This window comes from Crocuta crocuta, unplaced genomic scaffold (assembly GCF_008692635.1).
Source record: "Crocuta crocuta isolate KB4526 unplaced genomic scaffold, BGI_CrCroc_1.0 scaffold130, whole genome shotgun sequence".
Taxonomy (NCBI): Eukaryota; Metazoa; Chordata; class Mammalia; order Carnivora; family Hyaenidae; genus Crocuta; species Crocuta crocuta.
In genome coordinates, this window is record NW_027527920.1 from 14,535,403 (window position 1) to 14,596,350 (window position 60,948).

A 60,948-nucleotide genomic window follows, 5' to 3' on the forward strand; every position below is an offset into this window, starting at 1 on the left:
AGATATCACCTTCCTCACATCAGTTAAAATGACTAGCATAAAAAGACAAGAAATAACAAGTGTTGGAGAGCATGTAGAGAAAAGGGAACTCTTGTGCCCTATTGGTAGGAATGTAAATTGGTACAGCCACTGTGGAAAACAGTACAGAGTTTCCTAAAAACACTAACAATAGAACTAACATATGATTGAGCAATTCCTCTTCTGGGTATTTATCCAAAGAAAACAAAAACACTAACTTGAAAATATAAATGCACCCTTATGTTCTTTGCAGCACTATTTACAGTACATACGGAAACAACTTAAATGTGCATTGATGGAAGAATGGATAAAGAAATTGTGGTATACATACACAATGGAATATTATTAGCTCATAAAAAAGAAGGAAATCTTGTCATTTGTGACAACATGGACGGACCTTGAGGGCATTATGTTAAATGAAATAAGTCAGACAAAGAAAGACAAATACCATATAATCTCGCTTATATGTGTACCCTAAAGAAAGAAAAACAACCTCCTAGATAAAGAGAACAGATTGGTGACTGGTAACTGGTGGTTGCTAAAGACGGGTTGGGAGAATGAGAGAAACGGTAAAAGGAGGGCAAAAGAGAAATATGCACGCACATGCCCATACACACAAAACCAAAAAACACCACAAAAATAGCAGAGGAGTGCCTGGGTGGCTCAGTCAGTTAAGTGGCTGACTCTTGATTTTGGCTCAGGTTATGAGCTCTCGATTTGTGCCACTTTAAATGAACCATCTTTTTACTTGTGCGTGCAAATATTCTCAAACCTGTTCTCTAATGGTACTTGTGATAGTTTACAGGAACACAATGATGTCAGGATAGAAACTTAGATCAACACTTTAGAAAAACAATTAAAAATAAGTGAGGATAACCAAATGGACCCTGAAGTAATTATGAGATGATGCAAGAAATACATACCATAGAATCCTGGACAATTTTTAGATGTGAGCTGCAAATTTAGCTTTAGATTCCTTTTGGGCCAAAGCCAGTAAGTGAGTGTAATCAGCTGTAAGAGTCATGATAGTCAAGAAGGTAATATCTCTCAGAAGCAGCAGAAATTTTCCTTACATTGAGACCTGAAAGAGATATTACTATTGAAGGGACAGCGTGTGACAGTAAACATTCTTAACAACATCCCTACCATAATTATTATAGTGAGTTTCATGAAGAAAAGGAAAGCTGAGGTGGCCTACACCACAGGGAGATCCAGAATTCTTTAAGAAAGGAGGTGAGCTTGGGTTCCTGGCTGGCTCAGTTGGTAGAGGATGCGACTTTTTTTTTTTTTAATGTTTATTTATTTTTGAGAGACATGAGCAGGGGAGAGGCAGAGAAAGAGGGAGACACAGAATCCTTAGCAGGCTCCAGGCTCTGAACCATCAGCACAGAGCCTGATGGGGGGCTCAGACTCACAAACCACAATATCATGACCTGAGCCAAAGTTGGACACCCAACCAACTGAGTCACCCAGACATTCCTAACATGCAATTCTTAACTTTTGGGTTGTGAGTTCCAGCCGCATGCTGGGTGTAAAGATTACTTAAAAAAACTTAAATAGAAAAGAAAAAAGGAAAGGGAAGGAAGGAAGGAAGGAAGGGAGGGAGGGAGGGAGGAGGTGAACAGCTCAACTAAAAGTAAACATATGAGAGGGAGGCTGACATAGAAGTCAAACTGTGAGTCTGGTAATAAACTATCTCATAATCTCCTACTACAAAAACCTTCTAGGAGGTTTAGGGCCATATGCTCTCTCACCAAGTCAAGACAAGAGCTTTGTAAGAGGGTTCTTCTATGGGTAAAATCTCCTGCATATCATCCCCTCCTCTTGTCCTGTTGGTATGTACAGCTTATCTGAAATCCCAAAGCTAGGTAAGACAAAGACCATGGATTTTAGAACACACTGCTACTAGTCATAAAGACATCAGTTATTGCATGACATAAAGAAGCACTACTATTCGAGTATTACCATGTGTATGGGGAAAATTGTTATATGTGAGAAGAGTTTCAATAGCTATGTATTGAGTAATGAAAGATTAGGTTTTCTAGAGAATCAACCTTATAAAAGAGATGAGAGACATATTAAGTTATGTGATAAATTCATGAATGTTCACTATACTCTTTTTTGACTTTTGTCTCTTGAAATTTTCCATAATAAAAAACTAAATAAAATATAACTATACTGAAGATCCTCAAAGAGATCAATGAAGAAGTAACATTTATTTATGAAAAATAAGAAATTATAAAACATAAATAAAACAAGAATAGATGGATACACAACATAATTAGAAATTCCATACATAGAAAAAGTAGTAATAGAAATTTAAAAGAACTCTCCCAGGGGATCTTGATTGGCTTAGTTCTTTGAGCATCTGACTCCTGATTTCAGCTCAGGTCATGATCCCAGGGTTGTGAATGAGCCCCACCTTCAGGCTCCATGCTAAGTGTGCAGCCTGCTTAAGATTCTCTCTCTTTTTTCTCCCTCTGTCCCTCTCTTGTTTGCTCTGTCTCTAGAGAGAAAGAGAGAGAGAGAGAGAAATCCCCAAGCAACCCAACTATAAGTGAGCAAAGATTTGAATAGATATTTTACAAAAGAAGATATATGAATGACTGGAACAAGCATATGGAAACAGGCACAACAGAGAAATGCAAATTAAAACTTCAACAAAATACCCTTTCATACCGATTGGTACGGCTATAATAAAAAAGACAGACAATAACAAGTGTTGGAAAAGATATGGAGAAATAGAATCCTTATATGTTGCTGATGGATGTGGAAATGGTACAGCTACTATGACAGTTTCTTAGAAATTAAGCACAAATTTACAATAAAATCCAGAGGTTCCACTCCTAGATGTCTATACAAGAAAGTGAAAACAAGTCCACACAAAGACTTATACATAAATGTTCATAGCAGCATTATTCATAATAGTTCAAAGTGGAAACAATCCAAATGCCTATCAACTAGTGTAGAGATAACCATAAAGTGGTAGTTACACCTATATCATGGAACACTGTCAGCAATATAAAGGAACAAACAACTGATGGCTACAAAATGGATAAACATCAAAGAAGCTAGATGCGTAACACATGTTGTATAATTCATTTATACAAAATACCCAGGAATGGCTAATCTATCGAAATATAAAGTATATTAGTGGTTGCCTAGGGCTGGATGTCAGAACAAGGAGGACTGCAAATGGGCATGAGGGATTATTTTGCTGTAACAGAAATGTTCTAAAACTGGATGTGAGGATGGTTGCACAACTTGATCAATTTACTAAAAATCATTAAATTGTGTATTTTAAATGGTATGTAGATTTGCTATAGATTGGATGTTTGTGCCCCCTCCCTGTCCCCCACAATTCATATGTATGCAAAGTCATCACAAATAGGATTAGTGCTCTTGTAAAAGAGGCTCCAGAGAGTTCTCTTCATCCTTTCTGTTCTCACCGGACACTGAATCTGTTGGCCCCTTGATCTTGGACTTCTGAGCCTCCAGAACTATCAGAAAAATATTTCTGTTCTTTACGGTGATTTTCTTATAGCTGCCCAAAGGGACTAGAACAAAATTATACTTCAATGAAGCAACCATTAACCGTTTCTTCTGTAGTCTTCCAGATCTGTCTATATGTTTATATGTAGAATTATACATATTATTTTTCCCTTACAAATGATAGCATACCATTCAAACTATCTTCTGGTGTCTAGTTCTGTTTGATTTTTAAGATAGATCCTATAGATCTTTCCACAGCAGTATATATATTAATCCATCATCCAAAAGATCTCCAAACAGGTCAATTTACTCTCCAATCAGCAATGCATGAGGATATACTGACAACACAAATTAACAAACTTTTAATCTCCATGCCAACCTAAAGTCTTATGGGGAAAAAAAGGCACTTTCCTATATATTAACTGATCTCTTAGAAAAACAGAAAATTTCTTATTCCACCTGGAATAAGCTATGGCAATATTTTTGATAAGTTAGTGAAAGGGACAAATTCCTCAAAACACATAAATTACTAATTACTAATTCATTAGAAACAAATTACATGAAGAGCCATATATCTTGGAGAAATTGATTTTGTACTTAAAATGTCCCACAAGAAAAGTTCTAGACTTGGAGGGCTTCAATGAGGAACTCTGCCTAATATTTAAAGAAAACATGATACTAATTCTACATGTACTTTAACAAAAATAGAAGAGAAAGGAACATTTCCCAAATCATTTCACAGGGCCAGCATTACCTTGACTCCAAAAGCAGATAGAAACATTACAAAAAAAGAAAACTTCATGTCCCATAAAAATAGATCAAAAAGTTCTAACAATGGGTCTCCTGCCTGGCTCATGACCCTTAAATCAGGGTTGTGAGTTTCAGCCACATGTTGGGGGTAAAGTTTACTTAAAGAAAAACTTACTTAAATAAACTTAAAAAAAAAAACTCTAACAAAAAAATTAATATAACTTGCCAATCTTAAAATGATAATATATATAACTCTGGAACAAAAGCAATTTTAAGGAAAGTTTTAATTTTCCAATTGGAGGTTATCACAAATGCAAGGTTGACTCAGTATTCAAAAATCAATCAATATAATTAACCATATCAAAGACCAAAAAAGAAAAACCATATGATCATCTCAATAAATACGGAATAATGATTTAACAAAATTCAAAATTCAATTATGATAATAATTCTAAGAAAACTATGAATAGAAGGGACGTTCCTCAACTTGGTAAAGAGCATCTATGAAAAACCTATAGCTAACTCATACTTACATTGAAAGACCAAATGCTTTCCTCTTAAGAACTGGAACACCGTAGAAATATGTGTTTTCACCACATCTATACACCATTGCCTGATGTCTGAGTTAGTGAAATAAGGCGAGAGAGAGAGAGAGAAATGAAAGTCACATGGATTGAAGAGTTAGAGTTTATCTAGAAAGTAAAGAAAGAAACTAAAAATTGTTGCTATAACATGTAAGTTTCAAAAGGTATCAGGACACAAGATCAATGTACCATAACCTATTGCTTTCTGTATACTAGTTACAAATAATTGAAAAATGAAATCGGGGCACCTGGGTGTCTCAGTCAGTTAAGTGTCCGACTTTGGCTCAGATCATGATCTCTCAGGTTGTGAGTTCGAGCCCCACATTGCGCTCTGTGCTGACAGTCAGAGACTGGAGACTGCTTCCAATTCTGTGTCTCCCTCTCTCTCTGCCTCCTCCCCAGCTTGCACTCTGTGTGTGTGTCTCTCTCTTTCAAAAATAAACATTAAAAATTTAAAAAATGTTAATGTTTACTCATTTTTGAGAAACAGAGAGAGAGAGAGACAGAGCGTGAGTGGGTGAGGGGAAGAGAGAGAGAAGAAAACACAGAATCCAAAGTAGGCTACAGGCTCAGAGCTGTCAGCACAGAGACCGACATGGGGCTCGAACTCACAAACTGTGAGATCATGACCTGAGCTGAAGTCAGACGCTTAACCAACTGAGCTACCCAGGTGCCCCAGAATTTTTTTAATAAATAAACTATTTATTTATTAAAATTTTATTTTAAAAAACTATTATTTTTTAATAAATAATCTCTCTTTTCTCTCTCTCTCTGCCCCTCCCCCACTCGTGCTGTCTCTGTCTCTCACAAAAATAAATAATCTAAAAAAACATACCATTTACAATAGCATCAAAAACATGAAATATCTGTGACTAAATCGAACAAAGCATATGCAATATTTGTATGTTGAAGGTCTTGATTGAAGTGCTTCAAGAATCTTTGCATGATGTGGCACCTGGGTGCCTTAATCGGTTAAGCCTCTGACTCTTGATTTCGGCTCAGGTCATGATCTCACAGTTTGTGCGAACGAGGCACTTATTGGGTTCTGCACTGACATCACAGAGCCTGCTTGGGATTCTTTCTCTCCCTCTCTCTTTACTCCTCCCCCACTCTTTCTCTCAAAATAACTAACATTTAAAAAAAAGAATCTTTGTAGGAGATGTGCATGAGATAAAATAGCATAGAAGTGTACACACACGTTGTACCAATAGCAATGCCTGATTTGATATTATAGTAGAGTTACAAGAGGTGTAATCATTTGGAGAAACTGGATGAAGGGTTCATGGAAACTGTACTATTTTTGTAATTTCTTGTGAATCTATAATTATTTCAAAACTAAAAGAAATTTTAAGCAATCACTTCTTGGCCTTTTGGCTAAGATCAAATGTAGTATTTGTTCTTATCGGTTTAATATTTGATACATCCTCTGAGGACAATATAGTAAATGGATTTTGGAGCAGGGTTATAGGAATGTCCTTTGTCCATTTCAATGCATGAACCTGGTATTGCAGTACCTCCAGGAACAGCACACTCCCTTGGGGGAAATACCCAGATGTTTAAAGTCAGTTTGAGCTGTTGGGAGTTGTTCATCTGAGATGATGTCTTCTGGATGCTTCTGCCTTCTAGTGTTAAGTGAATGGCTTGTGCCTGGCTTCCTGGAGACATAGGTACATATACGCACTATGTACCACTATAAGCATGAATAAATGTATAATTATGCCAAAAATTTTTTTCTTAAGCAATCTCAACTTTTTTTTTAGTTTATTTTTGACAGAGAGAGAGGGAGAGAGAGAGAGTGAGCACACATGAGTTGGGGAGGAGCAGAGAGAGAGGAAGGCAGAGAGCTCGATGTAGGGCTTGAACTCATAAACTGTGAGATCATGACCTCAGCCAGGTGGACACTTAATGGACTGAACCACACAGGAGCCAGCAATCTCAACTTTTGAGGTGCTGCTTAAATCTTAAACTTCAATGTCTTAATTTCTTTATGGAACTCAGCCTATTTGTGGATTTCGGCTCTTTAGATTGTTCTGTTTGTGTACTCACGAGTCAATACCAATTGTCTTAAATATAAGTATTTTTTGTAGGCCTAGCTACATAAAATATCGGGTAGGCCTAGCTCACTTGTTTATTACTGTTCTTTTCCAGGTTTTCTAGGTGATTCTTGCTTGTTTCTTCTTCAAAACTAACTTTCTATTCAACTTGTTATACCCCCAGAAAAAAGGATTTGATAGTACAGGAGATGATATAGTATAAACTTGACATCTTTATGATGTTGACCCTTTTAATCAGAAAATGTGGTATATCTATTTATTTAAGTTAACTTTTGAATCTTTCAAAAGTGGTTTATAATTTTCCTCATATATGTATTGGATATTTCTTGTGTTGTTTAAACTTAAGTATTTTATTGTTTAGGGCAAAGAGATTCTACTATATCTTCTATTTGGGTTTTGTTTGTATATATGAAGCTATTTTGAGAGAGAAAGAGATGAGAGAGAGAAAGAGACAATGAGAGAGAGAGAGAGAGAATGTGAGTGGGAAGAGGGGCAGAGAGAGAGAGAGAATTCCAAGCAGGCTCCTGGCTGTCAGCACAGAACCCGATATGGAGCTTGAACTCACAAACTGATCATGATCTGAACCAAAACCAAGAGTCAGACTCTGAACCAACTGAGCCACCAAAGTGCCCAACTATTGCTATTATTTTTTTATATTCATTTTATAGCATGGGTTTAGTGGATACTAAAAGAAAATAAGAACTAACAATGGCTGGGCACTTGTTAGATGTTATATAATTTTACATAAGTTATTTAATCCTCAAAACCAGATTTGGAGATACATAGTATTTCCTTGTTTTCAAGATAAGAAGATACAACTATCTGTAAACCTCAAAAAGTAGAATGTGAATCTATGCTAATATGGCCCCAAAGCCCATGACTTCAATTTCTGACCTATTTTTCATGAATATAATCTACATATAGAAATTCTGGAAAACATATACAGATTTAAAAATTATCATAAGGTGGGTGGGCATCCATATAACTGCACCAGAATCAAGAAATAGAATATTGTCAGTACTTGAGAAGCCCTGCACAGGTTTTGCCAAACCCAACCCCTACCTATTGATTAAACTTCAGCACTTTCTTGAGTTTTCTGGCAGTTACTTCCTTGACTTCCTTTGCATGTAGTTTTACCATTTCAGTATATATTTCTAAACAACATAGATTTTTAAAACATTATTTAAAGTTTATTTTTGAGAGAGAGGGAGAGAGGAAGCTGGGGAGGGGCAGAGAGAGAGAGGGAGGCACAGAATTCGAAGCAGGCTCCAGGCTCTGAGCTGTCAGTACAGAGCCCGAAGCAGGGCTTGAACTCATGAACTGTGAGATCACGTCCTGAGCCAAAGTCGGATGTTTAACTGACAGAGCCACCCAGGCACCCCACAATATAGTTTTGTTGGAATTTATATTGTATTTGAAATGGTACCATATGTATTTCATGTTTGATTTATTCCAACATCATTTTTGTTAGATTTATTCATGTTGTTGCATGAGACTATAAAATTACTCTGTGATACCACCTCACACCAGTCAGAGTGGCTAAAATGAGCCAATCAGAGAACTCTAGATGCTGGCGAGGATGTGGAGAAACGGGCACCCTCCTACACTGTTGGTGGGAATGTAAACTGGTACAGCCCCTCTGGAAAACAGTGTGGAGGTTCCTCAGGAAACTAACAATAGAACTCCCCTATGACCCAGCAATAGCACTGCTAGGAATTTACCCAAGGGATACAGAAATGCTGATGCATAGGAGCACATGTACCCCAATGTTCATAGCAGCACTCTCCACAATAGCTAAAACATGGAAAGAGCCTAAGTGTCCATCAACAGATGAATGGATCAAGAAGATGTGGTTTATCTATACCATGGAATACTACATGGCAATGAGAAACAATGAAATCTGGCCATGTGTAGCAACATGGATGGACCTTGAGGGTGTTATGCTGAGCGAAATAAGTCAGGCAGAGAAGGACAAATATCATATGTTTGCACGTATAGGAGGATTAGGAGGAACTTGACAGAGGAACAAGGGGGAGAAGAAGGGCGGAAATGGTGGGGGAAAGGGAGAGAGGCAAACCATGAGAGACTCTTGAATGCTGACAAAAACTGAGGACTGATGGATGTGGGGGGGAGGGGGGATGGGCATGGAGGAGGGCACTTTGGGGATGAGCACTGAGTGTTATGTGGAAACTAATTTGACAATAAACTATTTGTAAAAAAAATAAATAAATAAAATAAAATTAAATTAAACCACGAAAAAAAAATTACTCTGTGATAATTATCGTATTTTTAAAATTTTAAGTAGGCCCATGCCCAACATGAGACTCGAACTCATGACCCTGGGATCAAGAGTCACATGCTCTAAAAGGAGAGCCAGACAGGGGTCCCAATTATTGCTTAGTATTGTATAGGATTGCTTTGTATGAATATGCTACAATTTATTTATCCATTCTACTATTAACTGATATTTGAGGTTTCTAGTTTGGGGCTATTACAAATTCTGATGCTATATATATTTGTTTTAGGTATACTTGTTGTTTTATACTTAAGATCTATCTGGGTCAAGGATATGTGGTTCTGTAAATTTACTAGATAATTCTAAACTGTTTAATAAAGTGGTTGTATCCATTTGTACTCTTACTCCCACTACCTACTACTTCATATCTTTGCCAACACTTGGTATTGTTAGTCTCTTTGATTTTAGAATTCAAACTGGGGTATAAAGAGATATTGCTGTAGATTTAATTTATAATTTCCTGATTGCTAATGAGATTGATCACTTATATGTGTTTGTGTTTACACCATTTGACTTTTCTCTTTGGTGAAGTATGTTTTCAAGACTTGACCATTTTTTTCCTACTGAATTGGTTTCTTAATTTGCAGGAATTCTTTGCAGATTCTGGTTATGAACTCACAGTTTGTTATATGTGTGAAAAATATCTCTCACTCCATGCCTTGCCTTCTATTCTCTTAATGGTAACTTCAGATGAGCAGAAATTCTTAGTTTTAATGTATCCAAATATATCAATTATTTCCTTTGTAGTCAGTGCTTTTTAGTCCTCATAAATATTTTTTTCTCTACTCCAAGGTCATGATAATTCTCTTAATATTATCTTTGAGGAGAGACAAACCTGAAGGATGGCCTACAAATCATTGAGCTTGGACAACAAACTTATCCCTTGGACTGGAATTTATACCACTGGCTCCCCTGGTCCTCAGGCCTTCAGATTTGGGTTGGCATTATACCGTGGACTTTCCTGGGAATAAGGCCAGGAAATCTTCTTGATCCACAGATTCAAGGGGTTCAAGAAAACCCAAGTATGATACATTTTTAAAATCCATGCACCAAGACATAACTCCAGATTGCATATGGAAGATTTTGGGATTCCTTAGCCTCCATCATTGTGAGATACATATATATAGATAGATAGATAGGTAGATCTCTTTCTCTTCCCACACACGTACACACAGGCACAAACACACAGATATATCTCCTACTGGTTCTGTTTCTTTGAACCTTAATACATGGAAACCTAGAAGCAATCACATTAAATATTAACAGATCAAATATTTCAGATAAATAATTGTCAGTCTAGATTAAAAACAACAATAACGAGTGTATGTTACTTAGAAAAGCACATTTTATTTTTTTTATTTTTTTATTTTTTTATTTTTTAAATTTTTTATTTATTTCTAGGAGAGAGAGAGAGAGAAAGACAGCGTGAGCAGGGGAGGGTCAGAGAGAGAGGGAGTCACAGACTCTGAAAAAGGCTCCAGGCTCTGAGCTGGCAGTCAGCACAGAGCCCGACGCGGGGCTCGAACCCACGAACCGCGAGATCATGACCTAAGCGAAAGTCGGACGCTTAACCGACTAAGCCACCCAGGCGCCCCTAGAAAAGCACATTTTAAAAATATGCTAAAATTTAAAGGCAAAAGATTGGAAAAAGACACATTTTGTAAACACTAACCAAGAGAAATCTGGTATAGCATTTAAGCAAAATAAAAACCACTAAAGATAAAAAGATCACTTAATTAGGGATGAAGATGCAAGAATTGTATATTTCTATATACAATTGTATATTTTTATATATCTAATAAAGTGTTAAAATACATAAAGATGTAAGAATTGTATGTTTCTATATGTCTAATAAAGTCTTAAAATACACAAAGTCACATTTGACGGCTCTACAAACAAATCCACATTCTCATTGTGTAATTCTTTTTTTTTTTTTAAATTTTGGTGCAAAAAGGTGATTTTATTAAACCATGGGGACAGGGCCCATGGGCAAAAAGAGCTGCACTGGGGCTGTGAAGAGTGGCTCATTACATAGTATCTTGTGAAATTCTTAACACACCTCTCACAGTAATTAACATAACAAGAGACAAAAAACCAGTAAGAAAATAGAAGATTTGAACTTTATACTTTGTCAAGCATTTTTATTATTTTCAGAGGGGGCATTTATCTGATTTATGGCTTCTGTCATTACCAGAAGCTATACACTTTCCATTAGGAGAAGAACACAACAATTCAACAGCTGCCAACACTAAATATCTAGGTCAAGCAAAGATTATTTCAAGATGAGAAAGATTTTAAAGCCTATTTGAAAGTGAAGGTAAAAAAAAAAATGAGATTGGCTAGGAAGATGGTAAGCAGAGACTAAGGTCTTTCAAAAAGAAAAAAAGAAACACGGAGTGAACAGTATAGATTGGGGCTTAGCATCAGGAGTAAGGAAGAAAATTCTCTTTGGGAATGGAAATAAACTTTGATGGAAAATAAGACGTTATAATAAAAAGTGCAATGGATTTGAAATCATACTGAATCTTCCTTTTACTAACTCTCTACTCTTGGTCTAGTTATTGACATTTTGAACCTCAGGTTTTTCCACCATAAAATAAAATCATTCAATCTACCCCTATAAGGGTTAAAATTTCCTGTTATAGGCTCTCAGAGCACTGTGCCTGTTTTCCTTCAAGCAATTTCTTATTGAGTGTCTACATTGCGTTAGGAGCCTACACAATGGTGAATGAGAGAGATTAGGTAGTCGTGATCTTCCTAGAGTCTGGCATGCTTGGCACATAGTAAACATGCAATAGATATTTCTTTTTTTTTTTTTTTAATGTTTTTAATGTTTATTTTTGAGAGAGAGAGAGAGAGAGAGATGGAGAGAGAGAGACGGAGGATGAGCAGGGAAGGGGCAGAGACAGCAGGAGATACAGAATAAGAAGCAGGCTCCAGGCTCCAAGCTGTCAGCACAGAGCCTGATGCAGGGCTCAAACCTACAAAGCGGGAGATCATGATCTGAGCCAAAGTCAGAAGCTGAATCAACTGAGCCCCTTCAATAGATATTTCTTAAAAGATGGGCTTATATGAAAACAAAACAGTTAAGAAGTGCAAAAGTATTCAGTAAATGGCAAGAGTCTTTCTACAATAAAATATGTCATTATTACCTTTTAAGCAGTGTTCTTTAAAAAAAATGTTTGCTTATTTATGTATTTTGAGAGAAAGTGTAAGCCAGGAAGGGGCAGAGAGAGAGAATCTCAAGTAGGCTCCATGCCTCCCATGAATTGTGAGATGATGACCTGAGCCAAAATGAAGTTGGATGCTCAACTGATTGAGCCATCCAGATGCCCCTTAAGTAGTACTCTTGATGCAGAAATAAGTACACCATGTTCCTTCACATAATCATATTTCATAAGAGATGAAGACCGAAAAAAAATCATACTAAAGAAACATCCAATTAAAGTGAATTATTTCGAGGGGGAGGGGGAAAAATAAAGTGAATTATTTAAGGGCACCTAGGTGGCTTTGTCAGTTAAACTTCCAACTCTTGACTTATGGCGCAGGTCATAATTTCACAGGTCCTGAGCTGGAGCCCCACATTGGGCACTGTGCTAATAGCGCAGAGCCTGCTTGGGATTCTCTCTCTCTCTATCTCTCAAAATAAGTAAATAAACATTAAAAAAAATAAAGATGAAGTATTTAGATAAGTAATTTCAAAAACCAAAAATCATATCTTAAGTGACAAAATTAAATATTCTATGTTAAAAGTGCAAGAATATTTTTCCTCCACCCTATATTCTATTATAAAAAATTAGATTTATGTATGTATTATGTATAAATAACTTCAAACTTATAAAAATAATTTAAACAGTATACTATTAACAACCTTATGCCTTTCATCTACATTTCCTAATTATTAGCATTTGTGCTACATTTGTCTCCTTAATTATTAACACCTTGCTACATTGAGTTTCGTGATTTGTAACACATCCCGACATTTGTTCTCTCCCTCAACCATTTGAAAGTAAATTGCAGACAGAAAGATACTTCTTCACCTCTAAGAACCTCAACAAGTATCTTCTAAGAACTAAGACATTCAACAGAACCATGATTAAACACTCTAGATGTTTAACATTGGTACAATAATGCAATCTAATATACAGTCAAATTTCCCAATTGTCTCCAATTTCTCTATTTTTCAGTTAGTAGCTTTTTGATCTAAAATCCAAACAACAATCATACACAAAATTTAGTTATCAAATCCCTCTAGACCTCTTTATTTTGGAACTGCTTTACTACTTTTAGGATACTGCTTTTTTGAAGAATCTAGAGCTTTCATTTTGTTGAATGTCCCACAATCGTCTGATTGATTTTTTCTCGAGGAGTTTCAGGTTAAACATTCTTGGCATTTGGGCAGGTGATGTGTCCTTCCCAAGTGCAACAGATCAGAAGGCACACATCTCCATTTTAAGATAATTCCTTTACTGATTTTTTTTTTTAAAGAAAAAGACACACTCACTCCTCACTCACTTTAACTATCACATTAGCTTTTGATTAGTATAAACCCTCTTTACAAGTATTCACAAAGGGTGAGTGCAGGGAAAGCTAGTGGGAAATGAGATCTCAGGTTTAGGGTCAATTTGGCCAATGATTAGTTGTGGGTTCCTAGGTAAGTTTCTTAAAATCTTTATTGAGAGAGAGAGAGAAGTGAGGATTATGACAGATTTCTTAAGATCCTTGGAGTTCTAACATTCTATCACTGTGAATCAAGCTGTACTAGGGACAGAACTGGACTTGGAATCATGAGACCTGGATTTGAGCACCGGTTCGGCCACATACCAGCTATGTGAACATGCACAAGCCATTTAATCTCTCTAAGCCTCGCATAGATTTCACCCCACGGAATTCGGAAGGATTAAGAGGGTTGTTGCATGTCAAAGCACATTATTAACTGTAAAGAATTACCCCAATGTCAAGTATTATTTTATGATGTCCAGTTTTTCTCCTTTTTGTATGGTCAACCAGGAAAAAAAACACAAAGTGAGACAGACCTTGTCAATTTAAGTTTTAAAATCAGAAAATGCCAGGGGCGCCTGGGTGGTTCAGTAGGTTAAGGATCTGACTTCGGCTCAGGTCATGATCTCATGGTTCGTGGGTTTGAGCCCCGTGTCAGGCTCTGTGCTGACAGCTCAGAGCCTGGAACCTGCTTCAGATTCTGTGTCTCCGTCTCTCTCTGACCCTCCCCTGCTCATGCTGTCTCTCTCTCTCTCTATCCGATAAAAAAAATCAGAAAATGCCAGTATAATTACTTGTGCGTCATAATCAGCGTATGGAATTTATAGAACAGTTTTATTCCATACATGCTTAGGCTTTGATAATAAATACTGACTAAAGTTACGAATAGGTACTCACTTGTACAGGCCGGTCCCTCATAAGAAGATGGTGATTGTTCTTGGGATCCCAAGTTTTGCGGGGACAAAACCGAGAACACTGTATGAGAATGGTCACGAATACTTATAAACTAACTTCCTCATTCAGCGATCAGTTTCGTGTTGAGCCCTCAGGTCCAACGGAGAGGAGGATAAACTGAAGCCAATGCAGAGGGAGGGAAGTTGTCCTGTTTATCCAGTGAGTGGGGCAGCCCTGAAACAAACTAAGCCTCCCTGGGCTGAAGGCATGTTTCCGCCTGAGCCAGTTAGTGGGACCTGTCACCTAGGCCGGCCCTTTATATTCTTATAACACTTAGAACCCTTTACGTTATTTTCTAAAATTGCCTCGCGGTTTCTTTCCAGCCTTTTGATTGGAACTCGGGGAACCTAGTTCGTTAGTGCACACTGGCCACATGTTTTCGATTGTTCAGCACGTCTGATAAAGTATCTCCCTAGAGGAGGTTCAGGGCTCGCACACGCCCCTTGGTCCGCGTTGAGTAACACGCGAACTATCTACGCCGTGGAGTGCCTAACACTGTTGTTGCTCAAGTCTCCAGACGCTGCCAGAAAATGGCTAACGAAGCGGCGGGAGAACGGCGGCGCAGCGGACGTTGGTGCGGTTGGACGTGCCTGACCTCCCAGCCCACGCAAGGGGTCGCGCCGCCCAGGTGGCCGCGGCCGGCTCCGAAGAGCGCGCCGGGTGCCGTCCCCCGCGCCAGTGCGCACGCGCGCCCGTCATCCGGGTGCTGGCTGCGGCTGCAGGTTGCGCTGGGNGCTGTGAGGGCTGCGGCCGGCCGGCACGGCCTCCCAAGGGCGATCGTGGAGACCCGGGAGGCGCTCGGTCCCCAGTCTTTGGCGGTGGTGAGCGCGTGCATTTCTTGGCCTCAGAGGGACTGGTTACTTTGGTGACTTCTGCGAAGTTACCGTTTAATTGTGCCCAACCGTTTCCTCCCCATCTTGTGGGGGGAATTGGTAGTGGGAGTTGAGGGGTGGGTCAGAGAGAGGGTTTGTTTTCCGCTGGGTTTTCAGTTTTTGCATCAGAGCAGTAATCTGCTTTTTCATCCCTGATTAGCTTTCTGGCTTATTTGAGTGAGCGGTGGAATTGTAGTAGAGGAGAAATAAGGCTGCATTATAGAAATTAGATGTCTTTTTAGTTATATACTTTCATAGCCAGCAACTTTTCTGCAGTTGAGACTATTTAGACTTTTGTTCAGTATGATGATATGTGATATTTAATTATCTCGACTCGGTAGAATTTAAAACTCCATGTGATTTTGGTACCTACTGGTATTTCCCCGTGAAAGTTTCTCACACTCGTGTAGTTTAATTGCTCTTTTTTGAAGTCGGTTTATGAAATGCCTGGCAATTCTAATGTCTTGAGGCTTGAGGTTTGCTAATTTTTTTTTCGTTTTTATAAAATAAGTTTAGATAGATTGTGTAGCATATTAACTTCTCTTTCTAATGTAGGCTATTGAAGAGGAAGGAGGCGATCCAGATAATATTGAATTAACTGTTTCAACTGATACTCCAAACAAGAAACCAACCAAAGGCAAAGGTTGTTACGAGTTATGAACATATTTTAAAATATATTTTGGTTATATAACTTGCCTCTGCTCTTGTGCCACTTGCCCTGTTTATATAGTGCTACTCTTTGCTATTTCCCTCTGGCACTCTGCCTTCTTGGGTCAAGGAAGAAAAGTTACTGTTGCCAGACTCTGGGTAACTTGTAGCCCTTAAGATTTGGCTGAAGCTGACCTGAAAGTGAGACCAGTTCTTTATTGCTTCTAAAAAATTACAAAGTCAAGTTTCATAATGTTTCTTCCTTCATAGTGTGAAGACCTGAAGAATAAAATACAGTTTAATACACGTCTACCTTGCCCCACAATTGGCAGAGTATTGATGGAATTCCTTCCAAATCTTTCACCTTGGCTCCTGCTGTTTTCTCTAGTATATTAAAATTTTATAACCTTTATGTTTAGTATTTTGTTTCACATGGTGAACTTAATTTCCATTTATGCTATTATACATTTCTGATTTTCAGTGAAATTCAAAAAGACCTCACCAATCATACTAACAAGGTAGGGAAAAAATCCATGATTAATTAGCTTTAAAAAAGTTTTAAATTATAGGGATGTTTTAAAGTTTTTAATTTTGTAACTTTTAAATTAGACTAGAATATATTTCCAGGGTATGGTCATTTAATGAATAGGTAAAAGTGGTTCTAAATTACCATTTTGATGATATAAATGGGATTAAGGTATTTTTAAAATGTTCCAGTAATTGAAATCTTCACCTGAATAATTATAAATTTCTCCCACTCTCCCATAAGGACAGTGGTAGAGAGTGGACATGATGTGGGTATCTGGATCCAGGTACCTGTTTACAAGTTCCATGTAGACTGTGTCATGGACAGTTGCAGAATTTTTAAAAATCTAACTTTCCTTACTGCTGTAAGTGATCCAAATGCCACTCTATCTGCCGTGAACCAGATGGATTGTAACTAGAGTAAAATAATTGCATGGAATATTAATGTTTGATCTTAAGCAATCTGTAGGTTCTAGGACTGGACAGATCTTGACACCATCTCACTATTTTAGTCTTCATATGTTTGCAAGAGTTCGCCTTTTGTGCCAAAGGAAATTGCAAAGGGCTAAGGAGTATTTCCTGGATAGGATGGGAATGACAGAAGTGGAAGCCGAGTTTAGAGGAATAATAAAGTTACCTTGAAAATCTGTGGCTTTCAACGTAACTGACGCGGTGTATCGCTTTGAGAGCTACATTTCCCTGCGTTTAGAGAAACTTGTGCTGAGGAGCCTATGCTGACAAACCAGAGGCTATTTCAAAATGAAGGATAAAAAATTTTGGAAATAAGTTTATGAGGAATTAACCATATTTCTTATAATGATTTTGATTCATGTCATTTGGCTCCTTGTGATAGTTTAAAATATGCCACCTATTAATCATAGTTCCGGATTATTCAAACTGATTATCAATTTTGGCATCTGAAGTAAACCTTATCTGATTGGTTCATTCTCCCCTATTTTAAATTTCTCTGTGTATCTCTTTTTCAGTTATTAGAAACTTCATTCATCTTACCCTTAGAAATAATTTCAGCAGTATAAAATTTTAAGGAGTTTTTCTTCTCTGTATATACAGTGTGTGTGTATATACACATTTTTTTCCTTTATATGGATTTTTAGGATACTTGAACTTTAATTTTTCCGTAACACTGTTGTGAAGGTGTCTTGTGGTCTCTAGTTAGAAGTTGTAACATTTAGTCTTTTGTCTGTAGCAGGCTACTACTGAGTACTTGAAGGGACTCATTCTAGGATGCACATGATAAATAGCTCTTAGCTCCTTAAATTCCATTTATAATTGTACTGAAAGTTCTATAAATTACAAAGACAATGTAAATTCCAAACTAAGAACCTGGTTTGAATTAATGTGCAATTAAAGATGCCTTTAAGTAAGATTGTTTTAAATTTTGAATTAAGTTTAAAAATAATATTTTAAAAAATCAAATTTAAATATAGAAACTTAAAATATCAATAACGTTTTTAAAACCAAGGACTTGAGAAATATTATTTTAGTGAGATGTCAGTTTTTCAGTTTAATTGCTGAATTACTACATTGAATTCTTTTTTCCAAATCTTATTTCACTTAAAAGTATCTACCCTAAAATAACTTCATTTTGGTCACATTACCTTTCCTTCAGTGATTTGTTTTTTTTTTTTTTTTTCTTGGTAAAATTGGAATTTTTACTAGATCATCTGTAAGGCTCTTTTAGTTCTGAAATTTAATGATTATATGTAGCCAAGAGCCAGAAGAAAATGCTTTCTGTTCAACTAAAATAGGTGTGTAAGGAAGGAAGAGTAGAGTTCATAGGTGCTCAGTCAGTGTAAATATTCTTTAGAACAGATTATTAGAAAAGGAAAACAAGGGATTGCTAAGAGGTAGTCATGTAGACATCAGCAAGATACAGCATATATTTGTCAGGGAAAAAAAATTTCTTATGATAATCTTAGGTAGTAAATAAAAGTTAAATGGTGTTAAGAAAGCAAGAGATAAGCTTAATGGGCCTGGAAACATTACTTAGGTGAAATATTAAGTTTATTCTGTTATAAATGCAGGGTCACTATTTCTTTAAAAAATTTTTTTATGTTAAAATGTTTGTGTTTCGGGGCGCCTGGGTGGCTCAGTGAGTTAAATGTTCAACTTTGGCTCAGGTCATGATCTCACAGTGGATGAGTTCAAGCCCTGCGTCCAGTTCTGTGCTGACACCTCAGAGCCTGGAGCTTGCTTTAGATTCTGTGTCTTCCTCTCTCTCTGCCCTTCCTCCAATCATGCTCTTTGTCTCTCAAAAATGAATAAATGTTAAAAATTTTTTTAAGAAATATTTGTGTTTAGACAGATTAGAGGAAGAGGGATCTGTATTCTTAACTATATTTTAGAGTATTTAAAATATGTAGTTATTGCAAGCACAAGCTTGTAATAAATGTTGATAATATTATAGTTGGCTCTAATATTTATAAAATCTGTTTGCATACTGTTAGTATGGTGAAACAGTTTGTAGCTTATACTAATTCTCCCTTCTGAGTCTCTTTACAGCTCTCTTTGCTATGAACTTTTTAATAAGTAACATAGAAGAAAGCTTTACCGGGGAGATTTACTGTCATATTATTTGGGTGTGTGTTGAGAAAGCAGTTAAACAGGTAGAGCTAACTCTTCATTAACTTGTTTTAGAGATTATAGATTTAATGTTTCTTATGCTTTACCTAACAAGGGCATATCGTATTCTTTTGATTGTCAACCTTTAGAGTCACTTCTGAACTTCAGCAGAAGTTATTTTATGTGGTTAATCAGTGTAGTATTCAGAATTATATATAATGCAGTACTTATGTTGAAACACACTTGGAATACTTGTAGGCTTAGTAAAGGTCCAAACTATTACATGAAATCTGATTTTTTTCCTCCTGTAGAAACATGTATAATTTGGGGGTATAGGTTTATTTAAACATCTAATGCCTAATTTTGTAGAGAAAATACCACAGACAATGTAATTAGTTACATGTTTACTGTGTAAAGCTTTCTGAAATTTATGTCTGATAAGAATATTGTAAACTGCATAAAATGTATTTAATACACTATAGTATTCTAGTGCACTTTAATTCTTGCCTTTTTTTTTTTTTTTTTTAATTTTAGTATGTTGAGTGTTAAACCAGTCAGAACTGTGGCATTGAGAAGGGCTTTGGGGACAGGATTGTCATAGATATTTTTGGATACCCACTAGGCTAGAAACTTTGTGAGCATAAGGACATAGTGTTTCATTTACATTAGTCTCTGTAATGCCTAGTATAGTGCTAGGCATGTAGTAGATACTCAGAAAATATTTGTTGAATGAATACTGACGGCCATATGATGACTTTCTTAACTGCTTTTAGAAATATTTCTTTTGATACTTATTTTAATTGCCTGTTTCTTTGTTGGAAGCACGTGTGTCGGAGATTAATGGTCTGTTATCTTTCAAGAGGTACCTTTCTCAACAGCACTAGTGGCTCCCCCTTAAGCACTGATATGTAAAGCACACTTACTCTTAGGACACATGAATCATTGCAACATCCTTTTATTCCTTACCACTTTGTTGCTGGGTTGGAAATCCTCATAACTTTTGCTAGAATGTCATCCAGCCTTAGAAGTTGTGTCTGTCATTTTCGCATCACCAAGTCAGACCTTTTATCTCCACCATTAGAACTTGCAGTTTGTTTTATGCAGTTTATATGCTGGATTATGTTTATCATCAAAGCACTCGTGTACTTTTTCCAGCTGTTTTATTGTGTCAAATGTGGTGTGTGTCAAGGTAGGTAAAATTTTCTAGTTCTTTAAGACAGTGTGCTTCTCCCAAGTTAGTCCTCTTCTAGACATTCTGAGTTAGAAGCAGAGGGCTTCAGACTTCTAACTTTAACTCCTCTTTCGTGAAAATAAAGTATGAATTGTCCAGGAATTAGGGGAAAAAGAAATCTTTATTATTAGTAGCGTCAGAAATGACTTTAATAAGGTTAAAACAATGGTTTAGGGCGTAAGGGTGGAATTTATGGGTTTATTTAATTGACTGTACTGTAGTTCTCACATATATATCATAAAAAAGGGCCTCAAGGTTGTACAGTTCTAGGCGTTAACCATTTACATCCTAAACCCCACAGCCTGAGTTAGCCTTCCATGGCAGATCTGGTACCCTGGCATAGTTGTTTGCTATATAGCTGTACAATATTGTTTCCCTGATTATAAAAGTGAAATAATGCTCATTTAAAAAATGCAGTAATATGGACAAGTACTAAAAGGTGAAAACTCCCCATAATTCCTCCACCCTGAATCTATCACAGGTGTTAACTTGTTTATCTAAGGTGTGTGCGTACGTGTGCATGTACTCATAGGAGATTTATGTTGACAGATTTTTTTCCTTTTTAAAAACTATAATAGGTTCACATCATAGGTGGTGCTTTAATAAAGGCAGAAATTTTCTCTAACCTGGAGAACCAGAAAACAGTAGTCTTCCTCATACATTCTTTTCGTTGTAGCTGCTTATTTATGCTCAGTCGTCCTAGTGACTCTCTCTGTTAGTCATCTGAGTTTTTAAGAACATAGACACCAGGCTCCTCCCCAGAGGTCCGGCTTTGGCTCCTCTGTTGGGGGCACAGGCTGCATTATATTCTAAAAGTTCCCCGGGTGATTCTCACACAGTCAGAGCTAAGAACCACTGACTAGAGCTTGAAGGTTGGCATCATTCTCATTCACCTCTTTCTGCTTGGCAGTTTGCAAATACTTGGCAGTTTTGTATGTTTTACATTTTCTGAAACACTCCACATCACTTTTTTTAGTTCTGACAGCAGGACTTAGAGTTAGCCAGGAGTATTTTATTTTTATTGGAAGAGTAGAAAAGTAACCCATTAAAACTGAAGTTACATTTTTGCTGTCTTTTAGAGTAAAATCTTATGTGTGTACACATGTCCATTTATTTTGTGTGTGTGTGTGTGTGTGTGTCTTTGTTTATACTTTACTTACCTTTAGATGACAAAGTTGACAAGTTTTTAAAAATATGCTTTTGGGGATTTCTGGCTGGCTCAGTTGGTTAAGTTTTCGACATTGGCTCAGGTCCTAATCTCATAGTTTGTGAGTTCGAGCCCCATGTTGGGCTCTGTGCTGACAGCTCAGAGTCTGGAGCTGGCTTTGGATTTTGTGTTTCCTTCCTTCTCTCTCTACCCCTCCCCTGCTTGTGGGTACCAAGTGTGCTCTTTCTCAAAAATAAATAAGGAGTAAAAAAAAATAAAAATAATAAAAATAATGTTTTTTTGTTTTCCGGATTTATTATAATGAATGAATTACCTGCAGATTTTAAAAAATAAAATAAAATGACCTATTAGAAGGCTGTTNGCTATTAGGTCTTTTAGAAAAGTTTTATTAGTAAAATATTTATTAGTAAAATATTAATAGAAGAGATGCTAAAACATTGTATGCAATTGTACGCAAACAACACAAAGCATTGTCTGATTATTTTAAGATACTGTATGTAATTGGGGAGAGGTTGTTGCTGGAAACACCCATGTTCAGTTTGGCTTATATTCTGATTTTTTCTCCCTTTACTCAAACAGCAGTTTTATGACTAAACATTTTCTACATTTTATAGCTTTTGTAAATGTTTATAGCAAAGAGCTGCTCAAGTCACAAAGTTTTTTGACAAAATTTCTTTCTTTCTTTCTTTCTTTCTGACAAAATTACCTTAAACTGAGTGGAGTTTTCTGTTTTGATTTTGGTTTTAGAGGTATTTCTGAACTTGAGAATTGCTAATCCTTATAATGACCATTTTGCCTTTGGAGGAGAAAACCAATTTATGACCCAGAATCCTTTAATCATAATTCTGAAATACAGAATTTCTGAAAACTTGAGTTTTTTTCCTTATTGGTGGAAAAAGTGAAGTTATTTAAGGCCTTAATTTATTTATAGTCTTGATTTATCTTATTTGGCGTGAATATGCATATGTTCACTGTTCCAGAAGCCACTAGGGAACTTAGATTAATTATATATACATCGTCGTACTCTTCTAAAATCTGAAAATTCTTAATTATCCTTAATTCTAAAAATAAGGAATTTGTGGACTTATAAACATTTCTGTCACATAATAAGGAGGTGTTTCTAGCGTCATCTTCCTTTGGTGCATACATTTTTTCTTTGCCATTTTACTCTAGACCCTAAAATCACACAAAGAATGTTGCAGTGTTTTTATGTGAAATTCTGTAATTCCAAAAATAGCCATGTGTTACTACTATGGATAATTTAAGATGTGATACATTAATTTTGCTTCTATATATTTTTTTTGTTTTCTATACATTTCTATATATTTGCTTCTATATATATATTTTGCTTCTAATATATTTTGTATTTTGTTATTCAGACTGTCTTTACTGCCCAACAAATTTTCTAGTTTTGTTCCTCAAAGCAGTAAAGTTAGGTTTCAGTGGTGACGGGCTGTCTTAGTCAGTAGAGCATGAGACTTTTGATCTTGGGGTTGTGAGTTCGAGCCCCACATTGGACATAGAGCCTACTTAAAAAACTTTTTTTAAGGGGCACCTGGTTGGTTCAGTCGGTGAAGTGTCGGATTCTTGATCTTGTTTTTCTGAGTTCCAGCGCTGTGTTGGGTGTAGAGATTGCTTAAAAATACAATCTTAAAAAAAAAAGTTTAGGCTTACGTTACATTAAGCTTTAAGTTAGCTCTTATCCTGGTCATACTGCTTTCCTTTGCACCAGTTCCCATTTCTGTGGCACATGCCTGAATCCTTGAAGGACTAAAGATTAGCTGATTACTTTGCTGTAGGAGTTTCGATAGCACAGGCTTACATAGGAGATAGAGATATAAATGGTTACCGATGGTACAAAAAATGCCAAAAGTGATGGGGATTTTTGGGAGTTTAAGGAGGATTTGGTTTTTCTTTTATTTCTCCTCTGTGACATAAGTTCAGAATTCATAGAGGTACTTTGTAGCATCATCGAAGTTGGGAACTTATAGTCCTTACTGACAGGGTAGGTTTGCACATGATGCTCGTTTGACTGGCCTGCCACCTCCTACCTTTTGTCCCAGTGAGAGCTGAATAGCAATCCAGGCCCTGTTACATCCAGTCTGTGATGTACTCCGTTATCAGTCAGGTAGCATATCTGCTCATTATGTAACATTGTTCTAGGTTCTGGGCCAGATGATGATCATCAGAGCTTTTTAAAATGTGAGTTATATTTTACATGAGCGAAGGATGATACTTTTTTCAGTAAAGAAATCATAATATAGTTTCTAATTCAGCATGTGTAAAGTAAACCCAAAGTTATAAATTATAAAATTAGTCAAAAGCTAGAATGTAAAATTTCAGGATTTTAAAAAAAATTTTGGAATGATCAAAGATGTCTTTATAAAGTTTGTTCATTCTGAATATACAGAATAAAGATGATGTCAGTTCATTTGTAAGACACCAACCAGAATTTTCTTATATTGCCTTTCAGAATTTAAAATCTGTTTCCCAAGATGGTAAAATTTCAATTTTCTTAAACACTATGGTACCTATCAAGTTATTGGTACAGTTTTATCACTGTATGTTTGAAAATCTTGTCCTCATGGTTTTTATGTTTACATGCTGATACATTAAATTTCTAGTGCTTTCGTGTGACACAGCTGTTTAAGACAGTACGGGATAGCAAAGTTGGGCCGTTTTGTGTACCTATGCCTCTTGTTGCCTATTTGTCATGGGGCATGTTACAAAATATTGGAGTCTTACATTTAAATATTCTATAAATGTGGCTTTTGGAGCCTCTCTTTACATTATAAGAAATAACAGTATTAACAACAGGCACATTATAGCTTCTCAGAGATCTAAAGGCTTTGTGGGCTTTGAGAAGTGGGAATATAGGCCTAGGTTTAAATTGAAGCACTGCCTTCAATAGTGTTGTAATCTGATTAACTTTTCAGCAATAGTTTCCTCTTTTATAGAATGGGATAATAGTTTCAGAGTAGCTATGAGGATAAAATAAGTAAATACATTAACGTATATAAAACGTTTATCCTAGTGCCTAGACCATGGAAGCCACTTAAGCAGTGACAGTGACTGCTGGTGTTATTTTTGTTGCTGTGGTATAATTTGGTTTTCCTTTAAGTAAACTAAAGCAAGTGAAATTCACCACAGAATGTGCAAAGTATGTGTAGTTTGTCATTATGCTGGAGGCTGCCATTTTAAAGATAGTATCTTCAAACTGAGTTAATTAACCACTCCTTACTAGGATAATGTCTTTTAACTAGGTCATAGTAAGATGTAGTGGAAAGAATTTCGGACTGGAAATGAGAAACCTTGGCTTCCAGTTCTGACAGTGCCATTTACTAGCATTGGGCAAGCTACTTAACGTCTCAGGCTCATTTTGTCTTTCATAAGATTGTGATTACCTGCCCCATATACCATAGGGGGCTTGGAAAAATCAAAATTTTTTCTCAAATGCTTTGTAAAATTGTAGAGCAGGTTGTAGTCTTAAGGAGTAAATATGTTTGCAGATGTTCTGAAGGATGTCCCTGCAAAGCTCAACTCTGTAGATTACTTGGTGGTGTGTTTTGTGGTCTTCTATTTTTAAAAAGCTTATTTTTCCCCAAAAGAAGCATCTTTAAAGTTTTTATTCAATGGAACTTGATCTAAATGTGATAGAATGTAGTGAGCTCTTTCTCACCTTATAACATTTTCTTTTTCAGGAGAGAAACATCTTCACTTACTTTTTAAAAATAGATAAATAAATGCTTTCTGATCAGCAGACTTTGTTGCTCCTTGCAGTAACTTCCATTTTTTTTCAGTGTTTATTTTGAGAGAGAGTGAGAGAGAGCAGGCACGCATGTGACTAGGGGAGAGGCAGAGGCAGAGAGAATTCTAAGCAGGCTCCACGCCTGAAGCTCAGTGCTCTCTCACACTGTGAGATCATAACCTGAACTGAAATCAAGAGTCACCAGCTGAGCCAACCAGGTGCTTCCCTTGTAGTAACTTCTAATTTCTATTTTCTCTAAAACACAGACACCAACATTCCAAATAGGAAGCGAATGCCACACAAGCTCCACACTTTCTCTTTTGATTCACACAAGCCCATAAGAGACAGGGACAAGCCCACTTTTACCTGGTGGGTTAAAAAAAACAACAGCAACTCCACTCTTAATCTTGTTTTTCACATACCTGGAAGGATCAGACTCTTGTTGCTTTTTTATCACTCCTTTGGGGCGAGGGTTTCAAACTGGGAGTACATGGAAGATAGGGCCTGAGGAGGAAAGGGAGGCACACTTTTTATTTTTTTACAGCTACCTTATACCTAAACCCTCTACCCTGGGGGTCACAGAAGCTTGAGATAGGTACATGGCAGTCCCTGTTTTAGGCAAAGGGAAAAGCTGATTAGTTGGCCTCAAGAAAGAACATCCATTCACATTTCAAAATAAATGAATTTTTAAAAAATTTCAATACAAAAGTTCCAGCAGTTGTGGTTTTTACAGCATTTCAGATGCGTATTGTTATTCAGTAGGTTTTTATGGAGCAGCCTGAAAACAAACTTTTAGCATTGCCTTGGTGGGAAAAAATGTATTTCTTTAAATGTGGAAAACATTTTTAAAGGTCCAACTGCTGATTTGTAAAGTTTGTAGATGCGAGTTGGGTGGGGGAGACCTGTAGTCTATCTGGAAGCTATTAGCAGTTTTCAGTCTGAAGTAATTTCTCCTTGCCTTAATATTTGGTTTATATTTAGGCCTTTGGAGAAATACGAAATAAGCATAAAAGCAGTTACTGTACTTAAGGAATTTCTTTTCTAAATGGTGAAGCAAGACGTATTTGAGAGTACAAGGCATATATTATCGACTGATGAACTGTAAGGTGTAGATTAAAGTATGAGAATTTTATTGCAGAGAAAGCTTTTCGAAGAATAGCATTTAGGGATGGCTTTGTGGGGGCCATTAGCTGTGAACTTATCAGACGTCTCGTGACAGACACAGGACACTGTTGAAAGGTGCTGCTACTTATGGGAGAATTCTTGAAGAGGAGAATTTGAGTGGCATAAAGAAAAATGTATTGTGTATATCGAGTCAGTTAAGATGAAGGGTTCATGTTAGGATTATTGGCGCAGCCTGTTTTTGTGAAACAGCATGACATTCTTAATAAAGCTTTTTTGTTTGGGACAGCTATGAGCAGGTGGTTTATAAGCAGTTCGGGTTAGTTTTGTGGATGATTTGGGAGTAGAGAGTGATACTTTGGGGGTCAACTTTTCCGAATGTTTTTTGCTCTTTAAAGTAATAAAATACTGGTTGTTAGCCCATTTTCCTTCTTTCGCAGGTAAAAAACAGGAAGCAGATGAGTTGAGTGGAGATGCTTCTGTGGAAGATGATGCTTTTGTCAAGGTAAAGTGTTAATTACTCAGGTTAAGATGTTTGTTTTGAGCGTAGTATTTTGCATGATGAATTCATGCAGTTGAATAATAGAAGTATGTAGGTAAAATAAAGATATTTATGTAGTATTGTCAATCTCATCATAGTTGAGAAGTATAATAAGTAACTTTGTTTTTAGTTTAATGAGACCTAGGGCTAAAAATAATTTTTGTCCAGGTCTTTAAGTAGAAATCAGACATAGAGGCCAGAGGAACAGTTACAAGACAATTGATATGTTGATTCCTGGACAAGGTACCGCAATGAAGGTATTGATAATTTATTTTGCATCTGCCCATTGCATTTTTAGTTTTTGTATAAAATACACAAAACTAGCTTAATGTAGTCCTTAAAATGGAGAGAGAAGATTGCTGATGTGTTGCTACTTAGGAAAGATCAAATTAAGAAATTGTCTTGCCCTTTAAAGATAAATAAGTCATTTTTTTTTTGGCTAAAAATGAATGTATTTCAAAACTGACCGGCCAGAAAAATCATGTATATAGTTTTAGCTAGAGTTGCAGCAGTTCTGTGTGTTATTTTTAATCACAGGGTTTTTTTTCAGTGTGTGTGTGTGTGTGTGTGTGTGTGTGTGTGTGTGTTTGTGTGTTTACTAATGTAGTCTGCTAGTTAGGACTTAAGGAATGTGGCATTTGCAGGGATTATTTAATGACCATAGTTTCTCTTAAATTATATATGTTTATACCCCTTATATTCTGTTTTCTATGTAGTTAGTCTGTAAAGTCATAACATCTCTGGGTGTCTGTGTCCTCTACCGTAAAGTCCGCTCGTGTGCATTCACCAGGCCATCTCTCCTGCTGCTTAGCCCTTCCCCGCCCCACGTTACAGGCACACACACAGACCACAGAGGCTCCCACATGCCCTGTACTTTGCACCTTGCACTTTGAGGGTATGCATAGAGAGAAAGAAATGCATGGTTGAGGATTTAAGTCTGAAATCAGATAATTTTAGGAAATATTTGCCCAAGGAGCCATTAAAATTGATGATTGCATGCCTATAATTAGCTTTCATTTGAGCCTTTCAGAGCTCTCCAGTCTCTGTGTTCTGTTATCCTTGTGATATATCTTCCTTTAGGTTTGTTTCTGTGTTCTTATTTTCTCCAGGTGTCTTCACTAGTGAGTGTATGATCAAGTAAAAATTATCCATAACCTGGAAAAACCTTGTGACTTAGTAAACGATTTTTTAATTTCCAAATGTCTCAGTTTCAGGTCTTCAATTCGTAAAAATCTCACATTCATTTGAACTGTTAGGAGGTAGATCCATCCATTCAGCATAACAGTATTGTCTCATGTGCTGCAAAGGATACTTTTGTATTGTTATTAAATGAACCTGGTCATAATGTCTAGAAAAACAGAAGAGCTTTTTTTAAAAAAAATCCTGTTTAAATAAATCTTCAGTTCCTTCTTTATACTTCCTTTTTCACTTTGGAAGTACTGGTATATATGATGTATTTGATAGAAACAAAGTGAATATGCTTATCTCTCAGAATTGGTAATTTTGGAATTTATACAGTAGTGGCAAGTAAGTATCACCTATTGTCTAGACATGAATAGTAGAGTAATTGCTTTTATTTACAAGTGAAGAAAATGGTCAAAGTTGGCATTTCAGAGAGTAAATAAGGTTCCCTGGGTGATTTCCCTTAGTTTCTTTCTCTCCTTCTCCTCCTCCTTTCTCTTCCTCTTCTATTTTTCCCTCTACCCTTGTTACATAATCATCTACTCTGTTTTCACTCTCCAGTGTTCCCTCACTCATATGTGGTGAAGTTGGTTAAACCTACTGCCCTAGAAACCTCCTGCTCCCAAGCACTCCATATTCTAATACAATCATATTTCTTTTCTTTGCCCATCTCCCTCCGAAATTTCTATTTCCTCACTGTAGTTCAGAGCCGAATGGTTGATAGTCATGCCCCTGCCCTTTTTCCCTTTTAACCTAGAAGCCTTTTCTTAAATCTATTATATTTACCGAAAGAATAGGAAAAGAGGAAGGGTGTTCATTGCTTTCAACCCTTTCTCTGCAGTTAAAGAGGAAACTAACTAGATTGCTACTTTTCTTCGTTTCTGTTGATGTATTGTATATCCATAAACTTTGAAGGGCAAACAGAATTCCTTCACGGAGATAACCCCAACCTGTGTTTCCCTGCCTATCTGGGATTATGGCACAATGATGGATTTCAAAATAAATACATTTAATTATTTGAATTTTTTTCAACAGCAGAGTGTTAACAGTTGGGGTGCCTTATTATTAATTAGAAATAAGCTTTGTTAGAATATGTAAGACCTACAGGGTCTTTGAAGTTAAATCATACTATGGCACATGGAGAAATCAAGTCATTTGTGTGAAGTCATGTCTTCTAGGACAACTCCTGGGATGTGACTTAGTAAATATTTAATAACTGGAACTTGAGAGCATCTCCTCCAGTAGCAATCCAGTTAGTGTGTACCTCAGTGTGAGAGCTTTGGGTACTTAGATGCATGGTTCAATAACTTTGGGATTTGACCCCTTCTTTTTAAAGTCACAGTAAATATTTAAGGTAAAATGATTGAACTTTGACTTTGGGAATAAGGTCAAAAAGTATGGTAAGATTTAAACCATGTAGACATGTAAAGTACCAAAAACGTTTGGTGGATAGCCTACACTACTTTGCCTCTAGTTGTACCAAATTTTCTTACCATTAAAAGGACTGTGAATTGGAGAATCAAGAGGCACAGGAACAAGATGGAAATGATGAACTAAAGGACTCTGAAGAATTTGGTGAAAATGAAGAAGAAAATGTGCATTCCAAGGAGTTACTTTCTACAGAAGAGAACCAGAGAGCTCATGAATTAATAGAGGCAGAAGCAATAGAAGATATAGAAAAAGAGGACATCGAAAGTCAGGTCTTTAGCCAGTTTTTTAAAAATGTGACACAGATAAATTAAGTAATAATAAAAAGTATTTTTTTCTAGTTCAATGTAGAAGTCTCAGAATTTTCAAAAATATCATTTTGAAGTTATAGACCACCCAAAATCCTACCACCTAAGGTGACCTTTTAAATTTTTGCTTGTCTTCCACATTTGTGGATATTTTTATATAGTAGGTTACCATGCTTTTAATTGCTGTCTCTTCTACATAATGTTTTCATATAACATACCATAATTTCATAATGCGTGTGCTATACTGCAACTTAATAGATTGATTTCTATGTGTCAAATAGCCACTCCTTTAATTTGGAACATTTACATTTAAGTTGTTTTCTGCCCCATTATGGATGGAGTGTACCAGTTCACTCTGATGTTGCCAACAGTACTGGATGGTAGCTGTTTTTTTTTCTATTGCTATTTTAGTAGATATAAAGGATTAATTTGCTTTGGTTATTATTAAGGGTGGGTTATTATTAAGGGTGGGTAGTTTAAAGGCATATAATTTTAAAAATTATTTGATTGAAATAGACAATTTGTCTTGTTTTGAAGTTATGTTAGTGTCTCTTAAAAACCAGTGGATTAGAGAGTCAGTACTGTTAATATTCATGCTTAGAATACATCTACTTAATCAAATAAATGAAGGGCTCAGGAGATTTTTGTGATCCTTTATCAGTGTGACTATTTTTATGTTGGCATAAAAAGTGTAGTCTGAATTATTAAGTGTTGACTTAGTACCGACGGTATCATAGACACTGTGCAGAATACAAGGCAAGTGATAGTTGGGTATAGCATAAAAGCATTCTCATGTTACCCAGATATTTTGTAAAGCAAAGCTATTGTATACCCTTTTACTTAGGAAATTGAAGCTCAAGAAGGTGAAGATGATACCTTTCTAACAGCCCAAGTAAGTTTACATTTAGTCCTCTGAATGTGATATTGTGGGTGGAAGGGCTTGGAAAAGGAATCTTATTTTGACTTCGTAATTCTCTTAATTCATAAAACTGCTTTAGACTCAGGTTAAATACTGGTGTATACAAAATATTTAAAATTGGCATCTGAAATTTCTGTTGCCACAAAGGTAATTGGAAGATATTATAAGGTTCCTACCATTTTCAGAATAAAAATAAAAATAGTCCATCCTTTCTGTTGAAAAACAAAAAAACAAAACAAAACAAACAAAACGAAGCACCTCTGGTTACCAGTCTTTTGAGAAGTCCACACTCTCCTTGATTTTTTTTCTGGCACTTTGCAATGAAGTAAATAATTTAAAATACCCTTATCAAAGCTTTATTTAAGATTTTGTTAATTTAACACACCTGTGATGGGCATAATATAAAAATGATAAAAGTCTCTGTTCTAGAAATTTACTCAGGGTGTGTGTGTATGTGTGTGTGTGTGTGTGTGTGTGTAGAAAATGACTATCCTGCTATTGTGTGTCGTGTTGTTTTTGGTATATGTGATTTATATAGTGTACATTTTGAAGTGTGACTTATAGGGGCTATAAACACATTTATATAGCTTAGTTGCTACAATGTTTTCTTTTTAACTTATCCTTTGTTTTTTTCCTCATCTGTACTCAAGAACCCCTTTTTCATCTGCCTTCTTTAAATAGTATGCTTTGAAATAGAGATAGGAGTTTTCTCTCTTCACTAGATTAAGAAAAAAATAGTGATCAAGTCTGTTATTTCCTTACTATAATATGTGCCAGAAGAGTATGTAAGTGGGGCTCATACTTGGGGACTGCTTGGCTGATTGCGTCTGGTCACGCCTTCTTTCCTGCAGCTCTCTTGCCTTTGAAATGATGTTGAGCCACAAATGCTGGTGAGGCTGTATTTTGGCTTTCTGCGTTTTTTGCAGTGGGGGGAGAAACTGCATTTCTGGGAGAAATGTGTCTGATAATTTGGAATATTCAGGAAGGAAATGTTAGGACTATGAAAGTCTATAGATTGGCCCCCATACTGTCTCCAAATAAATTCATTTCTGAGTGACAGAGAATAGGTGAGGAAAAATAACTCTCAGTTTGGGGTAGTACCTTTTCTAGACTAATTTGCAAAAAGGTAGATTTGAGCTCTTCATATTCTTTAGCAACTAGCTTGTTAGTTTCCACCAAGGGCCACTCCTGGATTGTGTAGGTTGTGAGTTGTGTAAAGGGATCATTTCTAAGGGTCCCCATTCACATAATTGATTACATGTTTATTATAAAAATTTAACAGATAAAAGTATCTTAAGGAATGGATGCCTTTTTAAAAATTTTCACAGATCTTTATGGCCTGGAGATGGCCATGGTCCCCTTCTATCCTGATGAGTGAACAGTTGTTCCTCATCAAGGGCCCTACTGTATAAAAAGATAGGGAGGTTACATCCTCGGAGAAGTTTTCTTTACGTAAAATGACCTTTTTCCTCTTTCTGAATAATGTAGACGGGAACGTCTAGCAATATATAAGAATGTTTCTATGTGTCATTGTGATCTAATGCTTCTGAACATATTATTTTACTGTGTGCATTAAGTAATACTACATAGAGTGTAACCATCACCCACTTTACCTGTTACAATTCATGGGCAGTCTTGTTTCAGGTATTTTTTCATTTTTTCCTTTCTTCAATATTAAAACAAATCCTGGATATCATATTTTGCTTTAAAAATTTCAGTGTGTATCTCTAAAAGAGAATTCTTGTATTTTTTTTTTACAGTATCACTCCTAAGATTGATAATCTCATTAAATGTACAGTTAGTATTCAAATGTTCAATTGTGCATAGTTTTTTGCTTTTTTAAAATTTCACAGGTTTTGTTTGAATCAGATGCAATAAGATGTATCTACTGTGATTGATTGAAATGTTTATTAGATCTCTTTTATTCTATGTTTTCCCTGTATTTTCCTTCAGTTTATTTGTTGAAGAAATCGAATTGTATGTTATGTAGAGCAAGGGTTGGCAATGTTTTTCTTAAGGGGCTAAGTAGAAAATATTTTAGCCATTTTGGGCTGTAGGGTCTGTGTTACAACTATTCAGCTCTGCCATTGTTGTGTGAAAGCGGCTGTAGACTGTAGACATGGCTGCTTCAGTAAAAGTATTTACAAAAAGAAGTATCTAGCCTCTTTTTGCCAACCTGTGGTACAGGCTTTCCAAAGTCTAGATTTTGCTGATTACATTTCTGTGGAGTCGTTCAACATGTGTCTTTGTTTTTCTGTATTCTCTGTAAATTGGTAAGTTGGTTATAGGATCTAGAGACTTACTGTCCAATTCAGGGGACCCCACCCCCACCCCAACACACCCAACTGCTTCATAAACAGTGTTTTGTTCTTCCATTTGGAGGCATATAATGTCTGGTTGTATCTTCTTGGTGATGGCACCAATCATTGATGATCCATACCCCTTTGATCAAAGTAGTGATATTCAAATTCTATCATTTCTTCTATACTGATTAACTAGAATGTTCCTAGAAAGAGAAATATCTCATACTATTTGGTTATCTGGTGGTACCATTTACAAAGGAAAGCCAGTATATATATTTATGACTCATTTCTTTTCCTTTTATTAACCAATTTTTGGAATAATGAGGAGGTTCATCACTGACTAATGAGTTTGTTATTTTTCCTTTTTTCTCCCTTAGTTTCATTTTGAACTCACGGATTTAAATGTATTTACTCTATTTCAGTCCATTGTAGTTATCCTTGTTCAGGGTTCAAACTGGTCACATCTGTAGTTTGTGGGAGCCTCTTCATTTCAACATGATCCTAGTAGTCTTTGATTGCTTCCTTGCTTTCTGGTATGTAATGGTGTTCCTTTTTCTGTTCTAGACCTAATTAGCCATTTTTTCCTTTTATAATGGTAAATGGGTTTCAAGAAAATATTCTTGGTGGTAGGGATGTAGTTCATTGCTACTGGGTTTTCATATTTTCTAGGTCTTTTCTTTCAATGTACGAAGCTAGAGAATGTGTATGGTTTTTTGGTTTGTTTTTGCTTTTAAGTTAAATAGATTTTGAGGTCATAGGGATACTTGTAAGTTAATCATTTCCTTTGTCTTACGGTACACATAAAATAGTCTTAGAAACTTAATATCAACACCAATACGAAAAAGATTAGTGAAAATAATTTTCCCCCAGTATATCTGTCCTAAAGATGTACCCTTCTAGGAGTGAAGGAGTCCTAAAGAGGATTATATAACCAACTCATACATATTTAGGTTGACTTGTTTCATTTTATTTTCAGTAATTAAGGTGTTGCTTTTAAAAGTATTTGAATCTGTAACTTTTTGTGGGTCTATAATTCACACTAGGTAATTTATTTATTTCTAGGAGAGAGAGAGAGAGAGACAGCGTGAGCAGGGGAGGGTCAGAGAGAGAGGGAGTCACAGACTCTGAAATAGGCTCCAGGCTCTGAGCTGGCAGTCAGCACAGAGCCCGACGCGGGGCTCGAACCCACGATCCGCGGGATCATGACCTAAGCGAAAGTCGGATGCTCAACCGACTAAGCCACCCAGGCGCCCCTCACAGTAGGTCATTTAACTTTAGTTATTTACAATATGTGGTTTCAAAATCAAAGCTATAAGAAAAATACATTCAAAAAACTCCCCTTCAGGGGTGCCTGTCTGGCTCATCTGGTAGAGCACGTGACCCTTGATCTCAGGGTCATAAGTTTAAGCCCCACATTGGGCGTAGAGCTCATATCCACAAAAAAAAGTCCCCTACACTCATTCCCTTGATGTCAAACTTTTAAAATTCTTGATATATTCTTCTTTTATTAGGTTTTTTTTTTTATTAAAGATAGAAACAAATTGGCCATATATTTGTACAGGAATGTATTTATTGAAAGCCAGTTTTCAGACTTAACTAACTTTAAATATTTGGCCTTCAGGTGTTAGCCAAGAATATGGTTCATATTCTACTTTAGTTGCTAATAATATTATGACTTTGGGTGGATTCTCTTAGTTGTTAAGTCTGTAAAGTGAACATTAATTCCCACGTGCTTATTAATGATAGATCCTGGCACTTAATATATGTGCACTCTGGTTATTTGTGATCTTGTTTCACTAGCTTGAAGATACTAATTACTTTAGAATTTTGGAGAAGTTGTTCTCAAAAATGTTTATATTTGCTGATGCTTTAATTCTTAAAAATTTCCTCTAATTTCAATCTCTTCAGTCTTTGGTGATGACACCATGTATCTTCCTTTTTCTATTTGCCTTTGCCCTTAATATTTCACTAATTTAAAATCCCATTTTTGTCATATGAAGTCTCTGTACCTATAAAGCCAGATTTATCTGTGTCTGCTCCATAAAACTGTCCCTAATATCTCTTATGTAGTGCTTTACTGTTTACAGAGAACTTTTTACATCGATTATCTTACTCAGTAATTTATATTCTATTTAGATCATATGCTATCCCTTATTTTATGGGTAAAATTCACCTAGATGGATAACACAGAGTAAAACTATTTCAGTGGCAATGATAGGATAAATATCCAGGTATTACAATGCCTGTTTTGGTATTCTTTTCACTAAATCGCTGCACACTAGTAAATCTTGTTTTCTAAATTCCATTATTCTTACACAGTGCTGTTAAGCCCGTTACATGCATGGAGATGAACGGTTAGTTCATTCCCTCCTCCTAAAAATTAGGAGTGTCTTATACTACAATGATTCAGTAAATTCATTCAACAAATACTTATTGAATGCTTATCACATGCCAGGTATTTTGTATTTTTTGTGATCTTTAGCATATTGCCAGATAGATAGCAGACAGGTGGTGGCTTAAGGTTATTTTGAAGATTTATTTTAAATCAGGCTAAATACATTATTTACATACGAGTCAGGGGAAAGGCTTTCTAGAAGCGGTCTCCTGACATAGCACATGTTACATGTATCACAAGATTAACCTAGGGGAAGGAAGAGAGAGAAACTTGGGAGGGAGGGAGGCAGGGAATGTAATAAACAGTTTATTAACTGAAAAATAAGTCCTAGGCTTTGCCTTTTACTTAACATTGCTGCTCCTAGGATGAAGTAAAAATAGAGAAGCTTTGTATATGAATTTTGGCATTTGACTAAGGGTTGTAGATCTTCCTATAAGGATAAAAAGCATGAGTACCTACCCTACAGAGCATTATTACATTTTTTCCAGGTTAAGCTCAAAAATGTGTTTAATATAAAAGGATTCTTTACATTGTTGTTACTTATTGCATTTCTCATTCTGAAAACAGTCTGTTTTCAGTGGAGGAAAATTATTTTCAGATGAATGCGTATCCTGTATATCATTTAGGCAGGAAAACTCTCCCATTGTATTTCTTGGATTGTTTCCTTACTACAAAGATTTTTAGGCTTATTTAGGGCTTTTGGTTTGACTTCAGCAGGACTGTGTTTACTGTACCTACTGTGCAGTGACACCTGCCCTGCTAGGCGGCTCATCTTTTCTGTTAACCCTAGTTGTCTGTGTGCTTCACCTCCATTGTGGTTGGTTTCATTTTGTAGAAACCGGGTCAGACCCTGCTAGGGGTGGTATACGTGGTATATGTAGTAAAGCTAGTATTACCTTTCATTTGAGAAGCTAACATTATGAGACCCTTCAGAAGACATGTTTGAATAATTAGATAAATGCCTGAAAGCTCTTCAGCAAAGTAAGGCAAACCTTACCGGTTATTTTAGCAGCTAGAAATAACATTTCTAATTGGTGGAACTACAGCAGAAAGAACTTTGTTGTCTACAAAACACACAGTACTCTTTTTTAATTTAAACTTTTAATTTTTTTTAAATTTTAAATTTTAAATTTTTTACTTTTTAAAACAGGAGATAATTTGGCCATTTTCTCTTGAGCCTGTCAGTATGACATCTCTAAAAGAATAACTGGGAAGTGGTGTGGCTGTTGGTAGCTAAAGGAGAGGCAAGTTGCATTCTTTAGTAAGTTATTAATTTGTTCTGCTTCCGATGAAACGTTAAAGATAATCCAGTGTATTTATCCTCCCCAAGATAAATTACTAAACTAAAAGAGAAAGATAAATGGACAGGTCTGGTCTCACCCACCCTTTGCTAGTCGCCACTGCCTGCCATGCTACCCAAGTGAAAGCATTTCTCTTTCCTTTCCAAATGTTGCAGATTAGAAACATAATGATTGAAACTAAATTCTAGTTCATCAGTGTGGTCCAGAGCAACAATAGAGAGGTTATCAGAGCATAATGTAGTGGACTTACGTGATCATAGGATTCGCTTTGCTATGAATCAATAATCTACTTGTTCGGGGACTCTTTACTTCCTAAGCTTGTAGCTTAGTTGTTTCAGTGTTTGTAGTTTCTTTCATTTAGTGTGCAAAACACTTGGGCATTCTCTAATTGAGGCATCTTACATATGAGCTTCAAGTCAGAAAATCCCTTAAAATGATTTTTTAGAAATATATCAGATGTCAGTTTGAGCATATGGTACAATATTTGTTATTTTTAAAGAATGCACGCTTTTCTATGGATTTAATTGTGTTATAAATATGTCAATTAAAGTTTTGTTTACAGTTCAGTTTTTTTTAAATGTTTTTATTTATTTCTGAGAGAAAGAGAGAGACAGCATGAGCGGGACGGTGGGGCGGGGTTGGTAAGAGAGAGAGGGAGACACAGAATCTAAAGCAGGCTCCAGGCTCTGAGCTAGCTGTCAGCACAGAGCCCGACTCCGGGCTCGAACCCATGAACTGTGAGATCATGCCCTGAACCGAAGTTGGACGCTTAACTGACTGAGCCAGCCAGGCGCCCCTACAGTTCAGTTTTTTTTCTTTTACTACTGGGCTGTCACTCTAAGGCAACAGTTCTTAAAGTGTGGTCCCTGGACAACAGCATTAGCATCACCTGGAAGCTTGTTAGAGATGCAGATTCTCACACCCTGCCTCCAGACCTGAATAAAAACTCTGGGTTGGTGCTTAGCAAACTGTTTTTACTAGCCATCCAGGAGATTCTGATACAGACGCAGAGTTTGAGAACCACAACTCTTAAGGCATTGGATGTGGTAGCTTCATACCACTGTGACTGAAAATGAACTACTTTTACTCCACTTTTAATTTATTTTATTATTTTTTTTAAATGTTTATTTTTGAGAGAGAGAGCGAGAAACAGAGAATGAGTGGGGGAGGGGCAGAGAGCAAGGGAGACACAGAATCTGAAGTAGGCTTCAGGCTCCAAGCTGTCAGCACAGAGCTTGACACGGGACTCCAACTCATGAACTATGAGATCATGATCTGAGCCAAAGTCGAACACTTAACCGACTAAGCCACCCAGGTGCCTCTACTCAGCTTTTATTTTAAAAGTATTAAGTTAAAACATCCCTAACTTTTTTCCTTTATTGAGATTAAATGCAGATTTGCTTATTTGTTATGATCTTTAATTTGGGAAAACATTGGCTTTATCTTGGTGTGATTATGACTACTTCAGTGGTTTTTGCAGAATTTGCTTGGTAAAAGGAAAATCCCTTTGCAGTATTCCTCTTTTCACACTAGTACATGCTTAATTTTAGGTTAGGTGAGGAGATCACATTTTAAAGTTAAAATCAGTCATATTTTTAAAAAGCATGAGTTACTATTTTGATTACCTCTTGCACAAAAAGCTTTTCTAAAGTGGTTGACCTCCAGGGTGTATGTGGCCACTGCAAATTAATTTTTAGCAGGTAAAAGGATGAATAATTTGAAAATAATTGCTTTTGTAGTCTTCTCTCTTACTTCTGAGATGCCTGGAAAGGGTTTTTGTTTGTTTTACTAATATGCTTTTAAGCCCTTGAAAGTGTGACTTCAGGTTATATACTTTGTGGCCCTAGTTTCAAATAGTATGCCCTAAAAGTACTTTTGAATGGAGTCACAAAAAACCAGGTCAGTCTTTGGGCAACTCTTTGATGTAAGATTCAGATTGTATAAACTAGTTTTGAATACTGAAACTAATACAGTTTATTGTTGATCTGATTCTTGATAGATTGACCTGTTTTGTCTGAAACCGTGTATACCAGACATGTGCTGCATTTCTTTGAATGGGCTCTGGTTCTGATTGGAATATCCTATATTTGCTAGTGATAGGTGTCCCTAATTAATGTTATTAAATTATATACCACTTTAACTTGACTGATTTTATGCTATTACTAAAATCTAGCTTTAAGTGAATTCATTTTACATTTGATTATTCTTTGAATTTCAGGATGGTGAGGAAGAAGAAAATGAGAAAGGTATGTTTGATGCCAAATAGAGTTTAAAAATTGCTGACATTTAGAAAAATAGTAAATTATGTGAAAATAAAACATTCCTTATTTGAACTCTTATTTTTAAAATGAGTTTATTTTCAGATTTATCAATTTAGTCAATTAAGTTAGCATCTTGATTTCATTTTTCAATTGGTTTTAATTTTCTTTTTAACATTTAAGATATGTTCTCACTTAATGGTACATATCAGTTACTGTAGTAGACGATGCCATATTTTATTTAACCCAATTTTAATTTTATTTTTTAATATAACTTCTAGCATACGGTAAGTTGATAATGTCCTTAAGACTGGCACTGCAGTAACTCATACGTGCTTATTCGAGCATAACGGATAAAATTAATTGTGTAACCGGTCCTAAAAATGGGTGACGAGGAGACTAACTTTTTGTTTGCTACATAGAGAAGCTTTCATATAGCCTCTGACAGTTTTCATAGTTTAGGAGAACTGTCTCATCCAATACAATTACAGGGACATCAGTAGTAATTCACTGGTCAGTACGAGGTTATGGAAGAGTTCTTGGATGGAAGTCAAAGGATCCTACTTTGGACTAGAAAGGACATGGAGCAGAGTTCTAAGCAAGGCAGAATAAAAGGCCCAACAGTGATGGCGAAGTAAAGCCACTGACTGAAAATCTCACATGCCCAAAGCCTTTCTATTTTGGGGGAATACAAGACATCTTCAAAAACGATAATTGCAGGACTGACTGGACAGGATGAAGACTGGAAATAACCAATTTACTGAACATTAATGGAGCAGGCCATCTTTGGAGCCTTCTGTAGCAGTTTTCCATACAATTCTGGACTCCCCAAGAATTGAATAAGAAGAATGAAAAAGATGGGGCCCTGAAACACTTTGAAGACTGATTGATATCCTCAGACTGTGACCTTTCAAGACGTCACCAAGGGAGTTCTGAAGGTCACAAGGGTTAAACCCAAGATGATCCGAACATTGAATAACAAATCTGCGCATTTGTCACTATCTCATAGAGGAAAAACAATCTTCCATATGCTATTAACTTCTAACCACAAACGAAGAGCTGGTATCCTCAGGATGGAACCATTTCCTCACTTTTGTTGTTTGGTATTTGTATATAGAGATCATTTTTTCCATGAAGAATAAGTGATCCTGGGTAAAGGATTGTTTATGTTAGTTAATACCCTTGTGTTTTTTTTCCCCTAACCTTCCATCAGTGCTAATAACTGGCTTTATATTTTCTAGGTCCTTTTCTAGCTTATGAATATGAAATTGTTTAAACTTCTTGTTTTGCCATATTTATTCCTGTTAAATCCTCTTAGATATAGCAGGTTCTGGTGATGGTACACAAGAAGTATCTAAACCTCTTCCTTCAGAAGGGAACCTAGCTGAGGCTGATCACACAGCTCATGAAGAGATGGAAGCTAATGCGACTGTGAAAGAAGCTGAGGATGACAACATCTCGGTCACAATCCAGGCTGAAGATGCCATCACTCTGGATTTTGATGGTGATGACCTCCTAGAAACAGGTAAAAATGTGAAAATTACAGATTCTGAAGCAAGTAAGCCAAAAGATGGGCAGGACGCCATTGCACAGAGCCCGGAGAAGGAAAGCAAGGATTATGAGATGAATGCGAACCATAAAGATGGTAAGAAGGAAGACTGCGTGAAGGGGGATCCTGTCGAGAAGGAAGCCAGAGAAAGTTCTAAGAAAGCAGAATCTGGAGACAAAGAAAAGGATACTTTGAAGAAAGGGCCCTCGTCTACTGGGGCCTCTGGTCAAGCAAAGAGGTTTGTTTTTCTATGTCAGTTCTTTACGATACTGAATTCCAGCATTCAATAAGATCACTCTACATTAAGGGGGTGGCTTCAAGACCATGTACAGTAATTAGTACTTATGATCCTGCCTATAATATTTTTGACCGTCATAAGTTACTTTAAAAAAAATTTCAAGATCTTCGTAATATGCAGTGTGTCCTACTGATTGCATTGTCGAATTGTCAGCATATATTTGGTTTTTTTTGTTGTTTTTTGTTTTTTTTTTCAAATTGACAATTTTTTTGTGTTTTATTTTTAAAAATCCTTGTGATGATGGTTAATGAACAACTATCAGTCCTAAGAACACAAAATGAAGTCAAGTCCCAGTCCTGAAATCTGGAGAAGATGGCCATATATCCACTGAATAGAATTGTCAGAAAATCTAGATCTTCAGGCATCTTGGGGAAAATCAGTGCAAGAATCCTAAGGGAATCATTTGTTCAAATAACCTAATCTAGGCCTTTGGAATTGTTAATGTGTATGAATAGCACTAGTTTGAAATATAGTCAATATCAAGCTGTTCGATTTTTGGGTTTTTTTTTTGGTTTTTTGTTTTCAATTTTCTTCTGGTGATTTGCTTCTTTAGCTCTTCAAAGGAATCTAAAGACAACAAGACATCATCCAAAGATGACAAAGGTAATGGATTTTTTTCTATTTTTTCAGTGGTAAATTGCATATTTTCATTAAAAAATAATAATTGAGGTTTCCTTTGACATGTAGTCATTTAAAATATACTAAAAATTTTGGATGGCTTTTGTGCACACTGTTAAATAGATTTCAGCAAACTCTCGGTACGATTGAAGTGTTTTGTTTTAATTAATTTGTAAACTGGTAGGAGGATGCTAAAGGTTGTGTTTTTAATACTGTGTTCTAAGCACCTGTACTGAATATTAATACGATAGATACTTCATTTTGCATTATAATTTTATAAATATTTCATCTTTAGTTGTAGTCATTTGTAACCCTTACACACCAGCACAACCTTCTCCCTGTTCTCTCAAGAAGGAAATGTGCTCTACAGGATATTCATATATATTTGTGGGGTCTATTATTTAAAAGAAAATCAATTGCTAACATTTGGTTTTACTTTTTTCATTGTTTAAACCAGGGCATACTTCTGTTAACATAGCCAGTGTATGGGATTTTGATTCTTTAGAATTTACTTATTAATTTGACTTACTTTGGGTCAATAGGAGTTTTATGTAGGAAATTTGTTTTATTTTAAATTCTTATAAGCTTAAAGATGCATTATTTGACTACTTTCTGTTAGTGGGATGTCTGCGTCTCTCACAGCTGTTGCACTATAGTTTCCTCTTGTACATAGGCTGTCTACTTTTCCTATTTTCTGAAAAACCAGCTTAAGGGAAAATAAAACCAATCAGGTAGTGCAAAGTCCTAGAATGTTTCTTCAGTGAATAAAAAAGGAATGTTACCTGATTTTTGTGGTTCATTTAGTGTTATTTTGTTGGTATATTTTAATAGTTGGAATTTTAAAGTGATTGGTGTACTAATTGACAATTAATTCCAATACTTACATCCTTTACAGTTTTGGTTAATGGGCAATATTTAACAGATTTATTGAATGTTACCCTTTAAATTTAGAAGATTAGTGGTCTTGGTTAAATGGTAACTTTTTTCTATCACGGAAAAATTTTTTTTCTGTAATTGAGAGAAGTTCCTGGGCCCAAATGTTTCGGGTAACATAAAAAAAGATATGCAGACTTCTAGTTAGCATTTCATAAAGTCGATGCTTTGATAAATGCAGTTTTTAAGAATAGAAATGTGGCTATTAATATTAAAAATGTTTGAGTCAGATATGTGTTGCCTCTTTGTAAGTCTACATGGACAGTAATTTTTCAACTAAAACGTGGCATTAATGTTTTAAAGCATTGGAAATGTTACTCTTTCTACATACAATAACTTGCAGTTATAAAAATTATTACTTTTAATTGCTTACAAACTTTTTTTTTAAAGTGGGTAAGAATTGTTCTCCATATAAAGTCAAATGAATAAAAGGTCCCTTTTATAACAGCATATTTGAAGAAAAGCACTGGAGGGTGACTGAGTAGGCCTGTATTCTGAGAAATGCCATATAGGTGTATGAAACCATAATTTGTGTATGCAAGTAGTACAGGAATAATTCATTTAACCGTTTACCTATTCTAAAGGATTTCGAGGTTTCTGATTTTATTCTTAATAATTAATTTGTTTTAGAAGATTGTTTTTTTATTAAATCCAGAGTTATCTAGCTGCATATAATTCCTGTTTTATTCTTTCTCTACTAGAGAATGAAGACAAGCTTTTGGTTAGTCTTTGTTATTAAACATTTAAATTTTTGAAAATAGTTTATCCCTTCCTTTGACTGTTCCTCTTGCACTCCCTGTTTCTCAGGATCTAAAGCCCAGAACAAATGTAGGTAATTAAGCAATTTGTACATTTCTAGATGACTGCTTCCCAGTTGTCTATATTCTGTGCAGTGGTAGAGTATAAATCATTAAATTTAACAGTCAGAGTCAAGAGCTGTTTTCACCTGCTTCGATTTAAAACTCATGTGATAGGAATTATATGGATATTCAGATTTGTTTCCTTGCTAGTATCCTCTCTTGTGTTTGACTTTAATAATAGCAAATTCATAGGATTTGGATACAGTAAGGTTGTACTATTAAAATTTAGTTACATTAAAAGAGAATTTAATAATTTTGAAAGAAGGTGTACTAATAATTCTACAAAAAAAATTCCAGTTGAGATACTAAAATGTCTGATATTAAATCTATTCTAGGAAGCACAAGTAGTACTAGTGGTAGCAGTGGAAGCTCTACTAAAAATATCTGGGTTAGTGGACTTTCTTCTAATACCAAAGCTGCTGATTTGAAGAATCTCTTTGGCAAATATGGAAAGGTACAGTTTTTACCTTTGTATCTGTCTTCTTAGTGTCTCCATTTGAAATGGATTATATTCAGAACAGAATTATATGAAACCTTCCAATTTTTTGTTTTTCTTAGGACTGGTTTAAGTATAATTATTGAATTCTGTGGTGATGTAGAGCTCGTCCTGTAATCTCACTCTGAGCCCTGGGGATCTCTGTATTAAAGCTCATATTTTGAGTCCATTTCAGCAAAAGACTGAGACTTATTCATCACATTCATCATGATTTTTCTAGGAACTGGAGTATCGAAGGCTAATCTGGTCATCTGGAAAATATAGACTACTATTAGTGGGATATAGAATTTGGTGGGCGTGGGAACTGATGGCACCTGTCGTTACACAGATTCCAGTACAGCAGTGGGAAAAAATGTAAAGCTGCTAAAAATATCCTTAATCAGAAGTTGTGATATGTGCTGTGATGGGAGAGTTACTAAGAGAGCAAAAGAGGAGGCTTGACTGTGGTTGGTTCATCAGGAAAAGTTTCCTTGGCATATAATGGGAAGATCTAACAGAAGAATAGTCAATAATTAAATGAATTAAATACTCTGTTAATAGTTGTTGAATTGTATTGAAAGCATTCACTGCTTTCTATCTCATGTTTTTGTTTTCATTATATGTTACATGTCATCTATTTCAGTATAAGCTCTTTTTATCTTAAATGTTTGTTTGTTTTGAGAGAGAGAACATGCGGACAGAAGTGGGGGAGGGGCAGAGAGAGAATCCCAAGCAGTCTCTGTGCTGTTCGCACAGAGCCCGACATGGGGCTTGATCTCTGTGTCCCAGAACTGTGAGATTATAACTTGAGTCAAAATCAAGAGTCGGATGTTTAACTGACTGAGCCACCCAGACACCCCTCCAGTGTAATCTCTTTGATAGTAGGACTTTGTCTACTATACTTTAAGTGCATGTGGTAGGCTTTGAAATATTTATTAAATTAATGATCAGTATTAGTGAATAACCATTCATGAATGTTACAAAAATCTGTTGATTTTAGAAGTCTTTTTTCCTTCTAATATAGAGTTGCCCGAGTGTTAAGGATTCTTACAGGTGTCAGATACACAACACTGACAACTGTAGTCCTGTGTTCAGCCCTGGTTTATTTTTTGTTTCATTTTCAGTAATTTATTGTTAGAGATATAAAAAATTTTTTAATGCTGGCATTTCCTAGGACTAAAACTATATAAGGACTCCATGCACGTTTATAACCAGACATTGGGCTTTAAAACCAAGTTGCTGTTGGGGCAAGTCTGCCTTTCCCAGACTTGAGATAAGAGCTGATCTTTCCAGTCATCCACACCAACCAGCCTCCTAACTTCCCTGTTTGTCTCTTCTTGGCCTTATGTCTTTCTGTCTTTTTTGTTCAGCACTAGATTGTTCTCTCACCTTTTTTCTTACTCATCCATCCCTGTCCCTCTGGACTTTTATGGAATTGAAATTCTTTGTCACTTTTATATTGGTATATATTTTTAAAGTTCAAAGGCTATCTTTACAAAAAAATTTTTTTTTAACTTTTTTATATTTATCTCTGAGAGAGAGAGAGACAGACAGCATGAGAAGGGGAGGGTCAGAGAGAAAGGGAGACACAGACTCTGAAACAGGCTCCAGGCTCTAAGCTGGCTGTCAGCGCAGCGATGCAGGGCTCGAACCCACGAACTGTATGATTATGACCTGAGCTGAAGTTGGATGCTTAGCCGACAGAGCCACCCAGGCACCCCTCAAAGGGTATCTTTTTAGAGTATCTTTTGTAGGGTGTGTTTTTTTAAGACTGCTTTTTTATATGTGGGTGGTTATTTAGTCATTTTTTGAAATTTCTTACAGTAACTCATTATAGAAAATTGTTAACTCATTTAGAAACTTTGTAGAAAATCACTTTTTTTTCCTCTGAGATTAAGGGTGGGCTTATGATAGGGGAACATTGGCCCAAATCTAACTGAGAATATTAATTTCTTTGCTTTCATTAATTGTGTCATTTATGCATTGATGTGACTATTGTATTTTGGCTATATAGTTGAAAATTTTAAGAAAAAAACTAAAAGTAGATTACATTGCTTTTGACAGTATTTTTTATTTACTTAAAATAGTTTTTTAATGTTCATTAATTTTTGAGAGAGAGCACGTGAGCAGGGGAGGGGTAGAGAGAGAAGGAGACTGGGAGCAGGCTCCAGTCTCAGTTGTCCGCACAGAGCCCGATGCAAGGCTAGAACTCAGGAACCACAAGATCATGACCTGAGCTGAAGTTGGACACTTAACTGACTGAGCCACCCGAGTGCCCCTTGCCGCTATTTTTTAAATGTTTATTTGGGGGGCATGCAGAGAAAGAGAGAGGGAGAGTGAAAATCCCAATCAGGCTCCGTGCTGTTGTCAGTACACATCCCATCATGGAGCTCAGTCCCACGAATTGTGAGATCATGACCTGGGCGAAAATCAAGAGTTGGATGCTTCACTGACTGAGTCATCCAGGTGCCCAGTTTTTGACACTTTAAATTTTTCCCCTGGATATTTACTTTAAGTACTTGTATTAAGCAAAGTAGATAGTGATCATAAGAATATGAATGAAAATGATGATAATACATCCAAAGTGTATCCATCATCCTGAATTCATGTGTCCTAAATACATCCTTTTATTTGATTGCTGTTCTGAAGTTTGATCTCTTCAGAAATGCGTGTCATGGTAAAGTTGTATAACTTTGTCAAGTGTTAATTTATGTTCTAGGTTCTGAGTGCAAAGGTAGTTACAAACGCTCGGAGTCCTGGGGCAAAGTGCTATGGCATTGTAACTATGTCTTCAAGCACAGAGGTATCCAGATGTATCGCACATCTTCATCGCACTGAGCTGCACGGACAGCTGATTTCTGTTGAAAAAGTAAGCTTGCCTAAATGTATGTAAAAGGTTACTTTGAGGGCTAGCAATGCTCAATTTAAAGATGTTACATCAGTAGAAAATAGAATTTGGAATAGTTTTTAAGTATTTATGTTCTTCCTTCTGTGTGTTGCACATTTTCTCTGAACAACATACTTTTTTTGTGCTCTGAAACGTTAAAAGTTAATTGATTTTTTTTTTTTCCTGTTTAAACCTTTCAGGTTAAAGGTGATCCTTCTAAGAAAGAATTGAAGAAAGAAAATGATGAAAAGAGTAGTTCAAGAAGTTCTGGAGACAAAAAAAATATGAGTGATAGGAGTAGCAAGTAAGGATTTATTCTTTTGATAAGCCCTAGACTTTTTTGGAAAGTTGACACAAAAGTTCTCATTCTGTTGTTTTCTTGTGTGGTATGATCAGGACACAAGCCTCTGTGAAAAAAGAAGAGAAAAGGTCGTCTGAGAAATGTGAAAAAAAAGAAGGCAAGGATACTAAGAAAATAGAAGGTAAAGATGAGAAGAATGATAATGGATCAAGTGGCCAAACTTCAGAGTCGATTAAAAAAAGTGAAGAAAAGAAGCGAATAAGTATGCTATGTATCTTTCTTCTCAATCCCTTTCTAATGCTTTCTACAACTTACGTTTTACAGTGGAAGGGAAAACCTGAGGTTCCAGTCCAGATAAATATGTAGACTTCGTTGTTAGGTGTTACTGTAGTAGAAGGCGAAGTCCAGTAGCTCTCATCTTCTTTTGTACTCTTGGGAAACGAGTGTGTTCTTCCAGCTGAGCCCCTTTACTGTAAAACTTGGGCTGCCCTGAAACGGTCATAGATTTGTAGCGTCGTAACTGAGTTGGATCTTTTGGTATCACTGAAAGTATTTATGTTTGGGAGTTGCTATTTTTAAAAAACTATTTGCAGTTAAGTTCTCATAGAATACATTTATTTCGTGCACTGGTTTGTGAATATCTGGCTATCTAAGATTTCAGCATTTTTACATTATATTTATTGTCTTTTTTAATGAAATAGTTTTTAGGTATTTGTTTATCTAATTTTTTTTTTCTCTTAGGTTCAAAGAGTCCGGGACACATGGTAATACTAGACCAAACTAAAGGAGATCATTGTAGGCCGTCAAGAAGAGGAAGATATGAGAAAGTAAGTTTCTGAGAGGGATGCTGTATACTAGTCTGTTTTCAGAGGAAGATAATTCAGTATCTCTGTAACCTGAAAATCGGAAGAAAAATAGGAGGTCATTACTCTTTTACGCTTTTAAAATGACCAGCTGAGCTTGAAAACCAAACCCCACATTGTTTTAACTTCTAGTCCTGTTACACTTTTTTTTTTACGTAGATTCATGGAAGAAGCAAGGAAAAGGAGAGAGCTAGCTTAGATAAAAAAAGGGACAAAGACTATAGAAGGAAAGACATCTTGCCTTTTGAAAAGATGAAGGAACAAAGACAAAGAGAGCATTTAGTTCGCTTTGAAAGATTGCGACGAGCCATGGAACTTCGAAGGTAGGAACAGTGTCTGTTTTATACCTGTCTTTACCTATAGATACATTTTTACCACTAGTTATAAACCAGATTTCTAGAAATGGTATTCCCAAGAAAGCTGTTTGCCACTTTTATGAAGTGCAGTAAAACCTAATGATTTCTGAAGTTTACGTAGCATTTTATAATTTACAAGGTGCCTTTCCATCTATTATCTGTCTCCGCTGTTCTGTAAGGTTAGGTGTGCCCGTTATCTAATTGAAAAACTGGAGGCCCAGAGAGGCTAAAAGACTCTTCCAATGCCACATGGCTAACGAGTGGCAGAGTCGGGACTCAGACCCAAGTCTTCTGACTCTAAGTCCGATGCTCTTTCCTCTACTCCAAAGCTGCCGCCATGAAAAACATACTTTTAAAGGAAAAAATGATGGTGACATAAGATAGTCTCAGTGTCATCTCTAGTGCTCAAGTGTCTAGTTTGTACCTGTCTTTACCTATAGGCACATCTTTAACACTAGTTAAAAACCAGATTTCTGGAACTTGAAAGCAAGTGAAAGAGGATTTGCCTTGTGAACCTCATTGTGTTGAAGCTCTGTCTCAAAGCAAGCATTCTCCTTAAAACAGAGAACAGAAACAACATTTTCTGTTTTTAGTGGCAGTATCTCAACAGTTTACCGTGAATGCCAGTTTGCTTTCATATGTCAGTTTTTTGATGCCACTTAAAATATTCTTGTGACAGTGTTTTGTGATTCAAATTTCCAAGTATTAACCTGTCTCATGGAGAGGTCTTCTATCACGGGATTTCATCTGTTCATTCACCGGAGCGTCAGGAACTACTAGACACTTCGGAGGACTTAAATAGTACTGTGATTGCCACACACTTTGTAGAAGGAAATAGTCCTCACGTTGCTCAGAATCCGTTTTCTCTTTGTTGACGAAGTCCTAATATGCTGAGCTTCCTACTTAGATGATGGGTCAGGAGGAGAGTGGAAGCTGCTAGAGCAGGGATTCTCATGCCTATCACACCAGCACCCCTGTCATATTAAAAGCATTCGCAGTGTCCTCTTTACTCTGCTGAAATGTAATTGATGCAAAATAGGCCTACACATGTGTTCTATGCCTATACAGATAATTGCCAAAAAACCAATATAATGCCTTAATTCTAATATAAAGGAGAAATAAAAGTAAATTATAATGAAGCATATATTCCAGATATGAATGTTTAGGCACGACTCTCTAGAAGACCTAATGAAGTAGTCAGATGTTTACAACCCTCTTTAGATTCAATGAGAATGTGACAGCTACAAATGCAGACTGATATTGGTGTGTCGTTTTGGTAAGTCAAAAACCAGGAGTGGTGTTGGCATTACGACATGGTTTCTGAAATGGTGAACGACTCTTGGTGAAGGTCTTAACAAAGTATATTTTTCCTTCTAATTAACATGGAGGTGCATTCCTGGAAATTTTAGTGTCTGTAAGACCGTGCCAGCCATGCAAACCAACCAACCTAGCATTTATTAAAAATGAGTGAAGTTTCAGGCTCCAACTGTTTAAAGGTGATTTTGTTTTGTTTTAATGACATGAATGCCCATTATGTCATTTGAAAGTATAATGAATATTGGATAGTTTGTTGCTATGCTGAACTATCTGACTATTCCATGCATCATAAGATATTTAGAGTCCTTGGTCCCCACTCACTCAGTGCTGCTGCTCATGGCCCTGATGGTCATTGGGAAAATTGAAAATGCCCCTCAGATTTCCATAGGAGCAGTACTGACCCACTGAGAACCACTGGGTGGCTAGAGGAAGACATGCTGATAGACAGAGTACACTGAGGGCCTTAGAGTGAGGGGATGACAGAAATGTGATTGAAGATCCCAGTACAATATCTTCATTAAGTTCAGCAAACGTTTGAACTGCCTCCTGACTCAGAGAAGCATGGGCCCCTGAACAGCAAAAAAGCCCTTCAGGGCAATCATTTTATTATATATTAGCATGTGCTATAATTCATGTTGATGGATATGATCCCAAGTCATCAAAATAAGGTATACTTTGTTTAAGGAGATAGAACACATACTAGGTACTGGAAAATTTCCTGTCAAAAACAGAAGTTGTAGTTTTGTAAACTCATGTAGACTATGTCCTTATTAAAATGTCGATTAACTAATGGGCTATTACTATAGTGGGATTTTTATTTAAACAGGAATCCTCTAAGAGGCAACTACTCTATAAAATTCAGAGGCTTAGTTGACAATCTTAATAAATAAGGGACAGCATTGGAATCTGTTTAAAGTTTTATTTTGAGTTCTCTTTCCAATTACATTAAAACTACTTAGATTGAGTTGAAGTTTAAACTTGCCAACCAGAAGGAAAAGTTCAAACTCAAAAGCTATTCTCTTTCACACAGTGCTAGCATAATTTAAGTATTTCTAAATACTGATTTTTGTTAGACGAAGAGAGATTGCAGAAAGAGAGCGTCGAGAGCGAGAACGCATTAGAATAATTCGTGAACGGGAAGAACGGGAACGCTTACAGAGAGAGAGAGAGCGCCTAGAAATTGAAAGGCAAAAACTAGAGAGAGAGAGAATGGAACGCGAACGCTTGGAAAGGGAACGCATTCGTATTGAACAGGTGCAGTCAGAAAATCTTTTCATCTTAAATAACTGACCTTTTTCAAACCCTGTGATTTTTGCCCTTAAATTTGCTTTACTTGTTGTAAAGCCTCTATAGAGTGAGTTCAGCTGATGAGCATATATTGAGTGCCCCCGAAAGATAACAATCAATTAGGTACTAGTTAAAAATCCATATAGCAGTGACTTTGTTCCGGCCAATTGGTAGTAACTGGAGCTCTGCAATATCACGGCAGCCTAATAGTCTGAGCATAGGACTGTGAGTCCAGAGTAGTTGTAATCCAGGCTCTGTCACTATCCCAGTCTCAGCAAATCATAACTTATTTCCTTACGTATTAGAGTGGGAATGATTTCCCAAGGCTGGAAGGAAATAATGCCTCTCTTTGCAGAATTGCATCAAAGCACTTAGTTTCCGTACATGTTTAGAACTTTATTCCTAATTCCCTTTAGGTGCTTTTGTTTCAGTCAAATGATGAAACTGAATCTGACCTTCCCAATTACTTGCCAGCTTTCACCACCCGATCTCTGTTATTTTTAAATGTTGCAGAACAATAGCCATAGCCTAGATTACTGATTTCTGAAGACAGTTTTGTTTATATATTTGTCCCAGGTATGTGTTTTGCCTGGTGCTTGCCTATGGTGGTTTCTTAATGACAGGATGAAAACAAGGTTGCGCATGTACTTACCTTGTGTTTTCATTTTGCATTGGTTGGTTCTTCCTTCTGTGTTGTCTGAAGGAACGTCGTAAGGAAGCTGAACGTATTGCTCGAGAACGAGAGGAACTGAGAAGGCAACAGCAGCAGCTTCGTTATGAACAAGAGAAAAGGAATTCTTTGAAACGCCCACGTGATGTAGATCATAGGTAGTTGCCTGCTTTCTTCTCTAACAGCTGCATTTGCTACCTTATGCCTTGTAAACTAGACTGACCAGAGAATTAGAAAGTATGGGCATCATGGAATAAAAGGTTATGACCAGTAGGGATGGGAATGATTGCAGGACTGGAGTGGATCCAGTGCATTGTCAAGTAGGAAGAGTCTGCTCTCTTTCCCTTTCCCTTCCTAATGGCAAATGTTTTTCTATTATGACTGGAAATACAAAATTATAGTGGGCTTCCGTGATGCGTCTCAAACTCAGACCCATTTGAAAATTCTTACTGGGTAATGCAGATAAATTTGGAAGTTACAGACTTGGGTTGCCTGTGTTCGTGCTGCTTAATAGATTTGAGAATATATGTAGTTATTTAATTTTCTTAATATAAATCTCTAAATTCTATGAGATTTTGTTGATTGTGTTGAAAAATACATGTAATGAGTGAATTGTGCTTGGGATTACCTGCGTAACTTTTCCAGAGTTCAACATAATTAAAAACGTTGTTAGAATTTTCTTATAAAAGGGTATCTGTTTTTTCCATTTATGATTTTTAAAACAGACTATTTTGCAACTGTCTTCTTGCCTGTGAACTGCCTCTAACACTATATGACTTCATGCAGTCTGATAATTTTTTGCTAGCTTATTCTTGTAACACTGTTTTGTGTCTTGAGTTTATTAGCCCTCTGTGTCCACAGTTCCTAGCATGTGGTATGTATGACTCCAAGTAAGTGTTGTTGGATTATTATAAAACTAATTTATATAAATGAGCAAATATTTCTCTTCAAGGCGAGATGATCCTTACTGGAGCGAGAATAAAAAGTTGTCTCTAGATACAGATGCACGATTCAGCCATGGGTCTGACTATTCGCGCCAGCAGAACAGATTTAATGACTTTGACCACCGAGAGAGGAGCAGGTTCCCTGAGAGTTCCACAGTACAGTCTTCATCTTTTGAAAGGTAGATGCCTTGAGAGTTGCTGTATTTGGTACATGAGCCTTGCTAATCATATGTTTGGTTCTCTATTAAAATCTTAAGCACTACAGGTCAGACCTGAGTGTTCAGAACAAATTGTGTGTTTGGTTTTTGGTTTCATTGATTTAATAAATTCACATAATTTATGTAAATATGATTCAGTGTACAAAATTAGTTTGGAGTGCCTAGCTGGCTCTGCTGGTAGATGATGTGACTCTTGACCTCGGGGTCATGAGTTCAAGCCCCTCACAGAGTACAGAGATTGCTTAAATACATACATTTTGGAAAAAAAAAATTGCTTCACTCGGCCACTCTAACAGGCTTAAGTAGATCGGCTTTATCTTCTTAACCTTGTTTAAAACTAGGGGATATTTTTAGCTTTGGATTTGCCTCAACTGTTAGGAACAGTAAGACATCCTTCAGGTTGGTAGTCACTGGAGTGTTTGATGTAATTTCTCCCAGATGCTAGAAAACAATTGTCATGCCAAACATTTAGCTCATTTTAAAAGAATATAAGTTATTGATTATAATAACAGTTGTGGCTTTTTTGGTGGCTATGCCTTAGGTTTATTTTTAAGGAAGCTGTAATTTTTGTAAGTTATGCAAATAAAATTAAGAAAAGTAAGGCCAAATAAGTACTTCTCAGGACCTGTGTTCTTTGTTTTGGATAATCGACAGGCGAGAGCGCTTTGTTGGTCAAAGTGAAGGGAAAAAAACACGTCCTGCTGCACGAAGAGAAGATCCAGGTTTTGAAAGGTATCCCAAAAATTTCAGTGATTCCAGAAGAAACGAGCCTCCACCACCAAGAAATGAACTTAGAGAAACAGACAGGAGAGAAGTCCGGGGAGAACGAGATGAGAGGAGAACCGTAATCATCCATGACAGGCCTGATATCACTCACCCTAGACATCCTCGAGAAGCGGGGCCCAATCCATCCAGACCAACCACCTGGAAAAGCGATGGCGGCATGTCCACTGACAAACGGGAAGCAAGGTATCTGTGTGTAGTTTTCAGTGTCTGGCTCGTAGTACGTAACGCATTTGGGTTTAGGGAAAAAAGATGTTAGGGCACCTGGCTGGCTCAGTTGGAAGAGCATGCGACTCTTCATCTCAGGGCTGGGGGTTCAAGCGCCACATGGGGTGTAGAGATTACTTAAATAAAAACCCCAAAAAATTAAAAAACTTTTTTTCAAAAATGTGTAATAGAGTTTTGATCATAGATGTCTTTGGGTTTTGTTTCACAGAGTTGAAAGGCCAGAACGATCTGGGAGGGAAGTATCAGGACACAGTGTAAGAGGGGCTCCTCCTGGGAATCGCAGCAATTCTTCCGGCTATGGAAACAGAGAGGGAGACCGAGGTGTAATCACAGACCGAGGAAGTGGAACACAGGTAAGTTCTTGAGGTTTTAGTGTCAACTCTTCAGGAATAAATTCAGAGGACTTTTTTTTTTTTTTTAACATTCTTTTTAAGTTTGCATTTTTAAAAAAATGTTTAGGGGCGCCTGGGTGGCTCAGTCAGTTGAGCATCCAACTTCGGCTCAGGTTCATGATCTCACGGTTCATGGGTTCGTGCCCCGCATTGGGCTCTGTGCTGACAGCTAACTCAGAGCCTGGAGCCTGTTTCAGATTCTGGGTCCAATCTCTCTCACCCTCTCCTGTTCATGCTATCTCTCTCTCTCTCTCAGAAATAAATAAACATAAAATAAAATAAAATCTTTATCTGTTTATTTTTGAGAGAGAGAGAGAGAGAGAGAGAGAGAGAGAGAGCAGGCCGGAGGGTCAGAGGAAATTGAGGTTTTCAGACAGGATGCAAAATCTTTGGCCTCTACTAGTGTTGCCCTTTCATTTTTTCCTCCTCCCCCCACCCCACGCGCCAATCCTCTCCTGGTTCATTCAGTAGCTTAAAGTGTAGAATTGAGATAAAATTTTTGTGTCTTTTTCTCTTAGTTCTAAAGGTAGGTGAGTGGAATATTTCATATTTTTTAATTGCTTTTATTCTTGTGACACTTTATTGACTTTGATATTTTGTAAGTTAATGAACTTGCCAGAGGGAAGTGTCTTCATCTCTTAACAACTCAAATGACCTTTTTCCTAATCTGAAAGCATTCTGTTGATGAAATACTGGCATATGAGTTGACGGTAGCACAAATAGAGTATCTTCTTAAATTACACACAAAAAAGAATTCTGAAATGTGTGTGTGTCCATTCTTCAACCTGCATTATAGTACGATGCTCTGTTTTGTATTTGAATACATATCAGATTTTGTAGCAACATACTTTACTGGAACAATCCCTCGGCATTCTAGCTATACCACTGTACACTTTTCATTTCATCCAGAGCACTTCTGAAACGGATTTGGAAGTGCTTGCATTATAAGCTTTCGTGTTTTGATAAGTTGAAATGTTCAGTAGATAGCTCCTTGATTTCTTTGCCCTGAACAGAACTTTTAAGGCAGGGTGTATAATGCAGACATTCTGCCCTATTTAGGTTAAAACTTAAGGCAGTCTCATAGACTAGCCCCTGCATTCAGATATCCATTTAGAAAAGAAGTTCTGAGGGGGAGATCCTGTCCCTGCCTTGACAGTTCTGTTTTTCATAATGTAGGTGGTTCTGCCAGCATTACACCTCTGTGGAGTACTGTCAGCTTTATTTTCTGTAGACTAAGTATTGTTACTTTTGACTCTGTTATCCTTGGATCCTTAGTTCTCTAGCTTTTGTTTTTTCATGTCCATTACTCTGCTTTTTTAGTCCCGTCTCTAGACCTTGTAAGAGTCATAGCAGTAATGAATACAGTGTGAAATGGCAACTCGCGTGTCAATGTGCTGTTTGCATGTTGATCATATACCCCACCTTGATTTATCTTCAGGTTTTGACCTTTCGCTGTGCCTTGTTACATACCTATAGATCAGTGCAGAGATACATATCTAGAAATACCCAAAGTCATAAAGTACATGCATGCTAGAAGGTATGGAAATAGTAATGACAGGCTGAATCATTGCCCCCTTCCCCTATCCTGAAGCCTGAGCAGCTTCTCAATACGAAGTAGATGGCAGCCCTTTGCATATGCTCTCTATTCACCTGTTTTCTTCTCAGACATCATACTGATTTGCTTCTGTAACATGAAGTGAATCGGTATGAGGCTGAGGGTACCATGACTTTTCTTTCATATGTGATTCTTTAGCACTATCCTGAAGAACGACATGTGGTTGAACGCCATGGACGGGACACAAGTGGACCAAGGAAAGACTGGCATGGTCCCCCTTCTCAAGGGCCTGGCTATCACGATGCAAGGCGAATGGGTGATGGCCGGACAGGGGCGGGCATGATAACCCAACATGCAAGGTAAGTAGTTACTCAGTTAAGACTTTTCTGCCAGCATATATCCAAACCTTTATCCTTTCCTTAAAGGGCCGTGTAATTTCCGAGAGCTCGAATTGCAGCTAGTAACAGCCCTGGCTCTGCCCAAACATTTCCCCATATTAACTCAGAATCTCCCAGAGGTTGTATGTAAGGCAGCTGATGATAATTTGTTAGTTTACGTTCCTCATTTTAAGTTCATCGATTGGTATTCTGCCCTATGGATCAAGATACAGGTACATGTATATGTCAGAAACCAGTAGATAATGAACATTAACTTCATATTGGAGTCGTGATCTTGTTCACTGCCTGTCACTCCTGAAAGTCCTAGAAAGGAAGAGGAAACAAAGTATATTCTGCTTCCTCCCTTTTCAAGTAGCTCTAGCAAAACTTTTGGATATTTAACCCAAAGCCTGTTTATCTTCTAAGAGACGAGCTTCATTTTCTTTGTGCACTAACATCCATCGCGGCCCCTCAGCTGGCAAGTGTTTGGCCTCTTCTGGTCTTCCATGCCCTTCTTTCTTTCCCGTTGCCCTGTCTTAGAGGGGGTGTGGCTCGGTGATCTAAGTCACTGCTACTCTGTCAGTCACTCCTGCCATCAGACTTGAGTGAGTGTTTATTATATTTGGGCCAGCACAGCCTCCTCACTCATTCTGTCTTTGGGTTTAAAGGTTACCAATGCCTTTTTTCTTGATTAATCCATATTCCTTTATTTTCTGAGTTCTCAAGCTCCCTGGCGGTTAAGCACTGTTTCTCACTGTTGCTTTACCCTTTTTGTGTGAAACGCTTCTCTGTTTTCTAATGCGTCATACTTTTTTCCCCCAAACTTTTTGATTTCCTTTGCTGGCTCCTTCAGGTGGTTGAACTTTAAACACCACTCTTTGTAATTAGCTCTGTGTTATGATCTTTATGTGAATGATTTGCTGTCTCTGTCAGTTCAGGGTCACATGCAAACTCATTCCTGTTTCAAAGCTTCATGTCCCATTTGTTGTCTCTAGCTTCTTTTAATTTGCCGGCTCCACTGCTCATCTTATTGACCCAGACTGGACCTCGTCTATATCTTTCTTCATTCCTAGCATAAATATGTAAATATGGTTCTGTTTTCTAAAGAAGAGTTGTAGTTGCTATGCTTTCTTCCTCATTTCAGCTTCTATCTGAGCTTTTCAAATTAGTCTTTTTCCTTCTCTGTTACCTATACTATTCATAAATTTAACTGTTAGAACTGTTTTCATATACCATTTACTTGGCTCCAAAGCCATGAGCTCTGGTCTTATTCTACTTAAACCATTTTACGTTGGGTTTTTCTCTCCCAAATTGGTTGTAGGTTTTTTTGGTGCGCCTTTTTTCCTGTGTCTCATTAGTACCTACTGTGTTGCATTAAACTTATAAAAAGTCCATCTTCCTCCAAAATATGAAAATATTTCTGTGACGATGTCCTCTAGCTCAGAGGTTCAAGTTCCTTATTGATGCTGATGGCGCTGATCTGGGGACCACAGTCGGAGAGCTGCGGCCCCAATCCTTTCTTGTGCACAATATTAAATTAATGGCTTAGTATGAGGGAGGGTCTTTGAAGCGAGAGTGCCCAAGTTTAAATCCTAATTCCCCCATTTATTATTTGTGATCTTGTGCACGTCTAACCTCCAGATCTCAGTTTCCTCATCAGTAAAGAGGGGTTTGTAATGGTACATACCTCCCAGGACTAGTGAAAAGAATCAGTTATTTAATATGGGTAAAGCACAAAGAACAGTGCCTGGTAAAGGATAAGCACTTATTAGGTATTCGCTGTAATTTATTCTTTTGTTCTTGACAATTTTTTCTTTTAAACTTTTTTCAGTAATGCATCCCCAATTAATAGAATTGTACAAATCAGTGGCAATTCCATGCCAAGAGGAAGTGGCTCCGGATTTAAGCCATTTAAGGGTGGACCTCCGCGACGATTCTGAAAATTAGCTCTCTGCCATGGTTTCAAGATAATTTATTGAAATCTCCTGTAAACTTTACTTGACTACTTACGAAGAGGACCTCTGACTTGCTTGAGAGTTCTGTCAGACTTTTCTTTTTTTTCTCTTTTTTTAAAATTTAACATGATTGCTTTTCTCAATTTTGGAGAAGATGTTTAAATAGTTCTGTTGTAACTTTTAATAGTTTTGTGTATCATTCAACTTTTTTTCTTGCAGCACCAAGACACATTTGAAAAGATGGAATCAAAACCATTTTGTTTAACTCTGTGTGAATATGAAGAGTAGTTTGCAGCTGTGTGGTAGTTAATTTGCAGCATTAGCTCCGTGGTGTCAGGCTCTAGAGTTCCTTCTTGTCACCAAGCATTTTCAGCCTCCATGTTGAAGGCTGTCAAAGCTTAAAAAGTCTGCTGTCTAATTTTTAGAGAATAAGATTGTTCCTTGCATTTCTGAGTATTATGTAACCTATTTTTGCAGAAGGTACTGTTACATTAAGTGCATCTGTGTATCCTGGTTTAAAAAAATGTACTCTTTTTTGAAATAAACCTTCATATTCTGTATAGTTGCTAAAGCGTTGAGAACCTTCTTAATTGTAAAATGAGAGCCGATTTTCAGGTTAGTGTAGCAGCACACTTGTTCGAGTTTGCATGGTATGAAACCAAATAGATGAACGAAACCTTGGCCATGAGGTTTGTGTCACTGAGGTTTTTACACTCAGTTGTGCAGGTAAGTGCACTTTTAGGTAATCTGCACTATTTGGTGGATAAATTCCATCTCTGGGAATTGTGTGGGTACTAATGTTTCCGTGTTCCCAACTATGTTGAGAACTGGAAAAAACCCAGGTTCTAGATTGGTGAATCAGTTGGGTTTTGTAAATACTTGTACGTGGGAAGGCATTGTTGTCTCTGTGAAAATAAAAATCCACGCCTGGAAGTGTATGTGTCTTTGTTTCCAGCTTTTTAGGTGTTAGTCCTCCAGACCTTTCTGTGTTAAACCCAAAGCCACTGACTAGATTTAGAGCTGGAAAGCCAGCCTTTTGGTCTTTGTTCCTAGGAAATAAATCTTAACTTCGATTCTTAACCTTGGTGGCTGGGTACATGCTCTATTAAAGTGTTAGAGAGTTAACCTCTAATCGTACAGCTCTTTTTTTTTTTTTTTAGGCATCTTTTCTAGGAAAGCCCTACAAGGTAAATTCTGCATACTACCTCTTAAAGCCTCCCATATTCCCTCATATGCATCAGTGAATAATATTTTAAATGGTCTAGATTCTTAGATAATTCAGCAGTCTGAATACTCATATAAAGGGAAAGATGGGAACGAGGGATCGCTCTGAGGCCACCTTTTGAGTTGAGAAGGGGTCTCTGTAGAAGTTCTTGTCAATGTCTGTGGGTGGATCTGGTCATGCTCATGCGATGGCTCAGACTTCTGAATGGTGTGAGCAGCCGCAGTACCCTGGTCTTTGGCCTTTTGGGGAACTGGTACTTTTGTATTGCTCTGGATTTCATAACCTTTTCTGCCCTTCTCAACTCTACAACTGAATATTTCAATTTGTAAAGGTTGTTGGTTCAGTAGAGAAATGAACTAGTACAACTGCTGACTGGACAAAATTGGGGATCTAACTGGGTGGGGTAAGGCAGTAGTTAGTTGTCAGGCCTGGGCCCTACACCCAGACATTCGTGGGTGGGGCCTAGGCATATTTTTCCACAAATGTTCTCCAAGATAATTCATATGTGCAAGTGGCGTTGACAGTCACTCTAGATGTAGAGCCCAGAGTAGGTAGGACCAAATGCTGTTTGAAGGGCAGCTGGCATTTTTATGGGTACTAGACTTTTCCTCATCACTGGTCAAACACATTTCAGTTTTAGAGACCTCACTTTTGCCAGTGGGGATGATATGCTCTGACTAATGTGATTTTCTAGTTAACCGGTGATTAATAACTTTAATAGGTGAACCATTCAGGAATGGGCAGAGGGGGACTTCTGCATCAGCTTTAGGAGCTTTTATCCAGAGCTTTCAGGACTGTCCTGGTTAAGCTGTGGAATCTTAGTATTATTAATACTATATGTTACAGTACTTTGTTTTCATTCTGTCACCTCTGAGAAGGGTTAAAAGGGTTTTAGCCTGGGTGCCTGGGTGGCTCAGTGCGGTAAGCATCCGACTTCGGCTCAGGTCACGATCTCACAGTTGAGGAATTCCAGCCCCGTGTCTAGAGCCTGCCTCAGATTCTGTGTCTCCCTCTCTCTCAGCCCCTCCCCTGCTCACACTCTGTCTTTCTCAGAAGTAAACATTTGGGGGAAAAAAAAAAGTGGGGTGGGGGGGCGCATGGGTGGCTCAGTCATCAAGCATCTGACTTTGTCTCAGGTCATGATCTTGTGGTTTGTGAATATCTTGTGGTTTGTGAATTCAAGTCCCACATCAAGTGAGCACGAGCCCCGCTTCTCTCTCTCTGCCCCTTGAGGGATTCTTTCTCCCTCTCCTTTTTCTGCCCCTTGCTCATTTGTGCCCTCTCTCTCTCTCTCTCTTTCTCTCTCAAAAAAAGTAAAATTTCTATAGGGGCACCTGGGTGGCTCAGTCAGCCGAAGCATCTGACTTGGGCTCAGGTCACCATCTCACAGTTTGTGAGTTTGAGCCCCCTGTTGGGCTCTGTGAGCCTGGAGTCAGGAGTCCGCTCAGAGCCTGGAGACTGCTTTGGATTGTGTGTCTCCTCTCTCTCTTCCTCTCCCCTGCTTGTATTCTGTCTCTGCCTCAAAATTAAACATTAAACATTTTTTTAAAACAAATTCAACCCCTCAAGCAAATAGATAAGAAACAAGTAAGTAAAGGGTTTTAGCCAGATACCAAGATTAAGAGACTAGATCAAGAGAATGTCTGGAGCCTGGTCTGATCCTACTAGCCAGAGCAT

At 36.9% G+C, this 60,948-nt stretch overlaps 1 protein-coding gene and 1 non-coding gene across 2 annotated transcripts; both read left to right on the forward strand.

The window, feature by feature from the left end:
• Positions 1-6,198: 6,198 nt before the first annotated feature.
• On the forward strand, positions 6,199-6,380 carry LOC144219221 (U2 spliceosomal RNA). Its single transcript, XR_013331346.1, has one exon. It is a non-coding gene; the product is annotated as a U2 spliceosomal RNA (small nuclear RNA).
• Positions 6,381-15,178: 8,798 nt separating this feature from the next.
• SLTM (SAFB like transcription modulator) lies at positions 15,179-58,984 on the forward strand. The gene is made up of 21 exons (XM_077745357.1): positions 15,179-15,469; positions 16,076-16,163; positions 26,986-27,050; positions 29,771-29,968; positions 30,849-30,896; positions 39,141-39,168; positions 40,499-40,967; positions 41,581-41,630; positions 43,774-43,892; positions 46,633-46,782; positions 47,001-47,104; positions 47,197-47,363; positions 47,843-47,928; positions 48,124-48,287; positions 50,711-50,891; positions 51,628-51,752; positions 52,547-52,717; positions 53,411-53,725; positions 53,976-54,120; positions 55,913-56,073; positions 57,923-58,984. The coding sequence occupies exons 1-21, from the start codon at positions 15,179-15,181 to the stop codon at positions 58,029-58,031; spliced, it is 3,234 nt and encodes a 1,077-aa protein (XP_077601483.1). The 3' UTR covers positions 58,032-58,984.
• The last annotated feature ends 1,964 nt before the right edge of the window (positions 58,985-60,948 follow it).